General features: G+C 33.0%; 3 protein-coding genes, 1 long non-coding RNA gene, 1 other non-coding gene and 1 pseudogene across 7 annotated transcripts; 4 read left to right on the forward strand and 2 right to left on the reverse strand.

Moving 5' to 3' along the window:
- Positions 1-4513: 4513 nt before the first annotated feature.
- LOC115699454 (G-type lectin S-receptor-like serine/threonine-protein kinase At4g03230) lies at positions 4514-9697 on the forward strand (annotated as a pseudogene).
- Positions 9698-15295: 5598 nt separating this feature from the next.
- LOC115699457 (uncharacterized) lies at positions 15296-32242 on the forward strand. Its single transcript, XM_061103429.1, has 22 exons — positions 15296-16807; positions 16904-17053; positions 17711-17925; positions 18692-18902; positions 18996-19233; positions 19384-19534; positions 19621-19921; positions 21076-21692; positions 21831-22068; positions 22112-22262; positions 22454-22540; positions 23579-23820; positions 24254-25272; positions 25378-25451; positions 25918-28583; positions 28809-29849; positions 29961-30110; positions 30248-30462; positions 30833-31043; positions 31135-31372; positions 31481-31637; positions 31724-32242. The coding sequence occupies exons 1-22, from the start codon at positions 15460-15462 to the stop codon at positions 32024-32026; spliced, it is 10023 nt and encodes a 3340-aa protein (XP_060959412.1). The 5' UTR covers positions 15296-15459; the 3' UTR covers positions 32027-32242.
- A 3080-nt stretch (positions 32243-35322) lies between these two features.
- On the reverse strand, positions 35323-39429 carry LOC115699456 (G-type lectin S-receptor-like serine/threonine-protein kinase At4g03230). Of its 3 annotated transcripts, none has more exons than XM_061102985.1 (7): positions 37742-39371; positions 37437-37660; positions 37136-37346; positions 36800-37037; positions 36557-36707; positions 36128-36448; positions 35323-35728 (listed from the first exon to the last, which is right to left on the reverse strand). In XM_061102985.1, the coding sequence occupies exons 1-6, from the start codon at positions 39159-39161 to the stop codon at positions 36149-36151; spliced, it is 2544 nt and encodes an 847-aa protein (XP_060958968.1). In that variant the 5' UTR covers positions 39162-39371; the 3' UTR covers positions 35323-35728; positions 36128-36148. The 3 variants fall into 3 exon arrangements, with proteins under 3 accessions (XP_060958968.1, XP_030482740.2, XP_030482739.2); XM_030626880.2 differs by having other exon boundaries at positions 36145-36448; positions 37742-39370; XM_030626879.2 differs by lacking the exon at positions 35323-35728 and having other exon boundaries at positions 35981-36448; positions 37742-39429.
- Positions 39430-46649: 7220 nt separating this feature from the next.
- On the reverse strand, positions 46650-49951 carry LOC115699458 (G-type lectin S-receptor-like serine/threonine-protein kinase At4g03230). Its single transcript, XM_030626882.2, has 6 exons — positions 48337-49951; positions 48088-48242; positions 47771-47981; positions 47387-47624; positions 47156-47306; positions 46650-47060 (listed from the first exon to the last, which is right to left on the reverse strand). Exons 1-6 carry the CDS (start codon positions 49763-49765, stop codon positions 46755-46757), a joined length of 2490 nt encoding a protein of 829 aa, XP_030482742.1. The 5' UTR covers positions 49766-49951; the 3' UTR covers positions 46650-46754.
- Positions 49952-54961: 5010 nt separating this feature from the next.
- Positions 54962-55043, forward strand: TRNAS-UGA (transfer RNA serine (anticodon UGA)). The gene has a single exon. It is a non-coding gene; the product is annotated as a tRNA-Ser (tRNA).
- Positions 55044-57876: 2833 nt separating this feature from the next.
- Positions 57877-59049, forward strand: LOC133030323 (uncharacterized). The gene is made up of 2 exons (XR_009684178.1): positions 57877-58597; positions 58732-59049. It is a non-coding gene; the product is annotated as an uncharacterized LOC133030323 (long non-coding RNA).
- The last annotated feature ends 13040 nt before the right edge of the window (positions 59050-72089 follow it).

Genomic DNA, 72089 nt, shown 5'->3' on the forward strand with positions numbered 1-72089 from the left:
GTCCAAGAGTCATTATTCTCACTCTCAACTATTCCCAAAGCAATCAAAAACAATTGATTGGTTGAATTGTATACACAACAACTAACATTATGCCACCACACTTCGTCTTCAAGAATATACCGTCAATAATTATCACGTGACGATAAAAAGTAAATTCCCTCCTACATGCACAAAGTGAGACAAAACAACACTTGAACCGATCCTCCTCTACAACAATGTCAGTAATGGTACTCAAATTCTCTTGTTGTAGCATGTACAAGTATCTAGCTAGCTTCTTATAGGAAACTGCCTGCGTACCTGTAATATATGTAAGTATCTTCTTCTTGCACATCCACGCCTTCACATAGCTCATTAGGATCCCATAGCTATCAAACATATCCCTTATTCTGTCTATAGCCTTATACTTAGTTCCATCTTGGGTGTACTTCCCTTAATAAGGTGGGCAACCACCCACGGTGCTACTTGACAGTAATCAGAATGTTTAGTATCTAGGATACAAGTATGTTCGTTGTGATATATGATAACCTCAAAGTTGTCACAACGCATCTTCTTCTTCCCCCTTAATATTCATTTACAATTTGGATCCTTGCATGTAATGTACAACACATTAGTGTCGGAATTCTTCACCATCCACTAAAAATTGTTATTCAGTGCAAACATACCCACTACTTGTCTTAATTCTTTCTTATTTTCGTACAAATTGTCAAGTTGTATCGCTCATGATTGCTTACTTTGTAAAGAGGTAGTCAGGACATGATTTTCCTGTATATCTTCCTCTATCCACATAAGAGCTTTGAACTTGGTACAAACTTCAAATGAAAAGAACAGTGCACTACGAGGAGCATATTCTTCTGATCTTCCTTATCGAGGTCTATTGTAATTTTCATTACGGGATCTTCATTGTCTCTCTCCACAATGGTTGCTTGGTGCACAATCCAACCTCACGGAAGGTACCTCTACGGCTTCATCAACTACTAACTCATCTTCGTCATCCCTATTCAAATCTATAATAGGATCATTGTTGTAGTAGGGAGTATCGAACTCATCAAACTAACCAAATCCTGACACTTCTTGGTGTTCACCTATATTGATAGGAACCTCCTCATTCACACCAACCACAATATCCTTTTCAGGGATAAAAGCCTCAACCATGCTACGAGGGGGCAGTAGATTCGCAACCCTTTTTACCTTTATCATAAATAATGGCATAAATTATATATGTTTGGCATTATTTTGGTCTTCTCTAACACACTCTTAGTTGATGTGATTTCTTAATAACCTCGGGCGTAACCAGTTGGCCTTTCATGTACAACATACAAATCTCCAATTTCAAATCATACGCCAATGATTCAATCTCCAACTCTTCATATAAAATGTCTCACATTTTTTGTAAGGTTGTGTCAATTTTAACCATCAACATCATACTTCCTTCGCTTTCATAAATCTAATTAAAACCCTCAATGCTCCCAACAACATCATACAATACAACCAAAAACACACCCAATCTTATAATTCAATACAAACCAAAAGAAAATTAATTAGAATAACAAAAATAACAAAACCACTAAGGCAAAACTATCGAGAACACATTGAGAACCTATAAATAAACCATCGTGAAGTATAGTCCATATCAAATTATATACATTTATTGAGATAGTATCGACATATCATTGATAACATGGTAGAAAAATTATCAAAACCCTATTGTAAAACTGTTGATGAAGCTCTTCCATGATCTTGCTTTGTTAAAATTGAGAACTCTGTTGATTACATATCGTAAAACAATCAAAAACAATATGAAAACCCATAAAACACACCAAAAAAATGAAATCTCGCGATTTCAAAGAAAACAAAAATATCAAAATCAAACCAATACAAACAACAATCACATAGATACCAAAAATTGAACTATACTTTTACAATTGTTTAACAAAATATTTTAAAAAATACTTACCCATTATTCCACATGGTCCCGCCTTCGATCGATAGTGGAGGAGCTACAACAACAGGCGTCAAGTGGTCCTCTGTAGTTCTTGGTGGTTGGAATAGTGAGTTTGGAGGCCGGTATTAAGGTGGTGAATTTTGAGAGAGAGAGAGAGAGAGAGAGAGAGAGAGAGAGAGAGAGAGAGAGAGAGAGAGAGAGAGAGAGAGTTATTTAAGTTTTTTATTTTAGAGAGGTATAATATGTATTTTGAAAAATTTTAGGTATATACTAGTATAAAATTATTAAAGGGCCATTTTTTGATATGGGGTAAATTTATTACATAAAAAATACAAATTCACACTTTATTTACAAAAATACTCCCATAAGGTGTGGACAATATTTATACCTTTTATGTGCTTTTAATTACCAAAACACCTTTTACACTATCACTTACACAATCAGATGATGGTTGTTCGGTGGTTGATGGGTGGTTGGTCGAAGGTTGCATCAGAACAAGGTTTCAATCAGACGAAGGTTGTTGGGTGGTTGGTCGAAGGTTGCATCCGACGAAGGTTTCAATTTGACAAAGGTTGCTGGGTGGTTGACCGAAGGTTGCATCAGACGAAGGTTGCTAGGTTGTTGACCGAAGGATGCATCAGACGAAGGTTTCAATCTCAGGAAGCATGGATCGTGGGTTGCTGTTGAAACTGTAATGCAACTTGCGAGCCAACTAACGTGCAACTTAATTGCAACTTAAAAATGTAAGAAAAGTGAAAGTGCATATGTAAGAAACCATTTGTCAATATTTTTTTGTCACTGATCCATAATTACTTGAACCTTAATTCATGGTAATATGTGGAGAAATAACTGTTAGCAAAATATTTATGCAACTATAATTCAACTGTTATGAAATATTAAAAATCATAACATTATTTTCACGTACGTAACTCTATCTACATGTCTCTTCATGATTTAATATGAAAAAATTCATCATTAGAAATTTAAAAAACAACGAAATACGCCAGGATAAATATTTTACTATATTGATGTAATTTTCTTGGATCATACTTGAGTTGGATTGTTTGGGAACTCCAGTTCAACTTTTTGAGATCTGCATTTCATAAATCTTAAAATTGAAGTCAGGACATTAGTTTTATGCAAATGAAATTGGATTTTTGGTTGAATATTAGTTTCGTAGTAGTTTTTCTACACTTTTTTTTTCATGAATTCGAAACAGTCCATGTTTTGATTGATTCTGGTCGTCTTTTCAAGTAGAATTAATCGTGGTTCTCTTTCTGGTTGGATTTTGATTTTGGTTGCTTTGATTGCGTTGGGTTGCTGCGTGGTTGCCCAATGGTTGCCTAGGAAGCATAAATCCTAGGTTGCTGGTGTGTAAGTAGTATTTGTGTAATTTTTTTTTTTTTATTTGGATTGTATATTTATTTATTGGGCTAACTAGAATTATTTTTGTAATATTGTTACCTTGTTTAGTTAGAACTTAAAAAAACTTAAATTTTAATTGTATGGTTTATTAAATTTTAATTTTAATTGGACTGTGTCTTGCTATGGTGCCAAAGTAGAACCTCTATTCAAGAATACACTTGGGACTAAGCAAATTATATTCTAATTGAGAGGTTATAACTAAATAGAGTTACACTAGGAAAAAAAATTAAAATACTAAAAAATATCAATGTAACAATAATAACAATAAATAATTATTAATACTATATTATAATAGAATTGTTTTAAAGTAAATATAAAGTTAATACATATATTACAATTTGGAACAAAATTATTAATTTTATGTAAATAAATTTACGAAATATATGTATATATTTTATAAAGATATAATTATTCTTATATAGAGGTATACTTTGTTAATACGGGACTTAGAAAATGTATAACTAATTACAATTTAGAGGTTATTCTTATTTATAACTGGCCCAAATTGGGACTTGATATTTTTATAACAAATTAGAGGTTATTCTTGAATAGAGTATTCTTAAATAGAGGTTCTACTGTATATATTTTTTGTTTTTATTTTTCAAAGAACTTTTTATTGATTAAAGTGGACATTTAAAAAAAAAATAATTATTAAGTGGGCCCCTAAAAACAAAGGAATCAGAATATTAAGCAGGTCCCCAAAAACAATTATAAACCTCACTTGCGTTAGTGATGACTGATGACCTTATGCAATCAACGCCTTATCTTATCGAGAAATGCTACGTGCCTAGCACCTTCGTATGTGTCAATATCGTTATTGGTTCAATTCAGTATCGAGTCTCATATAATTTAATATAATAGTTTTTAGAGAGTATCGCTAGCCAATCGCAACGCCACAAAAATATTATCTAATTGTCACAACCATTGCCTAATAGCAATGTTCTATCTTATCTGATTGTCAATTTCACAAAAATATCAATAAATTAAAACTAAATTAAGCTTTAAGATAATTTTTTTTAATAATTCGATAGATGCTATAATTAAAATTTATATTACGTACGAAAAAAGAAAAAAGAAAAATATCAGTAAGTTAAAACAAGAATACTTTGATATGTTAATGTTATAGACTTTTCTCAATAATAATAATAATAATTTAGTGAAAGAGCTAGACGTGCATGTGCTCACACACCTGGGCACTTGAGTTTTAACAAACGTGAAACCAAAAATCGCAAAGATGGGACATGGGAGATATGTTCGTCTGTACAGAGTTTTCAAGAAAAGTTTCTAGTTAAATGCCATCAAAAAAAGAATTAAATGGATAAGAAGAACAAACACCCATTCCTTGTTCACAACCACAAATATGTATTAACTTTCTTGTGGTGCTATTCCAGTCTTTTTTGCTCTGCTAGAGATACCATGAAATATGGTGATTTGGTCAGAGACAAAGTTAATAGTAGAGAGACAATTAAGCTTGTTTCAGACAAAGAAATTTTTGAGCTCGGATTCTTCACTCCCGAGGGCAGCCCTAGTCAGAAACGATATGTTGGGATATGGTACTACAAGGTCAGTCCAAGGACGGTTGTTTGGGTCGCCAACCGAGAAAATCCACTAGTCACCACTTCAAGAACTAGAGGAGGAACCTTTGGTATTGCAGAAGATGGTAATCTTCAAGTGTTTGATTACTCTGCTGGTACAGGAAGGTCATTTTGGTCATCGAAACTTGAATCTTCCTCATCTTCAAACAGGACATTAACCCTTTTGGATAATGGAAATCTGGTGCTAACTGAGCATAACGGTATAAGGCTGTGGGAGAGCTTTAAAAACCCAACTGATACATTTCTTCCTGGTATGAAGATGGATGAGAATGAGAGCTTAACGTTGACTTCATGGAAAGACCAGTTTGACCCTAACGTTGGTGACATAAGGTTTACTAAGGGTGAGGGAACTGACTCGTTCATGATCCGTAACAAAACGAGTACTCTCTGGAGAAGTGTTGAAATCAGTATGTTCTTACGGCCAAATCAGATGCCACCTATGATAACAAACCTTTTAGAAAATAAAAGTGGGCCAAAACATAAAAATATTACTTACAACAGTGGGCAAGAAGTCTCAAATTATAGTTACTCAAGGTTAGTGATCTACTCTAATGGAAAACTTGAGTACGTGACTTGGGATGATCAAAATTGGGCAGTGGCATGGTCTGTACCAAGTGATAGGTGCGATGAGCTAAACATTTGTGGCGATTTCGGGATCTGTAACAGTAATGAGCAGATGAGGTCGTGCAGATGCTTGCCGGGATTTAAGTCGAGTCTGGTGGAGGAGTGGTATTCGGGATATTACTCAGATGTCTGTAGCAGAGGAACAAAACTCTGCAAAAATGACACATTCTTGAAGTTGACGATGATGAAAGTGGGAAGACGAGACTCAACAACAAGCATACACGTTAACAATGTAACTGAATGTGAGAAGACTTGCCGTGATGATTGCAAATGCCAGGCTTATTCACTTGAGACTCATCAGAATAGTTGGAACAGAGGGATTCAACACCAACTAATTTGAGTTGTTGGACATGGTCTGAAAATCTAAACGATCTTCAAGAGGAAAATATTACTAGGGATGGCGTTCACACCTTCTTTGTGCGAGTTGCCTTATCCGATTTAAGTACGTATATAGTCTCTCTTTTAATTTTTAGTTTTGTTTTTACAGGTCGACAATAAATTAGAGATTGTGTGTGTGCTTTTTGTCTCTTTTTTCCAGATGGTGAAACTTCAAATTCATCAATTGTGAAGCCTACGAGAAGAAAATCGTTATATCTGATTGTTTCTCTTACAGTTACAAGCGTAATTGTTTTGTCAATCATTTTTATTTCGCTTATCTTATGGAGAAAAAAGAAGACAAAAAAGCGAGGTTAGTTATTCAAATCAAAAGATGCAAAGTATTATGTCAAATTTGTTTGCCTACTAATTATGTTTGCTAGGACAGTTATTTTATATATGAATACTAATGTATATAAATATTTAAAATATAAAGTATTCCCTAAATTAAAAAATAATATGTGAAGTATTTACCTTATTTTTTCTATATATATTTTATAAATAAATATATTATCCATTTGTATATAAATTTACTTTTTATAATTATTTATTATTGTTAATTTTTTTTATAAAATTATATGAAAAATAATAAATAAAAATTATTTTAAACAAAATATTGAATTATTAGTATTTTATAAAAAAAAATAATTATTATTGTAAAAAATATTTATCACTCCCCAAATATGGTAATATTGTTTTCCTAAGTTTATCATTCCATTCATCATTCTTCAAGAAGCAATGGTAAATGTATTCCCATAAAATAAACCTGCATACCAAACCGCCCTTAAATGCCACCTTTATCTCTCACTCAACTGTAATAGACTTTTACACATTGAATAAAGCTAAAACTTTCTTTAAATTACTCGCTGCTAGCTAGTTCCTGAACTCAAGTGATTGAGTTCCAGTGTGTGATCTGTGAATTGGTCAGAGTTGTTACCAATGTAAGTGACTCTTGGGATCCTATGGTGTCGGCGTAAGGGAAAGTACTTAACATATTATGCATGGCCCATTTGTATGAGAAAATTATCAGTTTGTTGCATGCATGATGTTTTAATTTTCTTTTGAATTCAGAGACCAGAAAATTGTCTAACCAACAAAACAGAACACTTAACAAGTTAGACACTGAGAGACACATCCAAGAATTGATGAACTCTAGCGAAATGAAGGAGGAAAGTGAGAAAGGCATAGATGTACCATTTTTTACTTTGGAAAGTATACTCACCGCAACAAATAACTTCTCTGTGGAAAACAAACTCGGACAAGGGGGTTATGGGCCAGTTTACAAGGTACATATATAGCTTCAGTATTTTTTTTTGCCTCTATTATAAGTCAGAGACCAATGTAATTATTGGATAGTGGATACATTAAAATAAAAGAAAAGTGACTAGTTTAGGTTGTTTGTTTATGTGGGTTCTAGTCAGCCTGTAATTGTTAAAAATCCTGCATTTGCTCCTTATTTTAATATTGATACAGTCTATGATTATGAAGAAACTTATATATACTCATTGATAAGAACCCAAAAATGAGCTTAAATAAATTCGCTTGTTTATTTTAATATTTATTTCGATATAGGTATGAAAGTTATAAAACAACCTCTAGGAACCTATTTACAGTTTGCTGCAATGAGTTTCTTGTAAACGCTTAAATTAAATAGTTTGTATTGCTTTGTTATTAATACTGTTTCTAAGATTAAGCACAATAGGAATGGTGTCACACTTTTCCTTTTTTGAACAAATTATGTACTATATGTGCTTAAAAAATTGAAAAATTACATAATTTTCTCTGATCAAAATATGTTTACTGTGCACATCAGGGAAAATTTCCAGGAGGCCAAGAAATTGCAATAAAGACGCTGTCAAGTATTTCAAGACAAGGGATACATGAATTCAAGAATGAAGTGATATTAATAGCAAAACTTCAGCATCGAAACCTTGTTAGACTTCGGGGATATTGCATAGAGAAAGAGGAGATGATTTTACTCTACGAGTACATGCCTAACAAAAGCTTAGACGCCTTCATATTTGGTATCTATTTCTACTATATATTCTCCATTTTATCCGTGTATACCATAGAACGTAATAATTTATTGTTTTGGGAAAAATTGCATCATTTGCAAGATGACACAAAAAGGGGCTTATTGAATTGGGAGATACGCTTTGACATTATTATGGGGATAGCTCGCGGACTTCTTTATCTTCATCAAGACTCTAGATTAAGGATCATTCACAGAGATTTGAAGACCAGTAATATCCTTCTAGACTGTGATATGACTCCCAAAATATCTGACTTTGGCTTGGCGAGGATGGTTGGAGGCAAAGAAACAGAGGACAACACAAATAGAGTGGTTGGGACTTAGTAAGTTTTTTCATCTTGACACAATATAATTTATGAATTGAGAATTCATGCATCATTTAAAAGAATGTTTCAATTCCATCAAAGTTGTCAAAAGTGGTATAAAAGAAGATTGACAAATAACTTATAATTCATTAAATAATAATATTACAGCGGTTACATGTCTCCGGAATATGCTCTTGAAGGACTTTTCTCTGTCAAATCCGATGTATTTAGTTTTGGTGTGGTTCTACTTGAGATAGTAAGTGGGAAAAAGAGCACACGATTTGTTCATTCAGATCCACCCTTGACCCTCCTGGGTTATGTAAGTAGCTCTATATGTATTTCTTTTTCAATCAAGTTATATTCCTCTTTCAGTTTAACTAAATGGGATGTCAACATTTTCCTCAGGCATGGAAACTTTGGACAGAAAATAAGGTGTTGGAGTTAATGGACCAGAGTCTACAGGAAAGTTGCAAAGAAGATCAATTGATTAAGTGTGTAAATATTGGGCTCTTATGCGTGCAAGAAGACCCAGGTGATCGGCCAAACATGTCAAACATTGTAACCATGCTTGACAGTGATTCTGCAACTCTTCCATATGTCAAACAACCAGCTTTTGTCCTTAGAAGAGGATCAAGTAACACAGCTTCTTCTAGTTATAAGCCTGAAACAGCGAACACCGAAATAAGTTACACCATGGAAGAAGGTCTATGGTAGTGTTGTGAAAAAGAATCCCGGTGAGCCTTTTGTTCGATTACTTTATATGTATGTTGTTCTTATTTTCTTTTTAGGCTTTAATTTAAACATGTTTTTAGTCTACAATCAAGATATCTTTTTTTGTATTTGTAATAAAAGCTAGCCTTCTCTATTGTATATCCAAATCAAATCAATTGTTTTTTTGTACGTACTTACATGATGATTTTGCTATAAAATAAAAATACAGGTACAAATTAAACGTATTCATCAGAGCAAGAAATGTATACAATGTAGGAAGGTCTACATAATCAACAACCTTCATTTATGGTATTAGTTAACACATTTTCAGAGAATTGTTTAGTACAACCGTCATAAGGAACAGAGCTTTCCAACACAAAAGTTGGTTGTTGGGGACTTGAAATACTACCTGCTTGATCATTTTCAAGCGTGTAGACTGCATTTGACATGATGGGACAATCAGCTGGGTATCTTGTACACAAAATGCTATATCAAGAATTCATCTTCGTTGCAACTGATCTCCCTTAATGTTTGGTATAGCAGATCAAGTGCATTGTTTTCTTTCCATAATTTTCATGCTTGTAATACCATTAATTAATTAGACTTTGGAGAAAGCAATACGTACTTACATAATGAGGAAGGCTCATAGCTAATTCTGATTATATATCAAAATATTTATGATTGAAAACGACTCATGACTTGAATAATAGGAAAAAATTCATGGCCACTTTAAGAAACAGTAATTTTGTGATAGCCTCTCAATATACCAGTTCAATTTAATATTTGATGTTGAACTTTGACAATCATATTATTTATAAATTAATAAAAAACGTTCATGAAAAACCGTGTTTTTGCAAATGTCAGTTGTATATAAGAAAATATAAAAACTGTAAGCGTTTGCGACGGCGAAAGTAATTGCTACGGCAAAACGAACGGGCGAATATAAAATATTTGCAGAAAAATAAATAACTTGACACAAGAGATTTATACGTGGTATCAGTGTTCTCACGAACACTCCTAGTCCACGGGGCCACGCCCAGAGAATGAAATCAATTAATAAAGTATCAAAATTACAAAGACAATTGACTTAAACAAGTTTAGACTCCCTCTAAAGTATTGTCGCAATCCTTTGTAATCCACTTTATGAATCTGACTTCTTGAAACACCTTCAAGCCCGAACTCCCTTCGTCTTTGAAGTGTGAGTGCTTACTTCCTCCCGAAGTAAGGCTTTAGCAAGTCTTCTCCCGAAGACCAAGTGCTTACTTCCTCCCGAAGTAAGGCTTTATCAAGTCTTCTCCCAAAGACCAATCTCTTGTTCAGTCAAGTAGTTCTTCACAACCTCTAGGATAGAGTAAGAACAGAAATAGAACAACTAGAACCTAGGTGAACAACTAGGCTCTCACAAAACAAAGAAACACTCTCTTCTCACAAAAGATAAATGCAAAAAATGAATAATGGAAGAGGTAATTCGAATGGTTGCTCTCTAGGCTCTATTTATAGATCATAGAAACCAAAGAGGCAACCACAAGTTCGAATTAGCAGCTGTACAAAAACTTTCCAAAAGAAGCACGATCTGCTACTACAGATTCGGTTGCTGACGAAGCAGATCTGCCCAGAAACGGGAAACTTACTAAAATCGGATCCGATCTTCTTTCAAAGCTTGAATCCTGCCAAAAACAGATTAGATATTCTGATTGTATCAAGATACAATCGAAATCAATAAGGAAAAGGCAATAAACAAAGTTTCCCTAAAAAAGACAACTTTCCAAAAGAGAATTCCTTCTCTTTTGAGAAGTTTTCAACAAAGGAAAGTTCAGCTGAAAGTGCAACTTTCCAAACAAGGAAAATGGCAACTAATAACCGAATAAAAGAGGTAAGATTTCGAAAATGAATGCATAGCAATCTTACCATAAAAAGGAAAAATTATTTTGTCACCTAACTTGCCAAAAAAGGACTTTACAGTTCATAATCACAAATACTAAAGTATTAAATCGACATGGTCAGTAAGTCTAGTAGTGTGGTAAGGAATTATGTTTAACATCTGATATATTTAAATAACATAATATTGTTATCAGTCTTCAATTTTATTGATATATTTGTCATGGTTAACAAATAAGCGAATGAAATTAATCATACATGACTTAGTAAATAAGTTAGTGTCACTAAACATACTTAAAATTATCCAACTTAATATCATTTCCATTAAGCAATTAAAGAGCATTGCTATTAGGCACTAGTGGTGCTTAGAACCTTCTCGCGACATGTCATGTTGCGATTGGTTAGCGATACTTCCTAAAAGCTATTATATTAAACTATGTGGGACCTGATACTTAGTTGGACCAATAGCGATACTGACACATAGGAGGGTGGTAGGCACCACTAGTGTGTTGGAATTATATTACAAGGATCTTAGATTTACTAACAAGTATGTTATTAACATCCTAAATATGAACTTCTAAAACGATATGAAATAAACACATATAAAGTATAAGAAATCTTACAGTGGTTGTAGCGGAATATAATGTCTCCTTCCACTCAGATCTCTAACCCTTATATCCTTTCTGTACCAGAGTATCACCAAAATCTGAGTCTGAATCTCCTTCTCTTGAAACTGGATTCTTCATAGCCTTACACAATATGATTGAGTAACTTGATGTGTGTGGGCACTCACTCTTTCACTATAGGCTCGGTTTAGAAGAGAGAAAGAGAAAGAGAGAGAATGGTATCGGCTAGGGTTAGGAAGGAGGCTCAAATTTTATCTGAAGGAATGAGATGCATCATCTTTTCCCTTAAGCCATCACTACCTATTTATAGGAAACCACCTAGGGTTAGGTTAGATTTATTTGGCATTAAAATAATGAAAAAATAAATGGTAAATATGCTATATAGTGGTCGGCCATGTATGGATATTGGACCCCACTTTGCAATTTTGCCATTTTCTCATTTTTTTCATCTTATTTTCTCAAAAATACCAATTTTCCAATTTAACCACTTAAATGCCAATTATAATTATTTAATAACTAAAAATTAATTATTAAATAATATTGTCATTTAATATATTTATTAATTAGACTTATCAAAGTTTCTTAATTAATAAATTAACCATAGAAACTCCTTCTTCACAATTAAGTCTTTGCTTAGTGAAAATTCATAAACTAGACATAGTCTAATTTTAGAATTATAATTGATTAATCAAAATCAATTAACGAGTCTTACAAGTAGTATTGTCTCAACTAGTATGAGGACTATGGGCCTATATATCTGAGCTTCCAATAAGCAGACCCAAAATTTATCAAGTAAATTTACTGACTTATTAATTCCTTGTTGCATCCACCATAGAACTTGAAATTGCACTCTCAGTTATATAGAACTCCGGTGACTTTTCCAACATCAGTGACAAATAAAACTAACTAAACAAATAAAAACATTAAATATGAGATTTGAAAACCTAATTTACATATATATATGACATATATCAAATACCATAAAAAGACCTAAAATTAAAAAAATATCATATAAATTGGTCAAACTTAAATTTGTCATAGTAAAAAATTTTAAAATCTCATAAGTATGATTTCTAAAAAAAAAAAAAAAAGACTATTAAGTGGGCCCCTACAAACAAAGGAATGAGAGTAGTGAAAATTACATGAAATATGGGATTTCATAACAAAGTTAGAAAAATATGGCATTTTTAGGTTTGCCACTTTTCTATGGCATTTTTTCACATTTAAGTTTTTTATGGTATTTGATATGCCATATTTTTATAAACTTATTATCCAATCCCATATTTTATGTTTTTGTTTTTAACTTAATTAGTTTTATTTATTTTTTTAATTTATTTTACACTTACATTTTAGGATTTCTTTTTATTTGAAAAATTTACATCAAATACTACATTTTTTTTCAAACATTACATTTTTAATTTGACAAGAACATTTTACATTTATACTTTTATTAATTTTTTTTTTCTTTTTTACTTATTGAAACTTCAAAAAAAAAAAATTGTCTTTTTTATATATTTTTTAGTCAATTTTGGCTCTCTTTTTTCTTTTCAACTTTTAAGTCAGTTGCTACTTTTTTTTTCTTTCTTTCGCTTATCTCTCTCTATTTTTTTTTTCTAATTTCTCTTTGTGTCTCTCTTTTTTTTTCAATTTTTTTCTCAACCTAATTTTTTTCTCTTAATATATATAATAAGTGTACATTTTTATATTTTATTTTTTTTTTACAAAAATTAAACTTGTTTTTTTATTTAAACTACTATTCGTTTTTTTTTTTTTGTTAAAAACTAATTATTCCATTAAAAACAGCAGAAAAAAAAAAATCAGTTTCATCAATATCATCCTGAAAAAAAAAACAATATAAAAAATCATAATCTAAAAAGAATCCAAACTTTAAAAACTAGTTTCATCAACATTGAAAGAAACTAATAATTTCATTTAAAAAGAATACAAAAAATAGTTTCATCAACAAGATAATGAAAAAAATTACAATCTAAAGACGATACTAACTTTAAAAACCAGTTTCATCAATATTAAAATAAACGAATTATTTCATTAAAAGAGGCAAAAAAAAAAAAAAAAATAGTTTCAACAATAACATAATAAAAAATACACAATGCCTAATAACTAAACTTTTACAAATTAACGATACTAAATTTAAAACCAGTTTCGAACATATAAAATTTATATCAATACCTAATAATCAAACTTCTAACTTCATTCTTTATTTTGGCATTTAATTTTTTATTTGCTTGCTCAAAAATTAGAGTTAATTTAAACATACAATATGCAGCAAATATAACAAAGAGAATCACAAATTAAAATCAAAGAGAAAAAAAAAAGAAACAAAGAAAATTAAAGAGACAAAAGTGCAATAAAAACCATAAAAGAATAACAAAAAAAAAACAGTGGAATGTGAGAAACCAGTTAATAAAACAACCAAAATAAAAACAAACAAATAAAAACCAGTTTCTTGAGATAAATTAATAAAAAATTGAATAAAACTCAATTATGAACAACAATAAAAAAAATTAATTACTTAAAAAAATTAGTTATGAAAATAATAAAATAATATGTATGTCAGAAACTGATTAATTAAAATAAAATAAAAATTGTTGTTCAAATATCATTTAATAATAAAACTGGTTTTATACAAACGAAAAAATATATAATAATATCATAAAAATTGAGCAACCCCATTACAGAATAGTTAAAACATGTGAAACCAGTTTCGACATGTGAAACCAGTTTTGACGTTATAAAAAATCATAACAAAATACAAATGTTAATAATAAAGTTAATTGAAACCAGTTTCATCACACAATCAAATAAAAACATACACACACAAATATACAAAAAAAAAAAAAATACTAATCACAAATATAATCAAAACAACACATAATGCCTACCAATAATTTAATAACAAAATATAAGTGTAAGTTTCCAACCTAGAAACAAAATAATAAAAAAGTAACTTGAAAAAAAATTCTAATAACATAATGAAACTATTTTTTTTATTCTTTTAATGAAATTAATAGTTTCTTTCAATGTTGATGAAACTGATTTTTAAAGTTTATATTATATTTAGATTATAATTTTTTATATTGTTTTTTCTTCAGGATGATGTTGATGAAACAGATTTTTTTTTTTTCTGTTGCTTTTAATGAAATAATTAGTTTTTAACAAAAAAATAGTAGTTTAAATAAAAAAAAAAAAAAACAAGTTTAATTTCTGTAAAAAAAAATAATATCTATAATCATTTTTTATTTATTTTAGTATTTTATTTTTTTAAAAAAAAATAAATAAAAAGAAACACAAATTTTAAGTTTTTTATGGCATTACTCAAGATTTTTTCCCATATTTGTAAGTTTTTTAAAAAAATGTCATATTTAGTGTAATGAAGTTTTTATGCCATATATATCAAAACTTATCTTTATTTTCTCATATTTTTGTAAATAGCCCATCAGAATATTAAGCAGGTCCCCTAAAACAATTATAAACCTCACTTGCGTTAGTGATGACTGATGACCTTATGCAATCAACGCCTTATCTGATTGTCAATTTGACAAAAATATTAATAAATTAAAACTAAATTAAGCTTTAAGATAATATTTTTAATAATTAGGTAGATGCTGTGATTAAAATTTATATAAAAAAGAATATCAGTAAGTATTGAGCAGCTAGGGACTTTTCTCAAGCATAGACGGACTCATCACCGTACTTACTTGGTTTGGATGCATTTATTGCAGTGGTGGCATAATAATAATAATAATAATAATAATAATAATAATAATAATAATAATAATTTAGTGAAAGAGAGAGACAACTGGGCACTTGAGTTTTAACAAACGTGAAACCAAAAATCGCAAAGATGGGACATGGGAGATATGTTCGTCTGTACAGAGTTTTCAAGAAAAGTTTCTAGTTAAATGCCATCAAAAAAAAGAATTAAATGGATAAGAAGAACAAACACCCAGTCCTTGTTCACAACCACAAATATGTATTAACTTTCTTGTGGTGCTATTCCAGTCTTTTTTGCTCTGCTAGAGATACCATGAAATATGGTGATTTGGTCAGAGACAAAGTTAATAGTAGAGAGACAATTAAGCTTGTTTCAGACAAAGAAATTTTTGAGCTCGGATTCTTCACTCCCGAGGGCAGCCCTAGTCAGAAACGATATGTTGGGATATGGTACTACAAGGTCAGTCCAAGGACGGTTGTTTGGGTCGCCAACCGAGAAAATCCACTAGTCACCACTTCAAGAACTAGAGGAGGAACCTTTGGTATTGCAGAAGATGGTAACCTTCAAGTGTTTGATTACTCTGCTGGTACAGGAAGGTCATTTTGGTCATCGAAACTTGAATCTTCCTCATCTTCAAACAGGACATTAACCCTTTTGGATAATGGAAATCTTGTGCTAACTGAGTATAACGGTATAAGGCTGTGGGAGAGCTTTAAAAACCCAACTGATACATTTCTTCCCGGTATGAAGATGGATGAGAATGAGAGCTTAACGTTGACTTCATGGAAACACGAGTTTGACCCTGACATTGGTGACATATCGTTTACTAAGGGTGAGGGAACTAACTCGTTCATGATCCGTAAAAAAACGAGTACTCTCTGGAAAAGTGTTGAAATCGGTATGTTCTTAAGCCCAAATCAGATGCCGACTATGATAACAAACCTTTTAGAAAATAATAGTGAGCCAAAACAAAAAAATACTACTTACAAAACAGGGCAAGAAGTCTCAAATTATAGTTACTCAAGGTTAGTGATCTACTCTACTGGAAAATTTGAGTACGTGACTTGGGATGATCAAAATTGGGCAGTGGCATGGTCTGTACCAAGTGATAGGTGCGATGAGCTAAACATTTGTGGCGATTTCGGGATCTGTAACAGTAATGAGCAGATGAGGCCGTGCAGATGCTTGCCTGGATTTAAATCGAGTCTGGTGGAGGAGTGGTATTCTGGAGATTACTCAGATGTCTGTAGCAGAGGAACAAAACTCTGCAAAAATGACACATTCTTGAAGTTGAAGATGATGAAAGTGGGAAGACGAGACTCAACAACAAGCATACAAGTTAACAATGTGGCTGAATGTGAGATGACTTGCCGTGATGATTGCAAATGCCAGGCTTATTCACTTGAGACTCATCAGAATAGTTGGAACAGAGGGGATTCAACACCAACTAATTTGAGTTGTTGGACATGGTCTGAAAATCTAAACGATCTTCAAGAAGAAAATATTACTAAGGATGGCGTTCACACCTTCTTTGTGCGAGTTGCCTTATCCGATTTAAGTACGTATATAGTCGCTCTATTAATTTTTTTTTTTTTACAGGTCGACAATAAATTAATTAGAGATTGTGTGTGTGCTTTTTGTCTCTTTTTTCCAGATGGTGAAACTTCAAATTCATCAATTGTGAAGCCTACGAGAAGAAAATCGTTATATCTGATTGTTTCGCTTACAGTTACCAGCGTAATTGTTTTGTCAATCATTTTTATTTCGCTTATCATATGGAGAAAAAAGAAGACAAAAATGCGAGGTTAGTTATTCAAATCAAAAGATGCAAAGTATGATGTCAAATTAGTTTGCCTACTAATTAATTTTTCTAGGACAGTTATTTTTCGTGTTTTAGTTGGTTATACCCGTTAGTTTTGTATCTTAAGAGGTAAGGCATTTAGTTTATAAATAACCTTAGCTCTCATAATTAGAGGTATTCTTGGTACAGGTAGAGCGGTTTTTGACCAAATTTTTTGAAGCACTCCACATTTGTAGTTTGAGCAATTTTTCAAACTGCACCCACACCACATAGACCTCAAAACTGCACAATAAAATATGGTGTGGTGCAGTGCGGTATAAACAGTTCTAATCGCCAACTAATTTTAGTAATTCATGTGCATTCCATTTCATTACATCTAACTAAGTGCCACCTTAATCTCTCACTCCATTGTAATTGACTTTTACACATTGAATAAAGCTAAAACTTTCTTTAAATTACTTGCTGCTAGTTCCTGAACTCAAGTGATTTGAGTTCCAGTGTGTGATCTGTGAATTGGTCAGAGTTGTTACCAATCTAAGTGACTCTTGGGATCCTATGGTGTCGGCGTAAGGGGAAACTTAACATATTATGCATGGCCCATTTGTATGAGAAAATTATGACTTTGTTGCATGCATGATGTTTAATTTTCTTTGAATTCAGAGAGCAGAAAATTGTCTAACCAACAAAACAGAACACTTAACAAGTTAGACACTGAGAGACACATCCAAGAATTGATGAACTCTAGGGAAATCAAGGAGGAAGATGAGAAAGGCATAGATGTACCATTATTTACTTTGAAAAGTGTACTCACCGCAACAAATAACTTTTCTGTGGAAAACAAACTCGGACAAGGGGGTTATGGGCCTGTTTACAAGGTACATATATAGCTTCAGTATACATTAAAATAAAAGAAAAGTGGTTAGTTTAGGTTATTTGTTTATGTGGGTTCCAATCAGCCTGTTGTTAAAAATGCTGTATTTGCTCCTTATTTTTATATTGATACTGTCTATGAAGAAACTTAGGTGGCGTTTGGTTAGAGGTAATGAAATGGAATAGAATGGAAAGGAAACAATTTTCATTCTATTCCTTTGTTTGGTTGCATTGTAAAGTATTGGAATACTCTTTCCACTATTTTGGTGGAATGACTATTCCATTTTAAAAAGAAAGGAATGACCATTCCAATGTAACAAGAAAAAAAATTTAATTATTTTTTTATCAATTTTTTTTATGCATTTTAAATTTTATTCCATTCCTATTCCTATTCCCATTCTCATTCCTATTCTTATATTTTCATTCCTCCCAACCAAACCTCTCCTAAATTATATACACTCATTCATAAGAACCCGAAAATGAGCTTAAATACATTAACTTGTATTTTTTAAAATTTATTTCAAAATAGGTATGAAAGTTATAAAACAACCTCTTCAGGCACCTATTTACAGTTTGCAGCAATGAGTTTCTTCTAAATTCTTAAGTTAAATAGTTTGCATTGCTTTGTTATTAATACTGTTTCTAAGATTAAGCACAACAGGAATGGTGCCACACTTTTCCTTTTTTGAGCAAATTATGTACTACATGTGCTTAAAAAATTGAAAAATTACATAATTTTCCCTATCAAAATATGTTTACTGTCCACATCAGGGGAAATTTCCAGGAGGCCAAGAAATTGCAGTAAAGACGCTGTCAAGTATTTCAAGACAAGGGATACATGAATTCAAGAATGAAGTGATATTAATAGCAAAACTTCAGCATCGAAACCTTGTTAAACTTCGGGGGTATTGCATAGAGAAAGAGGAGATGATTTTACTCTACGAGTACATGCCTAACAAAAGCTTAGACGCCTTCATATTTGGTATCTATTTCTACTATATATTCTCCATTTTATCCGTGTATACCATAGAACGTAATAATTTATTGTTTTGGGAAAAATTGCATCATTTGCAAGATGACACAAAAAGGGGCTTATTGAATTGGGAGCTACGCTTTGACATTATTATGGGGATAGCTCGCGGACTTCTTTATCTTCATCAAGACTCTAGATTAAGGATCATTCACAGAGATTTGAAGACCAGTAATATCCTTCTAGACTGTGATATGACACCCAAAATATCTGACTTTGGCCTGGCAAGGATGGTTGGAGGCAAAGAAACAGAGGACATCACAAATAGAGTGGTTGGGACTTAGTAAGTTTTTTCATCTTGACACAATATAATTTATGAATTGAGAATTCATGCATCATTTAAAATAATGTTTCAATTCCATCAAAGTTGTCAAAAGTTGTATAAAAGAAGATCTACAAATAACTTATAATTCATTAAATAATAATATTACAGTGGTTACATGTCTCCGGAATACGCTCTTGAAGGACTTTTCTCTGTCAAATCCGATGTATTTAGTTTTGGTGTGGTTCTACTTGAGATAGTAAGTGGGAAAAAGAGCACACGATTTGTTCATTCAGATCCACCCTTGACCCTCCTGGGTTATGTAAGTAGCTCTATATGCATTTCTTTTTAAATCAAGTTATATTCCTCTTTCAGTTTAACCAAATGGGATGTCAACATTTTCCTCAGGCATGGAAACTTTGGACAGAAAACAAGGTGTTGGAGTTAATGGACCAGACTTTGCAGGAAAGTTGCAAAGAAGATCAACTGATTAAGTGTGTAAATATTGGGCTCTTATGCGTACAAGAAGACCCAAGTGATCGGCCAAACATGTCAAACATTGTAACCATGCTTGACAGTGATTCTGCAACTCTTCCATCTGTGAAACAACCAGCTTTTGTCCTTAGAAAAGGATCAAGTAACACAGCTTCTTCTAGTAAGCCTGAAACAGCGAACACAGAAATAAGTTACACCATCACCATGGAAGAAGGTCGATAGTGTGTTGTGAAAAAGAATCCGGGTGAGTCTTTTGTTCGATTAATAAGTCTTTGAATTCTTTTGGTTAAGCCATCATGTATTATTGATTGTGTTAATAATTTCCTCCTGTATTACTTTATAGGTTAATTAGGATTTTTGCTCTTAAACTTTAACATATACCAAATCATGCTCCCTAAACTTTTTTGCCGTTAAAAATTCTCCCTGAATTATTGAGATTGTTAAATTTAAGGACTTTTTCTAATTTAATTCAATTTTACTATTTCAGTGATTGTTTATTTACTAAACCATGTTCCCCAGACTTTGATATCCACCAAATCATGCCCCTCGAACTTTGACATGTACTAAATCATGCTCCCTGAAATAGTAAGAAAATGGATCAAACCAAAATTTCTAAATATAAAGACAAAAGCAACACCACAAGATATAAAAAGAGAATTTAAATATAGGTACAAAATCAAGATAAACTACATGAAAGCTTGGAGAAATAAAGAACATGCTATAATTGACTTAAGAGGAAAGGCTAAGGAATCATACAACCTAATACCAAGTTTCTTGCACATGGTGCAAAAAAAAAAAACAACCTTGGATCAGTTGTGGATTTGAAAACAGCAGAAGGCAATAGCTTGCTATTTGTTTTTATGGCTTTAGATGCTTCAATAGAAAGGAAGAGGTTTTGTGGGAACCAAGGTAAATGTGGACGTCTAGGTTATTTTTATCTTGAATGCCCTCGTTGTAAGAAAAACCATCCCGAAGAATGTAATCAGAAGGCATGTTTTTAGTGTGGCATGGTCGGGCCTTTCAAGAAAGATTGTCCTCATATGAAAAAGGAAGAGCAGAAATAAAAGGCGAAACCCATACCTACTCGGGTGTTTGCCATTACACAAGTAGATGCTGCAGCGAGTCCTTCAGTCATAACAAGTCATATTCTTATCAACAACTCTTATTATACTCTACTGTTTGACTCTAGGGCTACACATTCATATGTGGCGTTGAGAGTAATTAATAAATTGGGTAGGCCATGTAATTTTACTAAGATAGGGTTTGGAACCCTACTAACAAGTGGAGAATTGGTTATCTCTAAAAGTTGGGGAGGGATTGGTTCTAGGAATTTGCATGACTATAATCTTTCTCTCTTGGGCAAACAAGCTTGGCGATTACTAACTAATGAGACGTCTCTTGTTGGTCGAATTTACAAGAGTAGGTACTTTCCACATGGAACTTTTCTTACTGCTCTAATTGGTAACAATCCTAGCTTCATCTGGAGGAGTATATATGAAACTCAACCGATTATTGCAGCAGGGGCACGTATTCGTATTGGCACTAGTTTGACTGTCCCAGTGTTGAGTTCCCCTTGGCTCCCTAATATGACCAATTTGTGTGTGATAAGCTCTCCAGGTCTTGTTGGGGCATCCGTTAATCAGCTAATGATTGCTGATAATTCTCAATGGGATGCTGACATATTAAACGATCATTTTGATCAAAGAGACAGGGATCTCATCATCAATATTCCTATTAACTCATCTAATTTGGAGGATGTGTGGTTTTGGCATCATGAGAATTCGGGTATTTATTCTGTTAAGAGATGCTATCAATGGCTCCAAGTTTCTAAAGGGAGATGGTCTGTTGATATGGAGTCGAATCTTTGGCGTTGCTTGTGGAAAACTAAAGTCCCACCTAAGGATATTCATTTTGCTTGGAAAGGCATCACTGGGTGCCTGGCCACTCAGCTCCACTCAAAACATGTGTCTGTGCAACTTAGTTGTGTATGTTTCTCTAGGGAGGAAGAAATAATTTATCATGTGATGGTGTCCTGCAATTTTGCCCACTCTTGCTGGAACAGATTTGGTACTGTGTCCCTTGGCATCAATTCTATCACTAACTTTGGCGACTGGTTATAGCAGGTACTCGACCGTGGACATTCTGCTATGTTCGAAGAGGCATTAATGGTATCATGGGCTATTTGGAGGGCTAAGAATGATTTTCTTTGGAACAAGAAAGTCTCCTCTGCTGCTGAAGTTATTATTTCAGCACATGCGGTCTTGAATCAATGGAAAAGTGCTTGCTTAAATCGATTTAAACCTCTGCCTGAACTGGTGAACAATCTTAGCAGATCTAACTCTTGGATTGCGCCTATGAATGGTGTGGTTAATTAAAGTGAATGTGGATGGTGCTACTTTTGCAGCAACTCAATCCTTTGGTGTGGGATGTCTTGTCCGTGGGGGTGATGGTCAGCTTATTGAGGCTTTTTGCTTGCATAAAGCCGGTTGTGTTCAGCCTAGCTTAGCTGAGGCCATTGGTGCCAAAGAGGCATTAAGTTGGATCAAGAGGAAAGGGTGTGGGAGCATGTTATTGTAGAAACTGATTCTCTTGTGCTGGTTCAAGCTATTAAGAGTAATGTTGTGATGCATTTTATATTTGGTTCAACTATCACTTACTGTATAAATTTATTGAAGTCTTTGATGCATGTTGATATTTGTTATGTTAAACGATTTGCTAACAATATTGTACATTGTCTTGCTCGCAGTGCTTGTTATTGGTCAGATTGTCTTTTTGTTGGTAGCAATGTTCCTGATGCTATTAACGACGTTGTAATGGCCGATTTGGTAGAGAAGTGAGTCATATATAAGAACATTGACTACTACACTCATTGCCAATTGGTTTTGAGATGGAACCTCATGATTCTCAACATGGTACCAGAGCCATATCTCTTGCGGGCAAGTGATCATATCCGATCCGCACCTATTCAGATAGTGACCATGTCCACTCTGATACGGTTCAAGATTGGGTGAGCAAAAAATAGAACATGGAATAAATGGTAGAGAAGTGAGCCATATATAAGAATATGAACTACTCCACTCATTGGCAATTAATTTTAAAATAGAACCCCATAATTCTCAACAAACCCTATTTTTTTTATTTTTCAAATGGCAATACTGTACAAACAATATATGAGCATGTTTGGGCCACAACACTGAACATGATAATACTTTCCCGAATGCAGCATTAAAGTTATTACTTTCACATTTTTGTCATGTACTTAGTGATTGAATAAATCAGACTTGAGCAGCTATATAGACTTTTCTATAACATGGACTCATCAACGTACGTGGTTTAGATGCATTAATTGCGGTGGCATAATAATAATAATAATAATTTTTTGAGTACAATTAATAATATAATAATAATTTAATTGAGTGCTAAAGATGTGGATGTTGTCACATATTTTAATTTTATTATAACTCAGAGCTCAAAATGATCACTTGCTCACACAATTTAATTTCCTATCCTTTTTTATAGAGGTTCATATAATGTTTTTTGTTTATAATGATTTTTTTTCCAAGTTTATAATGACTATTCAAAGATGATGTACTATAATTAAGGGGCCTACCAAACTGGGCACCAGAAAACGTTCTTTTTTGTTTGTTTTTTTTTTTTATTTTTTCTAAACTTGTTGAGTTTTATCACGTGAAACAAAAAAACGCAAAGATGGGACATGGGAGATATGTTAGTCTGTACAGAGTTTTCAAGAAACGTTTATAGTTAATTGCAATAAATAAAAAAAAAAAAAAAAGATGAATATGAAGAACAAGAACCCATTCCTTGTTCACAATTACAAATATTTAATAACTTTCTTGTGGTGCTATTCTAGCCTTTTTGGCTCTGCTATTGATACCATGAAATATGGTGATTGGATCAGAGACAACGTGAATAGTAGGGAGAAGACGATTAAGCTTGTTTCAGCCAAAGAAATGTTTGAGTTTGGATTCTTCACTCCCAAGGGCAGTCCTAGTGAGAAACGATATATTGGGATATGGTACTACAACCTCAGTCCAAAGACGGTTGTTTGGGTTGCCAACCGAGAAAATCCACTAGTCACTGTTAGTGTTGAAAGTTAGTTAGTTTGTTTTACTGTTGGTCAAGTCTGTTAGGTTGTTATTTTCTGTTTTTTGACAGTTATTTCAGTTGTAATTGTTCTCTCTTTTGTGATATAAATAAAGGCATTAAGGAGAGGGTGCAGCTAAGTTTTTCAGTCTGCATTTTTACTCTTCTTCAAGAAACTCTGTTTCTGTTCTTGTTCATGGTGCTCTGCACCTTTCTCTCTCTGAGATTTAACATGGTATCAATCGCCTACTGACGTTCGATATGTCATCTTCTTCAACGAATCCTGGAACTACTGCTACTGCTGCCATGGCCACTCCCACAAATCCTTCTCCGGTTCCTCCTTGGAACCCATTTTCTCACTCCCTCACCTCCAATCTCACCATCAAACTTGATCGTCACAACTTCCTTTCATGGAAATCTCAAGTCACACCAACGGTAATAGGGCATGATCTTGATGCTATTCTTTTCACTGGCACACCCCCACCCCAAAATCTTGTTACTGGAGCTGTCAATCCCGAATACACCAACTGGAAAAAGAAGGATCAATTGCTTCTTTCATGGCTTCGGTCCTCTATGTCTGAAGTTATTCTTGCATCTGTTGCAAATCATACATCGGCTCACTCTCTCTGGCGTGCGTTAGAGCAAAAGTTTTCTAGCCAAACCAAAGCCCGATTGCTGCAACTCAAGGGCCAATTCTCTCATGTACACAAAGGAAGTCTCTCCATCTCCGAATATGTCGAAAAAGTTCAAACGATTGCTGATGCTCTCACCGTTGCTGGAGCTGCGGTTCAAGATCAAGATCTTGTTCTTCAAGTGCTAAATGGATTAGGTCCGGACTTTGATTCTGTTGTCTCCGGAATAACAGCTCGGAGTGACGATCTTTCCATTGATGAAGTTCAAGCGTTACTGCTGTCTCACGAAAGCCGATTGGAGCATCATCATCAAATGCAGGATCTGTCAATGAAAATGCAAGCAAATCTTGCTTTTGGCTCAGGACGATCGGGTGGTGTTCGACCTTTTTCCTCCACCAGAAATGGCAATCAAGAAACCTCTCACAGTCAAGGCCGTGGGCGTGGGTACTCTCGTTTTCCCCCAAACAGAGTTGTTTGTCAAGTGTGTCTCAAAGTTGGACATACAGCACCTGTTTGCCATTATCGTTTTGACAAGAATTGGCAAGTTCCTAAACCTGCTGCTACAAATCCGAGAGCCTACCTCACTGAACATGATCTTGAATATGATCCTATGGCCTATTCTACTACCATGGTTCAAGATTTTGGAGATGATTGTCAGTGGTTTGCGGACACCGGAGCCACTCACCATGTCACCTCAGATAACAATCAATTGGACCAATCTACTCCTTACAATGGCACTGATGGTTTGGCTGTAGGGGATGGTAAGAAACTTATGATTTCTCATACCGGTTCTACCTTTCTACCCTATTCTTCTATTGCTTTAAAATCTGTCCTTCATGTTCCCCAAATTACTAAAAACTTAGTTAGTATATCTAAGTTAACTGATGATAACAATGTTTTTCTTGAATTTCATAAACATTGGTGTTTTGTGAAGGACAAGCAAACGGGGGCTGTGCTTCTCAAAGGGAAACGTAAACATGGATTGTACACACTTGGGGATACTCCATTGTACGCTCTTCTTCTTGCGAGAATGCAATCTTACTCAGTCTGAGATGTATTCATCTCCTTTAACATGTACTTCCAATACTTCTTGTAATAAAGAGATTTCAAAATCTCTATCTTGCTGTAACACTCACCAATATAATAAAAGTACATGTTTTTCTTCCAAATCTCCCTCTGTTTTCATTACTTATAAAGAGAATGATGTAAATAATTGGCACCACAAATTAGGACATCCCTCTAAAGCCACTCTTACTCACCTATTGTCCAAATTAACCCACTCGGGTTCAATTCAAAATTTGCATTTTTGCAATGCGTGCCAGTCAGGTAAAAGCCACACTTTACCATTTTCCTTGTCAAATAGTCATGCCTCACAACCTTTAGAGTTAATTCACACTGATTTGTGGGGACCATCTCACATATCATCTAAAGAAGGGTATAGATATTACATTATTTTTGTGGATGATTTTAGTAGGTTTTCTTGGATTTATCCTTTAACAGTCAAATCTCAGGCCTTTGATATGTTCATTCGGTTCAAGAGCATGGTGGAGAAGCAATTTGAATTACCTATCAAAGCTGTGCAAGCTGATGGAGGAGGTGAGTATAAGCCATTTGCCAAATTCCTCTCTGATCAAGGGATACTGTTCAGTCATCCTTGTCCTCATACTCATGCTCAAAATGGGAGAGTAGAGAGAAAGCATCGACATGTGACTGAAACTGGACTCACTCTTCTTGCACAAGCTGGTCTTGACTTAAAATACTGGTGGCATGCATTTTCTTGTGCAACTTTCACAATAAATAGACTTCCTACACCGGTATTGGGAAATATAAGTCCTTTTCAATGTCTATTCGGTCAAGAACCTGACTATACTATCCTAAAACCATTTGGGTGTGCGTGTTTTCCTCATCTACGACCTTACAATGCCCACAAAATTGAGATGCGATCTCAACAATGCTTGTTCTTGGGATACTCTTCCTATCATAAAGGCTACTTGTGTGAAAGTAACCAAGGAAGAATTTACATAGCTCGTAATGTCATCTTTAATGAAGGATTTTTCCCAGGCCATAATTCTGATCTGCAACAACAAAACCAGCAGGTACATCAATCTTCATCTACTCCTAATTTTCCATCTGCTACATTTTTCACCCAAAATACTTATCAAGATTCTAATAACAATGTCCCTTTTGGAAATATTTCGAGGGAAACATCTCATGAACCACAACCTGCTACTCCTGGTGGTGTCACTGCCAGTCAAAATGGCAACAATCTTGCAACCAATGCTACTACTGGTTTACACAGTCCATCTGCAACTCCATCAGTTCACAGTACACCTCTCATTACTCAACATATTCCACCTTCTACTACCCAAAATCCCACGACCAATGTCCCCCAACATACAAATCCCCATATCACCAACAATGATATACCACATACTTCTGCTCACTCCCAATCTCTACCTCACTTACATCCACCAAATCCCACCCGATCCCATGCCATGACAACTCGTTCTCAAAATGGCATAAGAAAACCAAAAGTGTACTGTGCTACTAAACATCCTCTACCAGAAGCATTAATACCCACTGAACCAAAGTCTGTTAAGGCCGCCCTCAAAGACCCGAAGTGGCATGCTTCAATGTCTACTGAAAATACAGCTTTAAAGAAGGCAAAGACTTGGACTTTAGTTCCAAGAACTGATGATATGCAGGTCATTAGCAACAAGTGGATTTTTCGAGTTAAACTAAATGCAGATGGATCTTTGGATCGATGTAAGTCTCGGTTAGTTGCAAGAGGATACTTACAACTTCCTGGGATTGACTACGAAGAAACTTTCTCACCTGTTGTGAAGCCCGTGACCGTTAGAACTGTACTTTCCTTGGCTGTATCAAACAATTGGCGTGTTACTCAACTTGATGTGAGTAATGCCTTTCTAAATGGCACTTTAAATGAAGTGGTGTACATGCAACAACCTCCTGGATTTGAAGATGAACAACATCCTGATTATGTGTGTTTGTTGCACAAGGCTATATACGGGTTAAAGCAGGCACCCCGCGCTTGGAATGACAAGTTAAAACAGAGCTTATTGCAGATGGGATTTCACAATTCTCGGGCAGATACTTCCCTCTTTATACACGGTTCTGGCCATAATTTGGTTGTGTTACTTGTATATGTCGATGACATATTAGTAACCGGACCAAACCAGCAGCTGATATCACAGTTGGTAACTAATCTAAACTCTCAATTCTCTCTTAAAGACTTAGGGGAAGTCCATTATTTTCTTGGAGTTGAGATAGTAAGAACTGAAAATGGTATGCATCTATCTCAATCCAAATATATTACTGATTTACTTCTCAAAGTTCACATGGAGGGTGCTAAACCGTGTCCTAATCCGAGTAGTTCAACTGTGAAACTCAGTCTCACCGAGGGAGAACCATTTGATAATCCTACTTTGTACAGAAGTACCATTGGTGCACTACAATATCTTAGTTTAACAAGACCGGATGTTGCATATATTGTTAATAAACTAAGTCAATTTCTAAAAGCACCTACTATAGTTCATTGGGAAGCATGCAAGAAATTGTTGAGGTATTTGAAAGGCACCATCAGTCACGGCCTCATTCTCAAACCAGCACAAACTCTTTCTATTGAATGCTATTCAGATGCCGATTGGGGAAGTTGCATAGATGATCGAAAAAGCACAGGTGGTTATGTGGTGTTTTTGGGTGGAAATTTAATATCATGGTCTGCTAAAAAGCAACATGTGGTCGCTCGATCAAGTACTGAAAGCGAATTTAGAGCTTTAGCTAATGCCGCTGCAGAAGTAAAATGGATTGGTTCGTTATTAACTGAACTTCAGGTGCAGGTGCCTCAATCTCCGATTATTTGGGTTGATAATCAAAGTGCCGCTGCGCTCGCTGCTAATCCAGTGTTTCATGCTCGATCTAAACATATTGAACTTGACTTACACTTTGTTAGAGATCAAATTTTAGCAAAACAACTTCAAGTTCGGTATGTTCCAGCATTGGATCAAGTAGCTGATCTGCTTACTAAATCCCTTTCAACTGACAGATTTTTGTACCTAAAGTCCAAACTTCAAATGGCTATCACCCCTTTTCGTTTGCGGGGGGATGTTAGTGTTGAAAGTTAGTTAGTTTGTTTTACTGTTGGTCAAGTCTGTTAGGTTGTTATTTTCTGTTTTTTGACAGTTATTTCAGTTGTAATTGTTCTCTCTTTTGTGATATAAATAAAGGCATTAAGGAGAGGGTGCAGCTAAGTTTTTCAGTCTGCATTTTTACTCTTCTTCAAGAAACTCTGTTTCTGTTCTTGTTCATGGTGCTCTGCACCTTTCTCTCTCTGAGATTTAACAGTCACCACTTCAAGAACAAGAGGAGGAACCTTTGGTATTGGAGAAGATGGTAACCTTCAACTTTTTGATTATAAAGGAAGGTCATTTTGGTCTTCAAATCTCGAATCTTTCTCATCTTCAAACAGGACATTAACCCTTTTGGATACTGGAAATCTGGTGTTAACAGAGTATAACGGTATAAGATTGTGGGAGAGCTTTAAAAACCCAACTGATACATTTCTTCCTGGTATGAAGATGGATGAGAATGAGAGCTTAACATTGACTTCATGGAAAGACGAGTTTGACCCTTACAATGGTGACATATCGTTTACTAAGGGTGAGGGAACTAACTCGTTCGTGATCCGTAACAAAACGGGTACTCGTTGGAAAAGTGCTGAAGTCAGTATGTTCTTAAGCTCAAATCAGATGCCGACTACGATAACAAACTTTTTAGAGAACAAAAGGGGTGTTGCTCATAAAAATACTACTTACAAAACTGGACCAGAAATCTCAAATTATAATTACTCAAGGTTAGTGATCAACTCTAATGGAAAACTTGAGTACTTGAGTTGGGACCAAAATTGGACAGTGGCATGGTCTGTACCAAGTGATAGATGCGATGGGCTAAACATTTGTGGCGATTTCGGGATCTGTAACAGTAATGAACAGATGAGGTCGTGCAGATGCTTGCCGGGATTTAAGTCGAGCCTGGTGGAGGAGTGGTATTCTGGAGATTACTCAGATGTTTGTAGCAGAGGAGCAAAACTATGCAACGGTAACGATTCATTCTTGGGGTTGAAGATGATGAAAGTGGGGAGACGAGACTCAACAACAAGCATACAAGTTAACAACGTAACTGAATGTGAGAAGACTTGCCGTGATGATTGCAAATGCCAGGCTTATTCACTTGAGACTCATCAGAATAGTTGGAACAGAGGGGATTCAACTCAAACTAATTTGAGTTGTTGGACATGGTCTGAAAATCTAAACGATCTTCAAGAAGAAAATATTACTAAGGATGGCGTTCACACCTTCTTTGTACGAGTTGCCTTATCCAATTTAAGTATGTATAATATATAGTCTCTCTTATAATTTTTAGTTTTACTACTAACTACTTATAGGTCCGCAATAATTAGACATTCTGTGTGTGTTTTCTGTCTCTTTTTTTTTTCAGAAGATGAAACTTCAAATCCAAGAATAGTAAAGCCTAGGAGAAGAAAATCGTTATATCTAATTGTTTCCCTTACAGTTACAAGCGTAATTGTTCTGTCAATCATTATAATTTCGTTTATCAGTTGGAGAAAAAGGAAGACCAAAAGACGAGGTTAGTTATTCAAATCAAAAGATGCAATGCACTATTATAATATTATGCAGGTTCCATTTGTATGAGAAAATTATATCACTCGCATCACAAGAACTTGTTGCATGCACCACGCATTATTAATATCCTTATCACTTCAGAGAACAGAAAACTATTTGACCAGCAAAACAGAGCACTCAACAAGTTGGACACTGAGAGACACATCCAAGAATTGATGAACTCCAGCGAAATCAAGGAGGAAGATGAGAAAGGCATAGATGTACCATTTTTCACTTTAGAAAGTATACTCACCGCAACAAATAATTTATCTGTGGAAAACAAACTTGGACAAGGGGGTTATGGACCTGTTTACAAGGTATTTATAGCTTCAGCAATTTTTTTTAACCAAGTAATTATGGTTTCATAAAAGAAAAGAAAAACATATTGGTTAGTTCAGTGTTAAAAATAGCTGCATTTGCTCCTTATTTTAATATTGATACTGTCTTGAAGAAACTTATAAATGCTCATTGATAAGAAGCTATTAGAGTTAATCCCACATTACTTATGAATGGAAATAAATTGTTATATATAAGATAAATGGGATACTCTTTCTATTGCCAATTGGTTTTGAGATGGAACTTCATTCATCTTATACCAAATTCTAACACAAACACTTAAATTAAGTAGTTTATTAGTTTATTATGTTTTTAAGAAATTGCAAAATTACATATGTTTCTCTACATCAGGGAAAATTTCCAGGAGGCCAAGAAATTGCAGTAAAGAAGCTGTCAAGTGTTTCAAGACAAGGGATACATGAATTCAAGAATGAAGTGATTTTAATAGCAAAACTTCAGCATCGTAACCTTGTTAGACTTCGGGGATATTGCATAGAGAAAGACGAGATGATTTTACTCTACGAGTACATGCCTAACAAAAGCTTAGACTCCTTCATATTTGGTATTTATTTCAACTAGATAATCTCCATTTCGATTTGTATATCATAGCTCATAATAATTTAATGTTTCGGGAAAAATGTATTATTTGCAAGATGACACAAAAAGGGCCTTATTGAATTGGGAGATACGCTTTGACATTATTATGGGGATAGCTCGAGGGCTTCTTTATCTTCATCAAGACTCTAGACTAAGAATCATTCACAGAGATTTGAAGACCAGTAATATCCTTTTAGATTGTGATATGAATCCCAAAATATCTGACTTTGGCTTGGCAAGGATGGTTGGAGGTAAAAAAACAGAGGACAACACAAACAGAGTAGTTGGAACTTAGTAAGTTTCTTTCATCTTGACACTCATTTATAAAGTGGGAATTCATGCATGGAAACCAATCCAAACTGACTTATATCTCATAATTCATTAAATAATAATGTTGAACAGTGGTTACATGTCACCAGAATACGTTCAAGGAGGAGTTTTCTCTGTCAAATCGGATGTGTTTAGCTTTGGGGTTGTTCTACTTGAGATTGTAAGTGGAAAAGGGAGCACACGATTTGTCCATTTCGAATGTGATGAACCCCTAAGCCTCCTCGGTTATGTGAGTGTGAACACTACACTTTTTTTTCTCGATCAATTTACTTTCCTCTTTCTGCTAACCAAATGGGATATCAATATTTTTCCCAGGTATGGAAACTTTGGACAGAAAGCAAAGTGTTGGAATTAATGGACCAAACTTTAGAGGAAAGTTACAAAGAAGATCAATTTATTAAGTGTGTAAATATTGGGCTCTTGTGCGTACAAGAAGAGGCAATTGATCGGCCCAACATGTCAAACATCGTAACCATGCTTGACTGTGACTTTGTAACCCTTCCATCTCCTAAACAACCAGCTTTTGTCCACAGAAGAGACTCAAGTAGCACACCTTCTTCTAGTAATAAGCCTGGAACGAATGCTGAAATAAGTTATACCATGGAAGAAGGCCGATAGAGTTCCATGAAGGAAGATTCAGTTGAGTTAGTCTTCTGCTAGGTTAGTTTATGTAATGGTCTTTAAATGCTCTTGCTTAAGGGATTATGTATCATATAGTTTATTATCATAATATTTCCCTCCCATTCTTTAACCGTCATGTTGTACAAGGTTAAAATAGGAATAGCATATTTGTATAAATGATTAAAAATGAAAAATGGCTATAAGCATCTCCAATCAGGGCGGCCTAAGCATTTTGGGGTCTTGTGCAAAATTTTAAAATTGGGCTTTTTTTAAAAAAAAAAAAAACAAACAAACAAACGTGTACAATAAAACTACAATTCTATTACTAGTTTTTTTTTTTTTTTTAAGATTTGTTCATAAATTTTCAATTATAAATTTTTTATTTATGTATATATAATAAGAAAAAAAAAATAGGCCTTTTTTTTAAGAAAAAAAAAAATGGGCCTTAACAAAATGGGGGCCTTGTGCAATGGCCCAAGCTACCCAATGCTTGGGTTGGCCCTGCCCAATGATAGCATCCTTTAAGAATGCTAAAAGTAGGGGTGTTCACAAAGTATCCGATCCAATCCAATCCGCACGATCCAATCCAATCCAATCCGCAAAATGCGGATATTCGCACTTGTGCGGATTGGATTGGATTGAAAAATCCAAAATCCGCACTTGTGCGGATTGGATGTTGTTTGACCTCAAAAAGTAACCGATCCAATCCAATCCGCACTTAATTATACATATTTTTAAAAAATTATAATATATAATATATATTAATTAAAAAAAAAACACAAACTTCTTTTAGTAACATATTGAGTTGGTACATATTTATTTTATAATAAAAAACACAAGAAAAATAATTCTTATTCACATAGACACATACACATAAATTTAAATATATGTATACTAGCTTAGTTATTTTAGTAAGAGATACATATATATTTTAGTGTAAATCTAAAGATAAGTACATATATATTGATATATATATATGTATATGTATATTGGTTTGATTTGTATATAAATAGAGATGGAAATAGATTATTATTGGAGATTAGGACCAATAGTCTTTTTTTAATTTTTTTTCTATGAAATATTAAATAATTTATTATTAAAAAAATAACCGATCCAATCCGCACTATTGCGGATTGGATTGGATTGGATTTAAACTCTTATGCGGATTGGATTGGATTCAAAATATGAAATCCGCACTTAGTGCGGATTGGATGTTGTTTGACCAAAAAAGTGCGGATTGGATCGGATGAACACCCCTAGCTAAAAGTTTACATATTATCTAAAAATATAATATTTTATTTTATCTATCTTCCATATATTTTTGGCACTCTTACTTTTAAAAATACTCCAATATATTGCACTCATGTTATAATTATGATTTCACACATTATTATTTAATATATATATCCTAATTTTTAGCTACAATAACTTTTTAGCTTCAATTTTTTATTAAAAATAAATAAATAGCATCAATGCTACAACATAATATCCATACAAATTTCTAGAATGATATTCTTTGATCTCTCTAATGGTATAACATCTCAATATTTTGGCACATAATATGTCCACCTCACCAAGCATCCTCTAAAATTTTACCATTGAAGATGCCCCAAGGGGAGCTTTATTTGCATCCCCACAAAATGATCAAAAATCTCATTATTAATCTTAGGAACTTAGTAGTGTAATTGAGTGAGAGTGTTAATTATATATATAAACATTTGCAGTGGCGGAACCAGACGACAAAATAAGGAGGGGCCAAATAAAATGTACTTTCACCTAATTTTTTTATAATAAAAAAAAATAAGTGTCAACAATACAATAATTAGTGGACTTTGAGTTGAACATTCACATATTGGACCTAAATAAATATAAAAATTAGTATTTTTATAATGTGTGGTGCGGTGCGGTTTGAACCGCATATTAACAATTCAAAACCGCAAACTGCACCGCACCACGCGGTTTAAGAAAAATTCAAACCGCGACCACACTGCAAAGAATTTCAAACTGTATTTTTTTTTTTTTGCAGTGTAGTGTGGTGCGGGCAGTTTGGGCAGTTTGATGAACACATCTACTTAACAATATTTTTTTTAGTTTTCTACGTTAACTTTAACAAAATATCTTATTACTTAATAGATTATTCTTTATTAGTTTTATAATATTATTATATATAAAATTTTAATTTTAATTTAAAATATTTAAAATATTGTAGATATTTTATATAAGAAAATTTTAATTATAAATATTTTATATTAATCTTTTGGTTATATTTAGTGTGCTTATTTTATTTATTTTCTTTTTTTTTCGATCAATATATAAGCAGAGTGAAACTTAATGATTTTTATAATTTTATCAATCGACACATTTCACATGGTTTTTAAAGGCACATTACCTTGAAATATAATTTATATAAATTATTTTCTAATATCAAAATCGAAATTATTTTAAGTCAAACTATATTTATAAGGTAAGTCAAACTTGATATATCATGATTATATGAAGTACTAATTATTGATAGGAGGCATATATAAATTAATGTTGCCGCAATAGTTAAAAAAAATCTTAAAAATTAAAATCTCAAATCTCATTTCAAAAATTTAAAAAAATATACATTATTTAATTAAAAAAATTAAACATATATTACATTTAACATTACCTAATTAAACTTAATTAAAAAAAAAATGAATTACACGTGCATTGTGCATATCATCAACCTAATATATGTATAATATACATAACATAAATATTCATAACAATAAATATGTACTTTAATGAAAAAAAAAAAAAAAAAACCTAATAAAATTTTGTGGTCCCAATATACATGATTCTAAAATTCTTACATATTTTAGAATTCATGAAGTTTTTTTTTTTTTTTTTGAAAATTGAATTTATAAAGTAATAATTGATAATTTTTTTTTTAAATAAAAGACACCCTGGACCTGTTTACAAGGTGTAGATTGAGTAATTTGTTTTCCTCTGCTAAATACTCATTGCTTCTTCAAGAGTGTAATGTTAAATGTATACGAGGGAACTTTAATATAAGAGAAAAGTGTTAATGTTTATGTTAAATGTATACGAGGGAAAAGGAGCACAAGATTTGTTGATTCAGATCGACCCTTGACCCTCCTTGATTATGTAAGTAGCTCTATATGTATTTCTCTGTCAATCAATTTATATTCATCTTTCAGTTTTTTTTTTTTTTTTTTAAAGGAAAATCAACTTTATTAACCTTCAAATTCAGCTACCAAATGAAGTAGAACAACAGTTGGGACATTTCCCAAACTGAACATACGATAATAACAAATGAAAGCTCTAGCAAGACTATAAGCTACTATATTGGCGGACGGTTTTACAAAACATAAAGAGACATTTCTCAACTCTTTAAGCAAATCTCTACAGTTACGAATTACAATACCAAAACAAGATAACATTTCTACTTGACGAATCACTTTTACAATCGCAAGACAGTCCGTTTCAAGGAAGACATACTGCCAGTTTTTATTCTTGAGCCAACTCAAGGCCTCTCTCATACTTAAAGCCTCGGCAAAGAAGATCAATTGATTAAGTGTGTAAATATTGGGCTCTTATGCGTACAAGAAGACCCAAGCGATCTTGGCAGCGACTCTGCAACCCTTCCATCAGTCAAACAACCAGCTTTTGCCCTTAGAAGAGGATCAAGTAACACAGCTTCTGCTAGTAAGCCTGAAACAACGAACACTGAAATAAGTTACACCATGGAAGAAGGTCGATAGTGTGCCGTGAAAGAAGAATCCAGGTGTGTCTTATGATCGATTAATTTTAGTAACAAGTCTTTGAATTCTCTTTGTCAAGCAATCATGTATTATGGATTCTACTTTATATATTTGTTGTTCTTATTTTCTTTTAGTTTTGTTTTTACATTTTTCAAAGATTTCTTTTAAACATGGTGATTTTTAATAAGAGCCGTCTCTATTGTATATCCAAATCAGTTGTTCTTTGTATATCCTTAAGAGGAGATATACTTGTTAATTACTATCACAAAGTTAACTATACAGATGATTTTGCTATAAAATAGAAGTACAAACACAAAAATATATATTCATCGGAGCAAGAAATGTGTACAATGTAGGAAGGTGTACATGATCAACGGCCTTCATTTATGGTATTTGTCAACACGTTTTCAGAGAATTGTTCAGTACAACCGTCATAAGAAACAGAGCTTTTCAACACAAAAGTTGGTTGTTGGGGACTTGAAATACTGCCAACTTGATCATTTTCAAGCATGGAGACTGCATTTGACATGATGGGACGATCAGCTGGGTCATCTTGTACACAAAGTAATGCAACCTTGACACATCTCAAGAATTCAATTTCGTTGCAACTCTCCCTTAATGTTGGGTACATCAGATCAAGTGCATTGTTTTCTTTCCATAATTTCCATGCCTGCAATACCATTAATTAATTAGTTAATTAACTAGAGATAGAGAATAATATCAACATAACCACAGAGACCATAGGAAAACAGTAGACTTTGGAGAAAGCAATACTTACATAATGAGGAAGGCTCATAGCTAATTCTGATTGGGAAAATCTTGTGTTTTTTCTTCCACTTATAATCTCAAGTATGACAACACCAAAACTGAAAACATCTGATTTTTCTGAGAATAATCCATATAATGCATATTCTGGAGACATGTAACCACTACAAATGACACAGTATGAGAGAATCAGTTTGTTGAAGCATTCAGATAAGTGATTTTCTCATCCAAAAGGTAAAAATAAATAAGAACTTACTATGTACCAACGACTCTGTTTGTGCTTGCCTCAATTTGTTTACCTCCAAAAATCTTTGCTAATCCAAAGTCTGAAACTTTTGGATTCATTTCCTCATCAAGTAGAACATTGCTAGATTTCAAATCTCTATGAATAATTCTTAATCTTGAGTCGCGATGAAGATAAATTAGCGCTCTTGCAATTCCCAATATGATATTAAAGCGAATCTCCCAATTGAGCAACTCACACAGCTTGTCATCTTGATTGTCCATTTTAAACATGGAGTGACATTTTAAAGTTAGAAGCAGTAGTTTATCAAAATAAATATTCACAAAAACATTGGCTAAAAGGACTTACCGAATATGAATGTGTCCAAACTCTTATTGGGCATGTATTCGTAAAGCAACAATTTTTCATCTCCTTCAACACAATAGCCAACAAGTTTAACAAGATTTCGATGCTGAAGTTTGGCTATCAACAATACTTCATTCTTAAATTCTTCTAATCCTTGAGTTGAACCACTCGAGAGCCTCTTTATAGCAATTTCTTCTTCTCCAGGAAATAAGCCCTGCAACAAAGTTTTGTAGCAAATATAATCTGTTACCTTTCAGAATGAAAATAAATGTTAGCTAGTACTACTGTAATGTCAAATGATTACCTTATAAACAGGGCCAAATCCTCCTTCTCCAAGTTTGTTTGCCTCTGAAAAGTTATCTGTAGCTACTAGTATGCTTTCCAGAGTTACAAATGGAATATGTATGTCTCTCTTCTCATCTTCTCCGAATTGGTATTGGCCTGAACTCGAAAGTAGCAAGTTTGAGACATGCCTCTCACTTTCATCCGCGCTGACTATCCTGTTTATCTGACTGTTTCTCCTAAAACCTGAATTGAAACATAATTATGAGGTCAATAACATACCACTAAAAATTACAATAAACAGATAGAAAGTTACCAACATATTACCATCTTTGTTGGCCATCTTTCTTCTTCTCATATAGTATAAGAAACCAGCAATGAAAAAGATGAGCACCGCAATGCAGACAAACAAGATAACATAGAACTTCCAATTTCGTAGAAGTCCTTTATGATCCGAAACAGCTTGTCGAACAAAGAGAGTCTTTCGATTGCTGTCACCGACTCCAAGCTGCACCATATTCAACACATCTCCTTTCCAAATTGAACAACCAAGGGTGTCATAAGCATAAGCAGTACAAGAGCAATTGATCAAGCATTTCGATTTGCATTCATCTGAACTCTTTGCTTCCAGAGATTGTTTATTTTCAGGCAACAGCATAATATGGATCTCCAAAAATGTATCTCTCTCGTTACCCTTAGTACTACCATTAATCTTCTCACACTGCAATTTAGTATCTCTAATGCAACCACCCGAATAGTCCTTCTTGGAATCCCAATCAATTGGGGACTTTGGCTTAAACCCTTTGGAGCAACTGCAATGAGGCGACGAGTTTTCATTGCAGCTACCATATGCCCCACAAAAGCCATAGACATCACATTGTTGGCTCGGAAATGACCAAAATACAGTCCATGGGTTAGGAGGCACCAGATTAAATATCTTAACCTGTCCCGAAACATCTATTTCGAGATGAGATATATCTACAGAATCTTCTTTAATGGAATAAGTGAAATAGCTTTCGTTTGTATTGTTAACCAACTTGTAATCATAGATATACCTGAACTTCATCGTGGGGTAATTGCTAAAAGTACTACTGCTCCAAGTTCCACTATCCCAATACTTTTGAGTCCTACTCCATAGTAACATAAAAGTGTTATCTTTTGGATCAATCTCACAAGAGAAAAGGCCTGGAGCGGGGTCTTCCGAGTTCTTCCATGAAGTGATAACCTGGCTAGTGTTGGTTATTTTGTTATACCTAAATTTAGCCCCAGGCAGCCACACATGAGTTGGGTAATCAAAACTTTCCCACAATGATTCTGATGGACCTGTTGTAGCTTTTAAGACAAGGTTGCCATCAGCTAAAAGAACCGCCTTTACAGAACGAGAGGAATTTCTAATGGAACTCACATTTGTAGACCAAACAACCGTTTTTAACTCATCGAAGAGAACTAAATTACCATCTGAGATTCTTAGCTCCGACGCAAATGTAACTGGTTTTTCTCTGTTTGCCACCCAAACTGCCTTTCGAGAACGATCTTTAGAGTACCATATTCCGAGGTAATAATTTGGAGATGAACCTGGTCGAAAGAATCCCAACTCGAATACCCTTTTCGCAGAGACAATGGTAGATTCACCAGAGAGTGAGTGGTCTGAAGAGATTGTATCAGCTCCAAATGAGAACTGGGTGTTTAGAAATAAGCACAAGAAGAAGAGAAAACGCTTCAATCTTCGGTTGGTTTCTGCAACCATGGTAGATTGATCAAAGGAAAAAAAAAACAGAACTCTGGGCTCAAAGATGCTTGAACTCTGCGCTTTGTCTTATTTATTTACTTATTTTATTTAAGGTACAAAAGAGGTGACGATAAGGAATGACAAGTCCACATTGTCCACCGGTTAGATGAAAGACTATGGTCGCGAAAGAAATAGTAATTAATTATGACGGCCTGACACACAAATCACACTCAGAATTAACAATTAGAGATCCCTTCGTTGGCCCACTCAACGAAAAACGAAAGAAAATGTAAAGAAAGTAATCCTTGTGTTGGGAGTTAGTAAAGTCACTACTTGTTAGGTGGAGTCATCATCACGTGGGTTTCCAATAACCTTAAATAAAACTAACCGGGAAGGAATAATAAGGCGTGTCAAAATTGCTCGCCTGGCTCATCCATGACAAATAACATTGCCACGTGGTAGCTTAGGGCATAGTTAAAAAGAAAAAAATTATATAGATGGTCAAAATTAAGTTAAAATTTAAATAATTTGTAAAAATAAAACAAAACAATTATTTATAGTTTCTGAAAAATTACAATAAGCAGGGTATAAAAGAAAAATTGTAGTTCGTTTTTGAAGGGTTGCACACGAGGAGAAGTCTCCAATAATATTAGCCTCATCTAAAAAAGCACTGGATGTTGGTAACTTGTTCCCTCATTGTTGGGTCCAAATATATTATGAGCTCACTGCTCACATCATCTTTAAAGTCTACAGTGCTGCATTGCAGCACCATTATGAGGATGGATTTTTGGATGAATTAAATGCACTTTTACTTTTATGCGCTAAAATACAAAATAATCTATTCTATTTTTGGTATTGAACCAAATGGTAAAAACACAACTTGGTAGTTTCTGAAAAAAAAAAAACAAAAATTGAAAATAGAAAGAGTGTCTGGTGTCCGGCACGCAGCTTATTAATTTCAATGTGAAGTCCCTATAGTTGCATTAATTATGGGGTGGACAACAAGAATATATTTGCTAATAATATTCAAATGAATGTAGCAAATTATTTACGTGTATTAGATGATTTTTTATTTTTTAAAATGGTACGTGTATTAGATTTGGACACTAATTTCATTTCAAATTATTTGGTATGAATATGATCAGTTTCTGGCATTAAAAGCACCAATGGCCCAGTATTTAGTCCTAAAATTACTGGGTTACATTAAAAACTTTGTAAGAATAGAATTACATGCATGTTCCTTACCAGATTCCCACTTAAATTAAAATTATAATTAAATTTATAGTGAAACATTGTTTTATGTTCTAAAAATTTATTTATAAAATTTGTCCGAATCAACTCTGCTTTTATAATAATATTCAATTAATACTTTTCTATATTTTTTTTAAAAAAAAAAAAAAAAAGAAGAAGAAGAAGAAGAAGAAGAAGACGACTTTTCTTCAAAATAAAAAATTAATCCACTGAAATTTAAAGTAAATAAAATATGATATACTATGATCAATTTCCAGATCTTTCAACAATGAAAGACCATGTCTTTAGGCATTTAGCCATCATTACAGCTACCTAAGAACATCAAACTGATGAGACAGTATTTGTTTCAATGTATATAATACCTGCTTCAAAAGACAGTTAACTAACTTCGTAATGATAGGCTGATTATATTAATCGCTTAATGCTTTTTTCGACTACAGCCTATTATTACATATTAATGGTCCCAAAGCTGGCCCTATTAGATTTAAATTTTATTTTAATATATTTTGCTGAAGAAAAAGTAGATTTAAATTCTAAGGGTAGCACAAGCACACTCCTTCAATCACATGTCATGGATATTGATGGCAGCTCATTAAAGTTGTTCCATTGACAGAACTTGAGTTGGGGTTGATAGAAAAATATATATATATATTTATATATAAAATATTAGCCTCGTGAACATTTTAAAAGGATTTTTACAAAAAATATTAAATTTTAAATAAAAATTCGGATTTGTTTAATTTTTTTTAAATATTTATAATTAATTTTTAAAACTATTACGTGGACTACTAAAAATTTGCTACGTGTGCAAGTGTGTACACGTGGACATTCACCGTGGCACTTAACTGTGATTTTTAGACAGAGGTGGGCAGAGCAAAATGGAACTAGGGTTTAAGTAGTTTAGCCGCCAAAAATTCAGTTTTTGTGGTTAAGTGTTACAAACCGTAAAGTTCAGGTAGTTTAGCCGCCAATATCCCAATACACTAAAATAAAACTTATATTTTGGCTCTAAAACATACATCATATTGTAGAGCTCGTCGCAAGCTTCGAAACGGTATATAGAATGTCCAAAACGGACACTCAAATCAAAAGTTATGACAAAAATACGATTCATTCTAATCTCATATGAATTTCTAAAAACTATAAAACTCGAAAATTTCAATTTTCGCACTCACCGAAATACTACCAAAATTTATCCAAATCACTCCAAACTTCACAGGGGGTATATATACCATAAATATTACCATCCTTACGTAACAGAAATAAAAATCGACCCCTTAAATGAAAAATGTCATTAACGTTCGGACTAAGCTTTAAAAAGTTCCAAACTCAATTTCTAACTCAAAATCACCTCAAATTCAACAAGTAAACATCAGAACTAGTCTCATGACTACCTACCCAAGAATAATTATATAAAGTCAGAACCTTCATAACTATTCTAATTCACAAAACCCCTATACGACACCAATTATTTTTAAACTTAAAACGAAATTAAACCATACCTTAAGCTTTTCCTTTTCAAAGATTTGCTATCTTGCTACTAACGGAGCTTAGATCACTAGGTTTCGGGTTGAAAATCGAAGAAAATAGATATATAAAGAGAAAATTTTATCAAAGGAAGGAAAACGAGAGTTTCGTTCGTTGTTCATTCTTTTACTGTTATAAATATAATAATAATAATAATATATTATTAATAATAATAATAATAATAATAATAATAATAATAATAATAATAATAATAAATTATTATTAATAGTTATCTTATTATTTCTTAGCCGTTAAGAAATCTATATTTCTAAGGTATTTGGTTGATTTCGAGTACCCGAAAATACTTCAGTATTTCTAAAATCAATTTATCATAATAATTCCATCAATAATTTTAATAAAAACTGTTGTGATATTTTTAGCCTCCAATCGGATCTCTAGGGTTGGCAAACTTAAAAATATTTTTATTTCACAAATAACTCATATTATATCCACGTATTTCAAATAAATCTCCGTAATTAACAAATTACGCTTATATATATATCCATTTATTGAGTCTCCAGGGTCGCCAAACCTGAAGAATATTTTTATTCTACATATATCTCATATTACATTCACACATGCTATATAAATCTCCGTAATTAACAAATTATGATTATTTACCCACTTATTATAGCAAAATTTAAATTTTATGCTGTAATTAATTAGTAGGATCATAATCCCACTTATTACCTGATTAACTCATAATATAAATATAAACCCTAATTATTTACCATTAGACTTATCGGGATATTACAGGTGTGGACTGAGTTTTGAGTCAAGTAGTTGGGTTCTGGCCAGAAGATCCCTCGTGTACTTTTGTTGGGTCAAGCAAATTTCATTAGTTGTTCTCTAAACTTCAAAACCCAAGAAGTATTGTATTGGTCCAAGGTTTTTGAGAGAGAAACTGTTGTTCAAGGCAGAGATTAGATGTTGAACCTCAGATGTATCAGCACCTGTTATGAGAATGTCATCAACATACACCAAGATAAGTAGCAGGTTACCATTTTTTATTGAGAAAAATAGGTTGTTATTAGATTTTCTGCTGGTGTAACCCCATTGAACCAGAGTAGCTTTGAGAGTGTCAAATTAGGCTCGAGGAGCCTGTTTGAGACCATATATTTCCTTGTGAAGTTTGCACACATGGTTGGGGCAAGTAGGGTCCACAAACCCTTGTGATTGGGCCATGTACACATCTTCAGATCTTCTTGTAGTTGTCCATTCAAAAAAGCATTATTGATGTTAATCTATTGGATTTCCCAGCCATTTGAGACAGCAAATGTGAACATAATTCTTATGGTGCAGGGTTTTATGACGGAGCTATATATTTCAAAAAAATCAATGCCTAGAGTTTGTTAGAAACCTTTGGCCACCAATCTTGCCTTAAGCCTTTCAACAGTGCCATCTGCATTAAGTTTAATCCTATAGACCCATTTATTTTGCACAATGATCATCTCAGAAGTTTTAGGCACAAGAGTCCATGTTTTCTTTTTCTTTAAAGCACTCATTTCATTGTTCATGGATGCATTCCATTTAGTATTGGCAAAGGGTTCTTTAAATGAAGTTGGTTCCTTTTCATCATTGGATTATGCAAGAAATGTATTTGGCTTGTAGATGCCTAACTTGGACCTAGTGACCATAGGGTGATGATTGGTGTTGGGACAGGTGGGTGGATTGGCAACTGGTGAAGTTGCTGAACCAGAAGAGGATATGGTGTTAACAGGAGACTATCTGTCTTGTATTGATGTTCTGTTTGGAGGTGGTGGAGGACTGGGAGGTGGTGAAATGTGATTTTGGGTTGGTGGATTAATGGTGTTTCAACTTGGTATGAAGAAGGGTTGTTGATTATTGGTTGAAGTGTTGACAGTGGACTGAATGGGAGGAAAGAGATTAGTATATGGGAATTCTTGTTCCTTAAAAGTAATACTTCTTGCCGCAGAGATTCTACCTGAGGGATGAAGACACCTATACCCTTTGAAATTGATACTGTACCCTATGAAGACACATTTGGAAGACCTGAAAACAAGTTTGTGTGATGCATAAGGTTTGCAAAGAGGAAAACAAGAGCAACCAAAAACTTTGAGCAGGTTGTAATATGGTGTTTGCTGAAAAGTGTTTGATAATTGAGTGTGGGAGTAGGTAATCGATTCATTAAGTAGGCAGCAGAAGCAAAAGCTTCCCACCAGAAAGATAATGGCATTTTGGCTTGTGACAGCAGTGTGAGTCCAGTGTCAACAACATGTCGATGTTTCCTCTCAACTCGACCCTGATGTTGGTGTGTAGGTGGGCAAGAATTTCTTTGAATTATGTCAAGATTAGTAAAATGTTTATACAGTGGCTCATATTCTTTACCAAGATCAGATTGCACTTATTTGATTTTAGTTTGAAATTGCCTTTTCATAAAGGTATTGAACTGTATAAAGATGTTACTAGCCTCATACTTATTTTTCATAGGAAATAACCATGTAAATTTGGTGAAATCATCAAGAAAACTAATGTAATATTTGAAACCATCAGCTGAAGTATAAAAGGAAGGACCCCATGCATCATTTAAAATCAAATCAAAAGGTTTTGTGGTTTTATTTTCAATACTTTTGAAACTAAATTGGTGCAATTTTCCAGTTTGACAAGCATTACAAAGATCTATTGGCTTGCACTTTACATTTGGAACAACATGAGAAAGAACTTTATTTAATATAGGCTTGGAGGGATGACCAAGTCAGCAGTGCCAAACATTGACAATTTTGGACTTGTCATGAACATGATTACTTGTAGTTGTATGATTGAGACCCTTGGGTTTGAAACTGACAGAGGCAGGGACAACACCTTGAGATTTGGATGCTGGGACTTGAAGCTTATAGAGACCTTCACTGAGATGGTCCTGCAGAAGAACTTGCTTGGTTGTCTTGCCCTTTATGAGACAAGACAATTCATTAAATTCAAGAATGACATGATTATGCTTGGTAAATTGAGAAATACTAAGTAGGTTTTTGGTGACACTAGGTACATGAAGAATATCTTGCAAGACCAATGAATTATTAGGAAAATTTTTACAAACAGAACTTGATCCAATATGATGTATGGGAAGAGAGGAACCATTACCTACAACCACTTTGACTTTACCTTTATAATTAGAGACAGAATTGAGATGATCAGCATCATTTGTCATGTGATGAGTTGCACCAGAGCCAAGATACCAGGTAGAAGATGAATCTGATGTGGGAGTGGATTTAGACACAAGGGCTTGAGGGGTATCACCATTTGAGAGGGGGGGGGGGGAGTCGATCCATTTAAGACACCAATGTAAGTGATGTCAAACCTGTGATAACACTTCATAGCTGTGTGACCAGCACGACCACAAAGTTGACATACATGCCTGTTGTCACGGCCACCTCTGTTGTTGTTGTAAGATCTACCTCCTCTATTGGAGCCTCTGAATCCACGATTTGAGGGAGATCTTCTGGTATTGGTCAAACTGGCTTGCACATTGTGGAGAGATTCAGTTGTGTGCTGTTGAATTCTCATCTCTTGACTCTGCAACATGAACTGAACTTCTTGGAGAGTGAGAGGTTCAATTCTTGATGTTAAATGGATGACCACAGCTTCATACTCTGCTCATAGTCCACCAACAATGTACAACACTAAATCATCATCATTGATGGGCTAACTAGCTGCGGCAAGCTGATCAACATGTTGTTTCATTTTGAGAATGAACTCCTCAATCGACAGAGATCCTTTCTTGGTGGTTTGCAGTAAGTTGTGAAGTTGTAGAAGTCGAGCTCGAGATCTGGTGGCAAAGAGTTGAGCGAATGTGTTCCAAATCTCATGAGAAGTTTGACAATTGATTGCATGGCCCAGCATGTGTTTAAAGACATAATTCATCAGCCAGTGCATCAAGAATTGATCAAGTCTCATCCAATTTTGAAAGGCCGGGTTAGGGACATTACCTGCAAGAAACTGTGGTGGTTACGGAAGTGATCCAAGAACGTAGGCATCAAGATCATATGCTCGAATGGCAACAAGGATAAGATATCTCCAAATTGTGTAGTTTGATCTGTCAAGACGAAGATTGAGGGGGAGAAGATGATTGTTGGGGAGGGGAATTGGATTTGGAGCTTCAGGAGCTGGTTCAACAGCTCGAGCTTGCTGTGGATCGATTCTTTCCTCTGCTGGTGGTTCAACTCGAATACCAGCACCATTTGCGTTATTGCCATGATTCGACATGGCTTTGATAACATGTAGGAGTACTGAATTTCCAGTACTCGAGCTTGAGCAAAAGACAATGGAGGAGAGAGAGAGATGAAAGATGGAAAAATATTGCTCAACTGAAAAAAATCAGTTGGCCAAACTTGACATTTATATACTGAGTTAATTACAAGAGAAGTATAACAAACTTTAACTAATTTCTAAGTACTTCTTACTAAAGAACTGTTACATTGAGCAAAACATAAAAAAAAAAAAAAAAAAAAAAAAAAAAACAGGGAACTTAGCCATTTTCAATTCTAACAGAAACTCTTTACATCTTTGTCCATCTGTTTAGCCATTTTCAATTCTAACAGAACCTCTTTGCATCTTTGTCCATCTATTACCGTTTGCTTCAGTATTCTTTCTAGCATTGTGTCATGTTCTTATTTTTCTGGTTATTTTTTATACTATTAATTAGTGTCTTGAAATTTATGTTCTTGATAAATTTTAATTAACCACATAACTATTTTAAATTGGAACACCAAATTTGAACAAATACACATACATACTGAGCATTTGATGAAGAAAAACAAGTATCATTGTTGTGGCATTGTTCTAGAGCAAAGTAACCTAAAACGTTTACTTACATTGTTACCGACCTTGGTACAAAGTATCTGTCAACAAGTTATTTGATGATGATGAATGAGAAAGATTATTAGGGTTACTAGATATAGATCTTTTCACAATAAATGTTGGTTGTCGAGGACTTGGAAGACTTGCAGTTTCACTTCCAAGCATCAACATCACATTTGACATAGTGGGACGATCATTTGGGTCATCTTGTACGCACAATAGTCCCACTCTTACACACCTCATGAACTCATCTTCATTGAACTTCTCCTTTGATGCTGAATCTATTAGTTCAAAGGCCTTGTTTTTGTTCCACATTTCCCATACCTGCAGCAACCCATCGAAAACGAAAAAGTAAATAAATAATGTAAAAGAGGAACATTTTAAGTTGAAAAGAGACATGTTCAGTAAATAACACTCACATAGCCTATAAGGCCAACAGCTTCTTCTAATCGATAAGATTTCGAGTTTCTTTGTCCTGTAATAATTTCTAATGTGACGACCCCAAAACTGAAAATGTCTGATTTAGTTGAGAATAACCCCTCTAGTGCATACTCTGGTGACATGTAACCACTAACGAACAACAATAAAAGTTGGTTCAGAAAAATTAACATGAAAAAGATGTACATTTAACATATTAGCACAAAACTTACTAGGTACCAACGACTCTGTTTGTGCTTCCTTGAGTTTGTTTTCCTCCAAAAATCTTTGCTAAGCCAAAATCGGAAATTTTAGGATTCATATGTTCATCGAGCAGAACATTACTTATCTTCAAGTCTCTATGGATAATCCTTAACCTTGAATCGTGGTGAAGGTAGAGAAGTCCTCGAGTAATTCCCATGATGATATTAAAGCGTATTTCCCAATTCAGCAACCCACGTAAGTTTTCATCTTTTTGATTAAAGTGTAACAAGTTTTTATTAGTATACATGTATATAAAATCAGTTGATCTATTTGGATGTATTATATTCAACAAATCAACTTTAAATGATTCACAGAAAATCAAAACTTAGAAAAATATATGATTGGAAACTCACCAAATAAGAATGAATCTAAGCTCTTGTTGGGCATGTACTCATAGATTAGTATTTGTTCATTTCTTTCGGCACAATAGCCCAAAAGTCTAACAAGATTACGATGCTGGAGTTTGGCAATCAATAGTACCTCATTCTTGAATTCCTCTGACCCTTGTCCAGAACCACTCGAAAGCCTCTTTATAGCTATTTCTTGGTCACCTGGAAATTTACCCTAAGGTAGAATTCCACAGAAAACATCCTATTATTAAAATTTCATAAATAAAAATAAAAAAAAAAAATGTGGAATCCAAACTTCAATGAGTATTAGAGTTTATTACCTTATAGACAGGGCCAAACCCTCCTTGTCCAAGTTTGTTAGCTTCTGAAAAGTTATCTGTAGCAGCTAGTATGTTTGCCAAAGCAACAAACGGGACTTGTATGCCTTCCTTTTCATCGTCTTTGAAATGGTTTGGATCTATCAAGCTACCTAATTCTGCAAATATTTTCAAAACATTTTATATCAATTCATAAAAAAACGAAATTAGAAAAACACACACAAAACAATCTATTATTATTATCAAAGTTACCTTGTTTGATGGCTGCTCTTTTCCTTCTCCGTAAATAAATGAAACAAGCAATAAAAGTGATGAACATGACTAAAGCTATTACCCCAAACAAGAGAGCATAAAGCTTCCATCTTTGAAATTCCTTACGCATTCGAAACTCAGAATTCGCTAACCGAATATGGATAGTCCTTTGTCTGCTATCTCCAGATACTAGCTGCTTCAGATTTAAGATATCACCCGTAATAATTGAACAGCCCAAACTTCCATAGGAAAAGCCAGAGCAAGAGCAGTTTCTCAAGCAATTTGATTCGCATTCATCCAGATTACTAGCTTCTTCAGAATGCATATTTTCAGGCAAGGACATATCTGTCATTTCCAGAAATCTATCCACAGTAGTATTATTATTACTAACCCCACACTGCAACCTTGTTTTTCTATAGCAACCACCTGAGTAATCCTTCAATTCCCAATCTTTCGGCGAATTCGGCTCAAACCCCATCAAACATTGACAAGGGGTCAAGGATTCCTCATTACTATCACAATTGGCATATGCCCCACAAGCTCTATAAACTTCACATCGTTGGCTTGGAACCGACCAAAACACAGTCCAACCATTATCAGACCGCCAATTCACCTGTGTAAGCTGCCCTGAAACATCAATCTCAAAATGATTTATCAATGTTGAAGTGTTTGTCATGGTGTAGGTGATGTAGCTTTCATTTTCGTTTGATACAAAGGTGAAATAGTAGTTTTCTGCATTGCGGTTCATCTCAGGAATCCCGCTAAAGAGATTTCCATCCCAAGGACCACTGGTCCAGTAGTTCTTACTCCTATTCCACTGAATAAAAACAGAGTTGTTAGTATGATCTAGCTGAGCAGAGAACAGCCCTGGGGAAGGGTCCTCCAAGCTTTTCCATGAAGTTAGAATCTTCCTAGTGTCGCTTGTTTTGTTGTACCCTAATTTGGCTCCAGGTAGCCATGCATGACTAGGAAACTCAAAACTTTGCCACAATGGTATTGATGAACTACTAGATTTGTCGTTTATAACTAAATTTCCGGAATCTAAAAGTACCGCTTGTACAGAACGTGTGGTAGTATTACTGGAGCTCAAATTCGTGGACCAAACTGGTAGCTTTAACTCATTATAGAGAACCAAATTTCCATCTGTGATTCTTAGCTCTGACGCAAGTGAGACTGGTATCTCTCTGTTTGCCACCCAAACTGACCTACGAGAAGTATCTTTCAAGCGCCATATGCCTAAATAATAGTCTTGAGCTGAACCTGGTCGAAAGAATCCCATTTCAAATACACTGCTTGCAGAGATAATGGTAGATTGACCAGAGAGTATATCATTTGTAGAGATGGAATCAGCACCATACAAGGAATGGATATTGAGAATTAGGGATAGGAAGAAAGCGAGTTTCAGAATTGGGTTGGAATTCGTATCCATGGTTGAAGAAAATTTTGCAAATCAAGTGTGTCCCAAATGGAAATGGTATATGAAAATAAAAAAGTAGAAGAAAATGCCTGAATATACTCGGCTGTTTGACAATATACCGAAAAACTTTTTTTATTTAGATTTTTTTTTAATATTTTTTATATTAAAATTATTTTCAGAAAATGTCTCACATTCTTTCTTTCTTTCTTTCAAACTACGTTCTTTCTATTATAAGATATATTTAAATTTCATCTTTGTCCTGTTGTGTTGAATGTATTTCATTTACACCAAGTGAATCTTATATTAGATTAGCGTAATTATTTTCCCTTATATATTTACGGGTAATTCTTCGATGCACTCCCTTAAAATAGATATATTGATGCACTCTTATTTATTTTAGCACCCGAAATAATTTTTTAGTCAAATTTTTTCTCATAATTATGTACGTTATAGTTTTTTAAGACATCCGGCAAAATTTTAAAAAATTTGAAAAAAATTTAACACGCCAAAAACTACATTCATCTATTTTATTTTATACGCGTGTAAAATAGACTGTTTGAACATTATTTTCTATATTATAAATTATTTAGAATTTCTCAAAATTTTATAGATTATCTTAAATAACTATAACATACATGAATATGAAAAAAAAAAAAATAGACTAAAAAATTTTTCTTAATGCCGAAACAAGTCAAGGGTGTATCAGTAATAAGTATATCTCTTTCAAGGGGTGCATTGTTGAATCACCTATATCATATTTATCTATGAAAAAATTAAAAATTAATTAAACACTTTTCTTCTCTATTTTAAAAATCGCTGATCTCTCTCCGTGCTTCGCCACTGTTGGAATCATAGTCAACTATAATTACGCAATTTGCATATTGTAAATACAGAATATAATCGTGGCTAATGGTTCGCCACAAATGCATGAGTCTCATGTGGTGTCTATGGTTTTGACGTGTAATGTATAATCATATCATTTATCCATGAATTTCTACGTTTGAGAAGCTTAATTTGACTAGAAAATTCAACATACATAAAGCGTATTTCTTTCGATTCCTTCACTCTTCTTTTCCAACCTTTGAATGTTTCCTGTACGTACTTTCTTAGAGAAAGACATTATTAGCTTAGATATATAGCCTGCGCGTCACATTCAAATATCTTAAAATTAAAATATCTTATTAAAGTTATATACACTTTATTTTTTTAAAAGATAATATTTTTTGGAAGTTCAATTTTTCACATTTAATGTCTCAATGTATAGTAAATAAGCTAATATAAAATAATAATTTTTTTGACGTAGTGATCAAAATCACACTTGAGTAACGATACAACAATTTATTATCGACGACGGTACCTCCTCGAATCGGGATAGCTCATCGTCTAATTAAAGAGTATGCTTTGTTAAACCATGCATGAGTTACAGAATTCTTATCGCGAGCCACATAAACTGTTTTTGAAAATTTAGACAATAAAACTATAGCATTCTCAAATAGCACCTCGAGTTCATTAAAAACATCATTCGTTTGTTAATAGTTGTTGCGAGAGAAAGAAAATCTAAATAAACCTCTCTAATTGGATTGAAAAAATAGCATTAAAAAAATTAAAAAAATAACATTTGGCTTAAAAAAATAAAACTTATCTTTGAAGCTTCTTGAAAAAATAATGTCACCCTTAATTTATCAAAAATAAACCATTGAGTCTAACTTTTGAATCTCTTTTTTAAAGCAGAGAAATTTAAACAATGAAACCGTCTTTGATGGTTCTATGACCTACTAACTTCCAATCCATAAATCCACTCTTGCCAAAATGTAAATAAGTACATTCTATTAATTGAGAAGAATTCAATAAATAAATAAATAAACTATATTACAAAAAAAATTTAAATTAAATTTTTAAAGAAAGACTTATCTGATAAATTCTAGGTGATTTCAGATTTCAGTAAAATATGTTGAAATGACATAACATTTCCACCAAACATATCAAAAGTAGCAAAAAAATTATTTTTAATATATGGAGCGAATAAAATATCCAATTATCAACATGTTAATGTAAATTTAAGGATGAATTTGGAGTGTTTTATTTTTTTTTTTGAAGTGCTATATTTTAATAATGCAATTGATTAATAAAGTTTTCATTACATTTCAAAAAAATAATGCAATTAGAGGTTTGTATATCTACTGCTCTTATAAAAGCGAAAGAAAAAATCTCTTAACTTTTTCCCAAAATTAGAATTCTGAGAACAAAATAGAAAGAAAAAAATTACAATAACACAAAAGGTTTAGAAAGCCTATAAAGTAAAACAAAGAAATAAAATGAAATAAGAAATATTGTTTTTGATATAAAATAAGATATATTGTTGCTACGTTAAAGTAAATATTTTTTCTAAAAAAAAATAGAATGGCCTTTGTATAGTTTTGGTAGATACCTAATAATAGATAATATTGAAAGAATTAGCTTATACTGTATATGACATATAAAATAAATAGTTTAAACCACAAAACATGAAGAACGGAGAATTGTTTTCTCTTACGAAACCTATTAGGTGTCAAGTTTTTGAAGACCTTTATCTTTTATTTCATAAAAAAGAAAATTTGGGATTTTCTAACTATTATTAACATTAAAATTATTTCATAAAACGGTATGAAGTTCATTTAAGTACTATTATTAATTATTAACATTAAAATTATTAAATCAAAAGAAAGAAAGTACTTAAAACGTACAAACATAAAATTACTTATTAATTGATTGACATCTTCTAATCAAAGCATTAGATTTGGTTTGTTTATGTAACCTTGAATGAACTTCATACCGTAGAATCCATATTATATACCACGTGGCTGTTGTGGACATATTAAAGTTATCCATCTAATGGAATCGATAGTGTGCCATTTTTAAGCACGGTTGTAAAGTCCATTGAGCTACACAAATAGCAGAATTATAATACCAAATACCAAACAAAATTATATATTGTGACGTTGATTATATATTTTACATATTAATGATATCTCGCAGACCTGCAAGCACTTCTTCCTTGTTGGAATCTAAGAAGGCCACTGTTTGCGTAGCAGGTTGGACGAATACAAGCATCATGTGAAATCGAGTTCTTGACAAACAAACATGTAAGATTGTTAATACAATATTATCCTATATGTAGAGTTATAAATTACGAAATTAATTTTATACTTATTATAATAGGGAGCAATAACGAAATTATTCAGATTCCTCGCAGTCATACGACTAACCAGTGCACTGCAACAGGCACCGCGATCTCCTGTCTGAGTGCCAAAGGCACTAGGATTTAGAAATGCATATTTTACATTCAATCCATTAATGCTAAGCAATTGTTTGTGCATGTACTTGATAAAAATAAATAATTAATAAGTAATTCCAATAAAAATATCAAGTTTATAAAGAGTTGAATATTATACCTGCACCAAATTATTATTGGTTGGGCTCTTATAACATGCACATTGCATAAATCCCTAATGTTGACGGTGAGAACTCGTCAACTAACTTGTTGGCTGGAAAATTAAACTCTACTTCAAACTAAGAACTAAGATGAATAAAAAGATAAAATATGAATTCAAGTGTCTATCTCAAAATAGAGAGAAAATGAAAAAATTTCTATTACTCTCAATATGGTGGTTGCAAGAATAATTTTCCAACTTCTTCTCACATCTAAAGGGAGGGGTATTTAAGTCTCTAAATGGCCTAGAGTATATGGTGGTCCCAAGGGACAAGGTGTCACTTTCATGCTGCTTATTGCAGGTGCAGGTGATGGTCTTGCGCCTTGTACCCTTGTCTAGTGTAAGGTGGTCATGAGTTGCAGGAGTAGTGGCTGCATTGTACCTTTGGTCGATTCTTCAAGCTCTGCAGGTGCAGTGCCTCCACTACTCGTACTTTCTTGCTTTTAGAGCTTCCAGAAAGCGTGACCGTACTCTCCTTGAGTGTTTACCTTGTCCTTATGATTGTATCCTTGTCTCTTCACTCTCATCTTGCTTGGAGAAACTTCACTAAGTTTTACAATGTCATGGTCGAATGACTTCCCGAGGGTGCATGCCGAGTGACTTCTCAAGAGTGCATGTCGAGTGACATTCATGGATGCATGCCGAGTGACATTTCACAATGTCATTATCGAGTGACATTGTGAATGCCCTTGCTGAGTGACATCATGAATGTCCTTGTAGAGTGATATTCATGGATGCGTGCCAAGTTACATTTCACAATGTCATTCTCGAGTGACATTGTGAATTCCCTTGCTGAGTAAAATTGTGAATGCTTTTGTCGAGTGACATTCATGGATATGTGTGTCGAGTGACATTTCATAATGTCATTGCCAAGTGACATTGTGAATGCCCTTGCCGAGTGATATCATGAATGTCCTTACCAAGTGACATTCATGGATGCATGTTGAGTGACATTTTACAATGTCATTATCGAGTGACATTTTGAATGCCCTTGACGAATGACATCATGAATGTCTTTCTTGGGTGACATTCATGGATGCGTGCTGAGTGACATTTCACAATGTCATTGCTGAGTGACATTGTGAATCCCCTTGTCGAGTGACTTCATGAATGTCCTTACCGAGTGGCATTCTTGGATGCATACTGAGTGACATTTCACAATTTCATTGCCAAGTAACATTGTGAATGCCCTTGCCGAGTGACATCTTAAATGTCCTTGCTGAGTGACATTCATGGATGCGTGCCAAGTGACATTTCATGGATCCATGCCGAGTGACTTCTCAATGTTATGGCCGAGTGACATTGTCACTCTCTAGGACGAGTGACATTGTTACTCTTATGGTCGAGTGACTTCTCAATGTCATGGCCGAGTAATATTGTCACTTTATATGGCATAGTGACTCAAGGCCGAATGACCTTGTCACTGTCAAGGCCAACTAACATTTTGATAAAACATCATTCATTTTTTTTTACATATTACAACATGTAACAACTTATGTGAAGCATGCTTTTCAAAATACAGGTCTAACGAAATTATCACAAGTATTTATAGCTCTCGTTACTTATTACAATTAGAGGTGATGTTATTATGAACCTAATGTATCCTTATATAGAAGAGAGAAACCTATGTAAAATATGATAAATGCACTCTTTAAGAAAAATGGAAAAAGTGGAAAGACAATATGTTCAATATTTAAATAATATTTAAGTAATATATAAAGAAAACAAATTAGCAGATGTCGATATGTCCGAGTGGTTAAGGAGACAGACTTGAAATCTGTTGGGCTTCGCCCGCGCAGGTTCGACCCCTGCTGTCGACGTTCTAAATTTTTATCTGACAACTTTTTTCTTTTTTTCTTTTTTTGGGTTTAAGTAACTCAATGTTGACGTGATTTGTGAAATTTATTCTAATGAAATATTCTACTAAAAGAGATGGTATATTATACTTACACTTCATAAAACTATAATTACACCCTATTATTAAATTTACTTTAATTTTTAATTAAAATATTATTTTTTTTATAATTACACCCCACTTTGTGTACCAAAAAGGGTATCTTTGAATACACCCCAAAGCTTTAATTTACCATTGAAAAAAATGGAAAAAAACTAGAAGTCATTAATGGCTTCTACACATTGATTGTCCAAGTAAATCTAATAAAATAAATAATAATAAAAAATTAAAATCATTGATTTGTAAAAAGAATTAAATGGTATGTTAAGAAAAATCAGAAAATAGTAGTAGTTTTAGAATTGTTTTGAGAAAAAATAAATAAAGTAACTGAATATTTTTTAGTTTTTTTCTAGTCTAATATTTCTCAGTCTTGTATATCACTAAATTTATCAAATGTATATTTACTTGTTTTTCATGAGAAATGAAAACACATACATATACACAGAAATTTGTTTTGTATAGAATGATTCTTCCATTGATGAATGTAAAAAATAAATCTGTGTTTTCCATTAATAATTTTTGGAGGGAAAAATATTCATATCGATGTGTTTTTAAATTTATAATTATATAGAAATTTAAATTGTGTAAATGTGTAGAGTTTATAAGAAAAAATAGTGGGGTGTACTTATTAAAAATTAAATTAATAAACTAAATAAAGGTGATGATATTTATTTTGGTCATTTTACAAAATGGTAAATATGTAATTATAATTTTGGGTGCTTATACAATTGGGAAATTTTATTTACACCCCAAAAATTGTTAAAGGCACCTTATTTTGATAATTTTTATTTTATATAAAATTTATATTTTTAATTGTACTAAGTTTTTTATAACTTTTTTCTTCTAATTCATATTCTTAAAAAATATATCTATCAAACAAAAATAAACTATAATTAAAATATTATGACAAAAAAATTAAAACAAAAAATTATATAAAATTTTCGTAGAAAAAAAAATACACATGAGTTAGAAAAAATTATGAAAATAAAATCAAAATAAGTATTGAAATTAACATAAAATAATGTGAAGAAAAAATTTTAAAAAAATATTAAGAGTTATTTTTAAAAATTATTTAAGTTTATAAATTTTTTAATAATATGGTGTATTTATAAGTTTATGGAATGCAGATAGAACTCCTCTATACAATTTTGTGGGGGTGTAAATATAATGCCCCAAAGACATTATGTATAAAATTAAGGTAATTTTTCTAGGAAAATTTTATTTACATCCCAAAAATTTCTAAGTACACCCCATTTTAATAATTTTTATTTTATATAAAATTTATATCTTTAATTTTACTAAGTATTTTTAACTTTTTTCTTTCAATTTATATTCTTAAAAAATATACCTATCAAACAAAATTAAATTACATTTTAAAAATTATGACAAAAAAATTAAAAATAAAAAATTATATGAAATTTTCTTAGAAAAAAATAAAAAAAATATATACATGAGTTTGAAAAAATTATAAAAATAAAATCAAAATAAGTATTGAAATTAACATAAAATAATGTGAGAAAAAATTTTAAAAAAATATTAAGAGTAATTTTTAAAAATTATTTAAGTTTATTTTTTTTTTTAATAATGGGGTGTATTTTTAATTTTATGGGGTGCAAATATAACTCCCCTTTTTCTATTATATCCATAAAATAAATTATATTTACAAAAATATCCTCAATAATTTGAATTACACAAATACTGAGGCCCAATTAGCATATATACCCATTCCAAAATAATTCCTACTGAAAATAGAAAAAATAGAGAAAAACCTATGTCCCGAAATTATTTGTTTTTTTTTTTTTTTTTCTGTTTCAAAGAAACGTTGCTTTTTGATACAAAAGAATATGAAATGGTTACCTTTGTCTAAAAAAAAAATATTTCAAATGTTTTAAAGAAATGTTGCTTTTTTTCTGTTTATACAAAATTTTTTATATTTTTAGGTTCAAAGGTTTTTTTATATATATATTTTTACACTTTTATGATTTTCTATAAAAATAATATGAAAACAACAAAAAAAATTACATAAAAAAATAACATCCAAACAGCAACGAAAAATAATATACACATAACAAAAAAATAAAAATTAACAAGTGTACAATATAAAAAAATATATCAAAATATCGTATTTTCTGTTAATAAAACCATAAAAATCGTAAAAATATTTATAATTCTGTACAACTATATTTTTGTAATTTTTTAACTGATTTTGTGTATTTGTAAAATAATCTCTTTTTTCTCATGCAAAATTCTAAGGGCCTCATGTATTTCATCATACACATCACCTTTTTTTAAAAAAAAAAAATTAAAAGATAAAAATAAAAAATATTTATTTTCACTTCTTCATTTTAAATAGAAATTTTGGTCAAATCGATATTGGTTGGACTAAAAAATAAACCATGTTTTAAGGCAATCAATTTAAGATGTGAGAAGTATATATTTTTTTATAGGCATATATGACCAAAAATTAAAAGCAACATTTCAATTTTTTATAATTTATTAGCAAATGTGAGCAAATTTAAAATTTAAACAAAATTTAAGATATATCAACTAATTTCATGAGTTACTAAAAAAATATTTTATTTTTTTATATTAAAATTTAGAGTAATTTGCGGCATAAATACTTAAGTTTTATGCCGAGTAGCAGATAAATACCTAAGTCGTATTTTTGGCGGTAAAAATACCTTCCGTTACACTTTTGGAAATTCCGTAAGTACCTTACCGTTTTCTAACATGTTGGACACCAGATGGCATGACACGTCATTTAAAATGATACCACATAATCTTATTAAATAGACACATCAATTAAATAAAAAAAATATTAATACAATTAAAAAAGCTAGCAAATGAAAAGAATAATATTATTGATACAACTAATTTAAATTTATTTAAATCAAACTAATAACTAAATTTATTACAAAAATAATAACTAAATAATATATAAAATACATCAAACTATCTTTTTTATTTTATATATTATTTAAAATAAAATTCAAACCCTAAATCTATAACAGTATGAACTGCAGCATAGAGACGGAGAAGGGGAATGTAACGGACCTTCTTCTCCGACCACGGGAACCCATCGGTCGAGGCAGCGTGGAGCTTCTGGACGGACGAGGAGCACACCGCCAGGATCGCGAGCTTGTGAGAACCCCAATGTTGGTTCTCCCTCGACTTCTTTACTCTCTTTCTTTCTCGATTTCTCTTTACTCAGAGCCGAATGGAGAAACTCCGGTCGCCTGTGGTGAAAACGGCCTTCACCACGATGCTCCATACTCTTAAAGATCCCTAGATCTGAATCTCCCTCGCTCTTTCTCTCTCCCCACGGCGTCCCTCTCTCTGTTTCTCTCTACTTAAAGTCGGACAGAGCACCTCCGTCTTGGCGGAGATCTGAGCAACATCGTCATTCGGCGGATAAGACTAGTTATGGATTTTTTACTTGATAATTTTTTTTCTGGGTTTTCTTATTGTTGTTCTTGTTAGTCTGATTTTGTTGTAATGGAAATGGATGAGTGATGGAGTTTTGGATTGTGTTTGATGTTGGTCCATGTTCACAGATGATTGATGATGATGTTAACAGATTGGCATGGGGGAAGAGAGTGGAGAAAATTTTTGGGGGTAGATGATTAATGATGATGTTAACAGATTGGCATGGGTACGACATTTTCTGGGTTTAGGCAATAGTTTATGAAGTTCAATGAATATTAGTATGTTTATTAAATTAGGTTTAATTTTATTTTATTATGCTTAATTTTATTTTACTATGTTGCTTAAATGACATGGGCCATCTGTTTCAAAAAAAAAAAAAAATATATGGGCCAATTAAATATTGCCATATGTATATCTATTTGATATATATAGTGAGTTATTAATAATGGTGAGAGTGATGTGGAATTGATTTTAATGACATGGCACGCCATCTGGCACATTATATGGCAGAAAACGGAGAGGTACCTACGGAAGTTCCATACTAGTGACAGAAGGTATTTTTACCGCCAAAAATATGACTTAGGTATTTATCTGCTACTCGGCATAAAACTTAGGTATTTATGCCGCAAATTACTCTAAAATTTATGATTTTCAATAAAATGGTAATTATTAGATAAGCCTATTTTTGTGGAGCCATTTTTATAGGATTTTTTTTTTTTTTTTTTTTGGGAATAATTAACATAAGGTACTATTTTTTGTAAAATAATTACATTTTTACGTTCAAAGAATATTTTCTTACATTTTTACGGTTTTTCAAAAAATAACACGAAAATAACATAAAATCAACAAAAAAACTACATAAAAGTAACATGAAAATAACAACAAAAAATAACATACAAATAACAAAAAATCAACAACAAATTAACAAGATTACAATATAAAAAGACTGTATTTTCTGTAAATAAAATCAAAAAAATCGTAAAATTATTTAAAATTCCGTGAAACTATATTTTTGTAATTTTTTTATTGTTTTTATGTTTTTGTGAAATAATCCCCTTTTTTTTCTTCAAAATAACTTATAAGAAGACTAGTGGTACCTCAAACATTATATAATTAGTTACATTATAAAAACTCCGTTTCAAGAATGTGTTGTCTTGTTGCTTAATTTATTTTTGCATTATCTTTTTTTTTTTTGGTAGCAACATTTTGGTTACCTTCAAATGTTACTAATAAAGTAAAAACACTTACTATATAGTTTAAAAATAAATTTATATAGTATATATAATAATTTTCACAATATGATTAATTATGTAACCAATGAAGAATTAGTTTAGTTAATTTTGACTAGTTGTTTTAATTAGTTTATGTTAGTTATAACAGTTAGCTTAACTAGCTACTTGTTTACTTTGTAATTGTGTTTGTAATTCATTCTTCCTAAGCTCACAAGAATATGTGAAACTTCTCTTGCTTTCTCTTTTCTATTTTTCTCTGTTTTATCTTTTTCGATTTTTTACCTTTTGGTTCTTACCATTTTCTTGAAGCTAGTTGAGCTTCAACATGGTATCAGTCGCCTCCCATAGAGTCGTCCAACCCCTCTTGTCCTGTGGTATCAACAGGCAAAGAAACTGCTAAAGAAACTTTGTCTCAATCTTCGATTCCATCTCTCTCAATTTGGAATCTGTTCTCAAGCTCTTTATCTTCCTCCCTCACAATCAAGCTTGATGGTACCAATTTTCTGTCATGGAAGTCTCAAGTCGTCCCTACTGTCCTTGGTCATGACCTAAACAAAATTTTGTTTTGTGACAGCCAGTAGTTCCGTGATCCGTAAGAGAAAATACCGGGTAAGCTGTGCAATCTCACATCGCCTGGGGAAGGTCAAGTGTGATGATTCTAAGGCTGTGTAGGTATGAGACTACATAGTTGAAGAAAGCTTAAATGGATTGATTGGTACTACCTATATCAACAAGGTGCATCTTGTTTTTCGGTAGCCCATCACGAAAGAACTCCACAGTTAAGCGTGCTTGACTTGGAGCAATTTCAAGATGGGTGACCTCCTGGGAAGTTTTCCCAGGAAGTGTGCGAGTGAGGACAAAGCACGCTAGAAACACTCGTGTTGGTCTGTAGGGTCAGTCATTAGTTCATGAAGTAGCCAAAGTGACGTACTCGTGTATAAAAGCCATTATTCTGTGGGTGTAAGGACCCAATGTAGGCTTGAAGCGGGGACGTTACATGTTTACTGGTGTTTCTCCCATTCAAAACTAGGTTACAGGAGCAATAAATCCAACCTACGTTCAATGGAAAAAAAAAAAAGGATTAGCTCCTTCTCTCATGGCTCAGATCCTCCATGATCAAAGAAGTTCTTGCTTCTGTGGCAAATCATCACCCTTCCTCTGCAATTTGGAGAGCTCTTGAGTAGAAATTCTCAAGTCAATCTCGCCCGCTCCTACTTCAACTCAAAAGACAATTCTCCCATGTACAGAAAGGTAATCTGTCAATTTCTGATTATGTCGACAAAGTGCAATGTCTTGTAGATTCTCTTGCCATTGCTAGATCTTCTTTGAGTACTCAAGACATCGTGCTCTAGCTCCTTAATGGTATTAGCCCTAAATTTGATCGTGTGGTTTCTGGCATTACCTCTCGATGTGATTCTTTATCACTTGAAGAAATGCAAGCATTACTCATGTCTCACGAGAGCCACCTGGAACATCATTACACAATGATTGATTTTTCAGTAAAAATACAAGCCAATCTTGCTTTTGGAGCATCAAGATCGAGCAACTCTCGCTTTCTTCCACCACCTGCTCGAGGAAATACCTCTAACTCTTCTTCAAGAAATAATAGCAGAGGTAGTGTTCGTGGTTACATACCACCACAACCTTGATTTATATGTCAACTTTGCTTAAAGTATGGTCAAACTGCAGCGGTTTGTCACTATTAATTTGACAAAATTGGGTTCCCCAAAACTAGGAACTGCTCCTCCTCGAGCATATCTCACTGAATTGAAGATGTGTCATAAACCTCAAGTATATTCCTCTACTATTTTACCTGATTTTGGTGATGACCATATCTGGTTTGCTGATACATGCACCACTGCCCATGTTTCAACTGGTCCTGAACCTTTAGACTTTACAACAACTTATAATGGGATAGAAACCCTTGATGTTTGTGATGGTAAGAAACTTCTTATCACACATATAAGGTTTTCCTCTTTACCCTCTAATTCTTCTGATTCCATACACTTAAACTCAGTTCTTCAAGTTCCTACAATTAAAAAGAGCTAAGTTAGTATATAAAAACTCACTAATGATAATGACATATTTCTTAAATTTCACAAGAATTATTGATTTGTTAAGGACAAGTCCACTGGGGCAGTTCTACTGAAAGGACCAGTTAGAGATGGTCTATATGTGCTAGGAGAATCCAGCAACTCACCCAACACTTTGAAGTGTAATCTCATCACTACATGCTAGCTGTGTAACTCTAGCAGTGTTCCTAGTTTACCTTCTAATTGTAATAATCTCACTACTAAATTAGTGACCAATTGTATCAAAAATTTAGACATTAATAAAGATTTTACTTCTGTCTACTATCCAAATTGTAGTCAATATGCCTTTGTGTCTAATGTAATTTAGGATATTAATGTCTAACATCAAAATAGAACATCCTAACCCTGCTATTCTAAGCAAAATTCTCAAACATATTTTTCACTCAGGTACCTTGAAAGACTTGCAATTCTGTGTTGTTTGTCAAAAAGGAAAGTGCCACAAACAACCTTATTATGTGTCTCTTCACCATGCTAAACAACCTCTAGAACTAATTCACAGTGACTTATGGGGTCCATGTAACGTCCCCGCTTCAAGCCTCCATTGGGCCCTTAAACCCACGGACTAATGGCTCTTATACACGAGTTCATCACTCTGGATGCTTCATGGACTAATGACTGACCCTACAGACCAACACGAGTATTTTCAGTGTGCTTTGTCCTCACTCACACACATCCTGGGAAAACTTCCCAGGAGGTCACCCATCCTTGAAATTACTCCAGGCCAAGCACGCTTAACTATGGAGTTCTTTCGAGATGGGCTACCGAAAAACAAGATGCACCTTGTTGATATATGTAGTACCAATCAATCCATTTAAGCTCTCTTTAACTGTGTAGTCCCATACCTACACAGTCTCAGAATCATCCCACTAGACCTTCCCCAGGCGATGTGGGATTGCACAGCTTACCCGGTATTTCCCCTTACGGATCACGGGACTATTGACTGTCACAATCACCCCCCCTTACGGGGTCTGACGTCCTCGTCGACCACACTTCCGGCTGGGTCAAGGCTCTGATACCATTTGTAACGTCCCCGCTTCAAGCCTCCATTGGGCCCTTACACCCACGGACTAATGGCTCTTATACACGAGTTCATCACTCTGGATGCTTCATGGACTAATGACTGACCCTACAGACCAACACGAGTATTTTCAGTGTGCTTTGTCCTCACTCACACACATCCTGGGAAAACTTCCTAGGAGGTCACCCATCCTTGAAATTACTCCAGGCCAAGCACGCTTAACTATGGAGTTCTTTCGAGATGGGCTACCGAAAAACAAGATGCACCTTGTTGATATAGGTATTACCAATCAATCCATTTAAGCTCTCTTTAACTGTGTAGTCCCATACCTACACAGTCTCAGAATCATCCCACTAGACCTTCCCCAGGCGATGTGGGATTGCACAGCTTACCCGGTATTTCCCCTTACGGATCACGGGACTATTGACTGTCACAGTCCATATCATGAGTCATTTAAGGAGGGTTTTAAGTATTATGTCCACTGTATGGATGATCACACTAGATACACCTAGATCTTTTCCTTAACACTTAAGTCCCAAGCCTTTGATGTTCATAAAATATAAAAGTATGGTTGAGAAATAATTTAATCTACTTATCAAGTCTGTTCAGGCTGATTGGGGTGGAGAATATAGATCATTTGCTAGGTTCATAAGGGATCAAGGAATTAGTGAGAAATAAAGAAAAACACCTTTGGTTCCTTTGGTTTTCTAAGGCTGAAGTAGGGATAATGTGTTTTCTTTGATAAACTTGAATTTCCTTTTTTCTTTTTCTTCTTTTAATAAACTACTTTTAATAAACTAATAGTAATCTAACTTCAACTAGATATTTCTATCTATTCCATTAGGAGGATATGCACACTCTAATGCCGACTAGGCTAACTACATTGATGATCGAAGATCAATAAGAGAATATGTTGTTTTTCTTAGTGGTAACCACATCTCTTGGTCTGCCAAAAAATAGCAAGTTGTGGTAAGATCGAGCTCTGAAAGTGAAATTAGAGCCTTAGCTAACATAATTGTTGAGGTTAAATGGATTGTTAACCTGTTATCTAAGTTACGAGTTACTGTTTTTCAGGAACCAATCATCTAAGTTGACAATCAAAGTGCAGCTGCCACTGATGTAAATCGGGTCTTCTACACAAGATCCAAGCACATAGAAATCGACTTGCACTTTGTAAATGATCAAATCTTAACTAAGCACTTATCAGTTTGATATGTCCCTATTGTTGATCAGGTGGCCGATATTCTCACCAAAACTCTCTCAACATATCAATTTCTATACCTCAAACACAAACTTTAAATGATTTCCACTCCTTTTCATTTAAGGGGGTGTTAACAAATAAATAATTGGTCTAGTTAGTTTTGACTGGTTGTTGTAATTAGTTTTTGTTAATTATAACAATTAGCTTAACTAATTCTTTGTTTGCGTTGTAATTGTGTTTGTAATTCCTTCTATATAAATAAACTCCTAAGCTCATAAGAATATGTGAAGATTTTCTTGCTTTCAATCATATATTCTAATACTGTTATATTTTTAAATTTTGTACCAATCACAGATTCAATTTTTTAAAATTCAAAAACTATTTACAGATACTGAACCAATCACATTTTTAAAAACATATTTCCAATTACAAAATTCAAATTTTCATTTCAGAATACTAAATTTAAAAGACACAGTTTTCAAATCACGAACCAATCAGCCCCTAAGATTTCAGCTTGCATTTCGAATGAAAGTGAATTTTGTATTTCGTCCATATATTTTTTTTTCTCGAATTGATTTTTGTAATATTTTGATCCTTACCTATTTTTTTTTTTTTTAAAAAAATAATTCTTGAGATTTATAAAAATTATTGTAAGCATCTTTGGTATTTCTTTCTGTTTTTTATTTTCAAAAAATTATTTTTAGAAATGAGAACAAAAAATAGTTTTTGAAATTTTTAAAAACAAGTCATGTTTGGTTAGTGTTTTTTAAAAACAATATTAACTAAAAGTGAATTGGTTTTTAAAATAGAAAACAACATTTTGTTGTTTTCAAAATTCTTGTTTTTTGTAACTTCGTTTTCTGAAAACTGTTTTCAAAAAACAAGGCCAAACAAGTCAAATTATTTTCAAAAAATAATTTTTCTGTTTTTAAAAACAAAAAACAGTTTTTTAGTTATGATGCCAAACATGCACAAATTCACTTATATTCTGTTTATTTGTTAAGATAAGGTACTCATTATTCATTAAGCACTTTAATGATATTTAGCAGGTGGCGTTTAGTTGGGAGGAATGAAAACATAGGAATAAAAATGTGAATGGGAATAGGAATAAAAATGGAATGGAATAAATTTTAATATGCATACAAAAGTTGATAAAAAAATTTAGGTAATTCTAATACTTTAGTATGCAACCAAATAAAGGAATAAAATGAAAATTATTTCTTTTTTATTTCATTACATTTCATTACTTTTAACCAAATGTCACCTTAATTATCAGTGTTTCCAATTGAAGCACTCAATAAGTAAACTGACGTTCCTTTTCAAAAATAAAAAAATAAATTGACATCCTTTTTAGTGTTGCCAATTACTAACGCTTATTATTTTTCTTGTGTGGAAGAACGTTATGAAATATATTTTGTGTCGATGACTTGGTGATGTAAAAAACACAAAATAAGAAAAAAATTCCGAGCACAAAAATATTTGGAAAAAAGTAAAAAAAAAATATATATATATAATAAAAAAATCTCATATTAGTATTGAAAGAAAAATTGTATGAAAAATAACTTGATTCAATAAATTTTTCATACTAAACATAAAAAATTAATTCTTTTAATTATTTTCTATAATTTTATTTTTTTACATTTTTTTCACTAAAATTTAACATCCAAACATAACCAAACATATATTTTCCTTTCATGTGAAAACTTAAATCTGTATGATGCTTTATTAAGATTTTGGTTATGGTCATTGTTATCTCTTTTTCTTCTTCTTCGATGAATTGGAGAAAAGTAATGTTAAGTGGATAAGTAGTTATTTAAAAAATATTTCAAAAATCACTAAATGTGCATACTAAAATTATTAGATGCTTCTCTATAATTTTGCAAGATTTCATGCTTCTTTCAAAATCCCATAATAAACATGTCAAATAAGAAATATCCACTTCTAAAATATTATTTCATCAAAAACAGTATATAATCATTTAAATAAATAATTAATAAGAGAAATACATTAATAGAAGAAGAAAAGCAAATGAAAAGTAGAAAAACCAGGTGCTAGAGCACATGATGATGATGATCCAGTGGGCTTTAGCTGATTCGAATACAATGATGGAGAGTGAATCAGAATCTTCACACTGCGCTTGCCACGAACACAGAAAATCCAAATCAGTGGCACAAATAATGAAATATCCTTTTAACGAGCCGAAATTAGAAAACTTTATATTTAAAAATAGATATAGTTTGGGTGGTGGGTCTGGGCCCAGGCCCACCAGACTCTATATTGGCCACATAAAATTTTGTTTCCTAGCCAGCAACCACCTGGCAAAACCATCACCCAGTACCTGGCCCTCCCTCACCCTACTCTGGAGTCTGGAGCATTCTTTATTGTGTAATTGATTTTTTGTAGTGTAAAATAATGGTATTTTACAATTATATATTAACTTAATAGTTTAAAAATCTTAAGTTCGAATTCATAATTTCTCCCTTTTTTCTATCCATCCCTCACGACTAAGCTAGCCTTAGTGGCTTGTAATTGATGCTTATACACCTTCTTATCTCTTTTTATACATATAAAAAAAAATCAATCAATTTTTTAATTAGAAAAATATCAAATTAATTTTACATAAAAATATCCAATCTTTTAAAGTTTTTTGTGAGGCTGAAAATTGAGTTGAGAAATGAAAATTGCCTTTAACAATATTGAGGATCCTAATTTATCTACAATATAGTATTGATAGTTGACTTGTTGAAACTATATTTAAATTTTTCTTTATTAAATTGTACTCGTTCAACTTGGAATACGTCATTGTCATAAATTTATCTCAATCCCTAATTATACCTAATGAAGATTCAAATCCTCATTGGTAATAAAATAAAAACTATATATAAATATTTTTTTAGTTTAGAAAATATTTACTTAAATAAAAATTCTCCCTAAAATACAATAATTACATAATTAGGGACATAATTTTGTCCCGTGATTATACTTTCACGAAATGTATTTCGTGATGTACGACAACCGTTAGATGAGGGAGTTATTTCATCTGAGGGTTGAGATTGATCTAGGGGTAATTAGGGTTAAAAAATAGTATCGTACCATGACACTCATCTAATGTACCCTGAGACCCATCTAATGTACCACGAAATACATTCTGTGAAAGTACATCACGGGACAAAATCGTGTCCCTACATAATTATGCCCCTTCCGTTAGGTTTTTTTTTTGCCGTTAAAAATTAGTACTTTTACCTTTTGAATTTTGACCAATATAAAATTTTATTCCCTTTCATTAAAAAAAAAAAAAAAAAAAACTAATTTTAAAAATTAAAATGTTCTATTAATTCCGAAAAAAAAAATTAATAAAAATTATGAAGAAAATAAGATAAAAAAATATTAAGTTTACTTTAAAAAAATCCAAATTATTCTTAAAAAAAAACATTTTTACACTTCATTTTTTTTATGGACACGTATCTTAAGAAATTAAACTAAAATTATTAAATATCTAATAAACAATTTAAACAAACTAAGATTTTTTTAAAGAAAAAAGTCAAGCTTATTTGTATTTATAAACTCATATCTTAAAAGATAAATAAAAATAATTAAAAATTCAATAAAAATATAAAATTATTTTTTTAAAAAAAAATTAAAAATTAGACTTAAAAAATGGTATGTTTATGTCGACTTAGAAATTTAGACTAGACTTCTAAACCACAACCGCTCGCTAGATTGGAGAGAATGAAACAGTTATTAAGTAATTATAAAAGAGACACAACAAATTTATAGTAGTTCACTCTCTATATCGCAACAATAATAGAGCTGCATCTACTTCAAGTTTTTATTTCTCACGAGATTGAATTACAGAAATAGGCTAAGTGTCAAAAGCTATAATTTCTAGAGAGAGAAGCTCTCACCTTGTGGGTAGTTTTCTGAATGTGAAAAATTAGCTAAGGGAGCTCTCCTTTTATAGGTGAAGGAGGCCCACAAAAATAGAAGAAAAATATAAATTAGACATTTTTGATCGTAGATGATGATCTAACGGTAAAAATTAGCTTCTAATGGTGATAGTCATTTTTCGGAGCTCGGTGGGATCTGCTGCGGGTAGCCCAGAGCTTATTTTCATAACTCTCTTGGGATGAAATTTGAGATCAATATCTTTAGAATTACGATTGAAGTGTGATACATGACCTTATATAGCATTAGCTTTGAAGTGCAAGTTGAATTGCGTGAATCAGATCAATATTGAGTGAGTTATAAATATTTTACTAAATTCAGTTCATGACCCAACGCCCAGGTTGACATTCCAGCACCCAAGTTGAGATATGACGTCAACCTAGACGCTAAGTGTAAAAATATCCAAGAGATGTACTTTAAGATGCCAAAGTGATATTTTGACATCACTTAGTCTATTTCTGTGTTCTAGCGAAGCTGGTAACCAGTTCTCAAAGATGTTACTGTTCAGTAGAAATGAGAGACTCAAAACACTTTATTTCCGAGTGATTTTTCAATGTTAGAAATGAGAAATATGAAGTTGTAAATTTGACTTCTCTAACTTCATAGATCTTAGTTATTGTGAAAAACTAGATAGATGGTCAAAACAGAATCAAAACTGGATAAGCAGAACCCAGCGCACCAGGCCATTTTGTCAACCTGGGCAATGAGTACTCATTTCTAAGCTCACGGGATGTCGTTTTGATACTTCCAAGGTTCTTGAACTTAAGGATGAGGCAACTTATCCCATTTTTTTGACCAATCCTAATTCATTGGTCGAATTAGATTTGGCATTTGAGTGATCAAAACCACTGCACCAGGTTGATTGTCAACCTGGGTGCTGGGCCCTGTTTCTAAGAGCTCGATTTGGGGTTTTCTCCAAGTGTTTGCTTGAATCTTCATTATTTTTTATGACGAAAAAAATTCCCGAAACACTTTTTCTAGAACCTGATTAAAAATAGCCCAGGTTGACAATATGTCAATCTGGCTGCTGGGTCCCAATTATAGCCCTTCGGAAGTTCCATTTGGTCCCCTGAAAATAGTTAAATCTTAATCTTTTCTGAAAATAGAGAAGATGCTTGAAAGAGTTCTTAGAAAACATCATCAGAATCAGCCAAGGTTGACAAAATGTCAACCTGGGTGCTGGGCCTTGCTCTAGCACCCAAGAAGTGTTGTTTCTTCCCCGAAAGTACATGTTCCCCCGTTTTTGATGAAGACATAGAAGATGAAAATTTGGATTGTCGATCTGATACTTGGAAGGCACCTAGATTGATAAATTATCAACGTGGAAGCTAGGTGCCCGGTCACTGGGTGCTCTGGTGCTCAAAAATGAACTTTCTCTGAATCTGATCATGATGCCTCAAATATGTCTATGGTATATCTATTTGATGTATCAATGCAAATTTTGATCCATTTTCACTAATATGGTCCTGAAACCTAGTTGGGAATGTCAACTTGGGCGTCGGGTGAAATCTTAGGTGCCCAAGTTGGCTTCTTAGGTGCAGGTTCATGTAATTTTAGCTCCCAGGGCTTAGGTTTGATTGCTCCATGTCTCCATGGTACATAATACTAAAAGATAGTGGGTTGGATTCAAATTATTGAAGTCTTAACTTCCATCCCGAAGCTTTAAAATGAACTTGGGTGCTGGGCTAAGGTCCCCTCCTAGGTCGACTGTTATGACTCGGGTCTACTCAACCATGTGACGTCATCCTTCTTACTATGTGTCAAATATTGATGTCCACATCACCAAAGAAAGTTTTTGGGTTAACATTTGCTCCTCAAGTCAACTATACACTTGTGTGGAGTTGACTTGATAACGTGAACTAAGCCTACTTTTCTTGAAACTACCAGATGGGCATCAATTTTGACATTCTTAGAGCAAGTTTGGTATTGTTTTCTGTTTTTTGTTTTAAAAAATTATTTTTAGAAATGAGAACAAAAAATAGTTTGGCTAGTGATTTTTAAAAACAATATTGACCAAAAGTGAATTGGTTTTTAAAACAGAAAACAACATTTTGTTGTTTTCAAAATTCTTGTTTTTTGTAATTTTGTTTTTTGAAAACTGTTTTTAAAAAACAAGGCCAAACAAGCCAAATTGTTTTTAAAAATAATTTTCTGTTTTTAAAAACAAAAAACACTTTTTTAGTTATGATGCCAAACATGCACTTAGTCCTTGGAAATTTTTGAAAATCAATTAGCAAAGAAAAATAGCAAAAACTTATATTTTTTCCACTTATCTTTTTCTTTTTCTTTAAAAATTTAAAATTTTCTTATATTTGTTATGGCATTATGATTAATTGGATTTGAATCCTAGTCATAATTGATGATGCCATTCAAAAATAAGAGTGTGAGAGAAATAAGAAAAGAAAAGACTTTTGATGTTTTGCTTATCATTTATCTTTTTCTTTTAAATCTCTAATTTTTCCTTGATCTTAGTAGCATTAGAAATTGATGTTACCATTTAAATTAATATTCATATTCCTATATCTACAGGAATTTCAAAATTTAGCTTGAAAAGAGAAGAGAAAAGATATATTTATGTCTTTTAAATTAAAATATTCTAATTTAAAAGACTTCCAATTGCTCTAAGATTAGGATATTGAAGTCACTTATAAATAAGAGATCTTTCAATCAAATTCTTCACACTTCCTATTCATATAGCTCATGCCCAAGCCTTAGAAAAGCCTCTTGGAATTTTATCTTCATCAAGCTTTCAAGTATACTTGACATGCTCTTCAAAAGATAAAAATGGTGGATGGAAAATGGTATAAAATAGAAATGGTAGAAAGATGAAAAGTTTATGGAAGAGGTGTTTAGGGAGGGGAAGAGATGTGTGAAAAATGGTCTTCCAACATCCTATTTATAGGCAAAATTGAGTGATTAAATTAATCAAAATAAAATAATTAAATGATTAGTTTAATTGTGATGGGCAAAAATGGATAATTAGGATATGTGTAAGAGTATTAGAAAAAATAAATATTTGTTTCGATGAAAAAGTTAGGATAAAAATAAAATAGGAATATTTATTTAGGTGAAGTAAATTGGGAAGATGAAATGGATATTTAAGTGTAAGTTGTGGGAAAAAAAATGGATTTCTTGGCTTTTCTGTGTGATTTTCATATGTGAAATAGTCATTTTTTTTCTTCCTCTTTTTCTTCTCAATAGGACACTTGGTACGCTATTGTTAGATCTGGGGGCTGAAGGGTGCTTACATGTCATCCTACGGTTGGTGTAGAGCTAACAGCCTAGGACCCGCGTGGAAGGTGGCTTGGCAGGTGGGTCTAGCTTCACACGCTTCTGGTCGGGTGTGGGAGACACGCCCTAGCAGGGCCCTTGGATCAGTAGGCAGACAACTTGGATTGGGTCAAAGAGCTGACCGAGAGTGAGTTTTGCAAAGGACCTCATCTGATTTTCTTTTCAAAATTGCACTTTTGGCTCCATTTCTCTAATATTTCTTCAATTTAATCCCATATGTTGTCCACCAAATACACCTAAAAAATATAAAACCAATTAAAAAAATAAAAATACAGTTATAAATAAATAAAAAAAAATAATTATAAAAATACACAAAAAATTTATAAAAATAAAATAAAACTAATAAATTCAAAAATAATTAAAACTTACTAAACCAATTATAAACTCAAGAACTAAACTATGTTTGCTTAATAAAAATGTGATAAAATAACTCTAATTTCTAGAGTTATCATTTACCATTAGGAATACTTCTATACCCCTATTCTTCCATCAAGACACATTACCTTCTGAAAGGCTGGCCCTTTCAAAAGACATGCTCCTCTGATTGACATGAAGAGGAGAGTCGATGCTATGCTATTCAAAATCAAAGCACGGAAGAGAGATGGGAGAACGCTATTCAATACTGAAAAATCTTCAAAATAAGGTTGGGCTAATAATGTCTTGCCAATGAGTATATGCTGACATTTGCTTTGCTGACGAATCCTGG

This window comes from Cannabis sativa, chromosome 8, assembly GCF_029168945.1.
Source record: "Cannabis sativa cultivar Pink pepper isolate KNU-18-1 chromosome 8, ASM2916894v1, whole genome shotgun sequence".
Taxonomy (NCBI): Eukaryota; Viridiplantae; Streptophyta; class Magnoliopsida; order Rosales; family Cannabaceae; genus Cannabis; species Cannabis sativa.

Bases quoted from the DNA above. Each gene is read 5' to 3' on its own strand.
- LOC115699458 (XM_030626882.2), bottom strand. From the start codon at position 49,765: ATGGATACGAATTCCAACCCAATTCTGAAACTCGCTTTCTTCCTATCC. The intron at 48,243-48,336 runs GTAACTTTGATA...AAATATTTGCAG, and splicing joins AAGAGCAGCCATCAAACAAG to AATTAGGTAGCTTGATAGAT. The intron at 47,307-47,386 runs GTAAGTTTTGTG...GTTGTTCGTTAG, and splicing joins AACAGAGTCGTTGGTACCTA to TGGTTACATGTCACCAGAGT.
- LOC115699457 (XM_061103429.1), top strand. From the start codon at position 15,460: ATGGATAAGAAGAACAAACACCCAGTCCTTGTTCACAACCACAAATAT. The intron at 19,234-19,383 runs GTAAGTTTTTTC...ATAATATTACAG, and splicing joins AATAGAGTGGTTGGGACTTA to TGGTTACATGTCTCCGGAAT. The intron at 25,273-25,377 runs GTCCTTCATGTT...TGTTTTGTGAAG, and splicing joins CTTCTATTGCTTTAAAATCT to GACAAGCAAACGGGGGCTGT.
- LOC115699456 (XM_061102985.1), bottom strand. From the start codon at position 39,161: ATGGTTGCAGAAACCAACCGAAGATTGAAGCGTTTTCTCTTCTTCTTG. The intron at 37,038-37,135 runs GTAAGTCCTTTT...TGGACAATCAAG, and splicing joins TTTGGACACATTCATATTCG to ATGACAAGCTGTGTGAGTTG. The intron at 36,708-36,799 runs GTAAGTTCTTAT...TGTCATTTGTAG, and splicing joins AACAGAGTCGTTGGTACATA to TGGTTACATGTCTCCAGAAT.